Source organism: Anser brachyrhynchus, assembly GCF_964034855.1.
Source record: "Anser brachyrhynchus genome assembly, chromosome: 1".
NCBI classification, from domain to species: Eukaryota; Metazoa; Chordata; class Aves; order Anseriformes; family Anatidae; genus Anser; species Anser brachyrhynchus.
In genome coordinates, this window is record NC_137694.1 from 63193417 (window position 1) to 63265505 (window position 72089).

General features: G+C 36.5%; 1 protein-coding gene across 1 annotated transcript; it reads left to right on the plus strand.

The window, feature by feature from the left end:
* Positions 1 to 17744: 17744 nt before the first annotated feature.
* SYT10 (synaptotagmin 10) lies at positions 17745 to 57527 on the plus strand. The gene is made up of 7 exons (XM_080593381.1): positions 17745 to 18102; positions 30417 to 30774; positions 36185 to 36749; positions 48446 to 48566; positions 48925 to 49096; positions 50513 to 50642; positions 51762 to 57527. Exons 1-7 carry the CDS (start codon positions 17952 to 17954, stop codon positions 51831 to 51833), a joined length of 1569 nt encoding a protein of 522 aa, XP_080449507.1. The 5' UTR covers positions 17745 to 17951; the 3' UTR covers positions 51834 to 57527.
* The last annotated feature ends 14562 nt before the right edge of the window (positions 57528 to 72089 follow it).

Here is a 72089-nt window from a genome sequence, read left to right on the forward strand (position 1 = left end):
AAATACAATGTTTGTGACTGATGGAAAGGCTAAAAGGCCTTTCTTCCACAAAGTATTGTTTCAAGGCAAGCTCTAAATAAAATTATAAAATACAGGATTAAAGAATATTTATATGAATAATGGACATATTCATTCATTGCACAAGAATTTAAGGCATGCATTTTCTTGAGGCACATGTCAGTAAATGCTGGTGTTATGAAAATTCATCTGAACACTAGGAAATAAAGGGTGTTGGGCTAATACTTGACTGATTTGATACAGCTCGGTGTTTGTTCTGCTTTATGCTTACCATTGATAAATTGAGCCATTATGTCTCTAAATCGCTTAATATGGTTATATTCTCAACACAGATCATGTAAAAAGATCACTTACCTTTTTTCTTTTTTTTTTTCTTTTTTTTTCTCTTTAACAGTGAAACAACCACGGTTCTGCAAATGACTTGTTCTGGCGAACTGCTGTACCTACACAGAGACCCAGCAACAAAACATCATGTAGATATATTTGCAATGCAAAGTCTTCAGTCTTTTCATGGTACCTTTTAATTTAACTTCATTTAAATTCTTAAACAAAATATATCCATATAATGAATGTCATGTGCAAGTTCTATGATTCTTTGTGAGGCCTGAAAAAAACAGGCTTTTGAGTCATCCATCAGAGCGTGTGCACATGTGGAAAATTTTTAATGCAAACAGGCAGTTACCATTTCTTCTGCATTCACACTTTTAGTCATTTACCTAAGTGAGTATGGCATCTTAATAGAAAAATACACATAAGGCAGTTAACAGCTGTGGTTGGATGAGGACAATGACATATGAAGTTAAATAGGAATAGACATTTAAAAAATATTTTCAACAATGTAAAATGTGTTAGAAAAAAAAATAGACAAAATATTTCTCATTTGGTATTTTATTGTGTGGCTACAGTGCATGCCATTATGCAAAAGGACAATGATTCCTCCAGCCATCATTAACATTTTATTTCACAAGTAAAATTAATCACTTTTCCTGTGGTTATTAATATTTTAACACTGTAAATGTTTATTAAAACAGTGAAAAAATATGTTTTCTGTTTCTGAAAAGGTATGCAGACCAAATTAGTCCCAAGCAGAGTGTAAAACCGTTTCTAAGAAGATTAATTTGCTTTCACAGTTCTTATAATCATGAATCTTTGTTGGACTATTACAGCAAACTTGCTTTTTTGGCAGAAATATATAAAACTTTAAGTGACCACTGGAGAATATCTGTGGAAAACAAACTGTGAATTTACATAGATATTCCATTCCCATCCTCAGTTAATCAGGATATGAAGCTTACCATCTGATCTGAATACACATTTTAAATCTAACAACACAGCACAAATTTCAGCTTTCAAATGCTTGTGATAAACTGTCTCTGCATAGTTTCTGGACCAAGATATACTAATGAGAGTTTTTTTAGATGGCTGAAATATATAGATTTGGGGTTGTTTTGGCAATGCCTGTATTAGCAAGTAGTACAGCACAATAGGAGAGACCCACAGAGTGAAACCATTGGTGCTGAGAACCAAATATCCACATCACATTTTTCAGGAGGTTTAATCTGGCCTCCTGGTGGATGAATGATTAATGATTACTTATTAGTGGGTGGAGCATGTTGAGCACACTCCTGGATCTCTTCTTCTAGGTTTGTTTCTTTGGAAAGGAATCCAATTCAGAGTTCTGAGACCACCCCAAGATACAAAATGAAACACAGAAAAATGGGACAACTGGAGTTGAATTCCTGATCTGAACGAAAAACAGCTGTAGATGCACCTTCTGTGGGTATTGCTTGTTGTCCAAATTTATAATGTAAGTTCCTTTTATGCAAAATAGAACCATTAATGCTTAATGCTTCTACATTCGTTTCAATATTTGAGTTTCTGAAGCAGTCAGAAGTATCATTGTGGGAGTCTAAAATACTGGCAGTATGCAGTCCATGAAACATGCTGTATGATAAATATATATATACACGTATCCATATTTCAAAGAGCATAACCAAATACACATATTTCTTCTTGGTTTGTACTCTTCCTCAAATATAACATGCATGTTTATAAAACACACTTAAATGTCTTTGTGATGAAAAATTTTTCCCCAATAAAGCTATAAAGCTAGAGAACAGATTAGTTTCCTTTCCTTTCCTTTCCTTTCCTTTCCTTTCCTTTCCTTTCCTTTCCTTTCCTTTCCTTTCCTTTCCTTTCCTTTCCTTTCCTTTCCTTTCCTTTCCTTTCCTTTCCTTTCCTTTCCTTTCCTTTCCTTTCCTTTCCTTTCCTTTCCTTTCCTTTCCTTTCCTTTCCTTTCCTTTCCTTTCCTTTCCTTTCCTTTCCTTTCCTTTCCTTTCCTTTCCTTTCCTTTCCTTTCCTTTCCTTTCCTTTCCTTTCCTTTCCTTTCCTTTCCTTTCCTTTCCTTTCCTTTCCTTTCCTTTCCTTTCCTTTCCTTTCCTTTCCTTTCCTTTCCTTTCCTTTCCTTTCCTTTCCTTTCCTTTCCTTTCCTTTCCTTTCCTTTCCTTTCCTTTCCTTTCCTTTCCTTTCCTTTCCTTTCCTTTCCTTTCCTTTCCTTTCCTTTCCTTTTTTTTTTTTCTTTTTGAGAAATGGTGTGTTACTTTAATTTCACAGTATATACTGTTCTGACATGAAGGAGAGATAATATAATTAACTTTCTTCAAGGAAGATCTTTAAAGTCAATATCTAAATCACCAGGGTTACACATTTCAAAAACGAAAAGCCTTGAGTTATGTCACACAGAGATACAGTACTGGCTGAACCTTTAGAGTTAGCAGTACTGTAGATTAGCTTTCTAGCTTTTCACCTTTACAGGAGTAGCTTCATATTCTGGTGTCAATTTAGTTCAGAAATAAAATGAGTTTGCAATTTTTCTGCTAATACCTCGTGGTTAGTCCCAAAGAACTGGTGCCTGTTCCAGTTGGTTAACAGTGCTGATTTAATAGAAATTTATCACTAGAATAGCAGGAGTACTGCAGTTATTAGTGAGGTGCATTACATGGCAAAATAAACTCATACCTTCTAAAGCTAAAGTCAGTACTTCTGGCCACTGAGTCTTGAAAGTAGTGAAAGTAGATTCACCTTAGCTTGGATAATTTTTAGAAGTCATTCCCAGTAAAGATTTAACATGCAGATAGAATTTCCTGCACCTCCATCACGTCAAACTTGAAATGCACTTTTGGAAAATTATCGGAAAGTTTAATTTCTTCATGTGTCCCTTCTGCAGGTAAAATGTAGCAGTTTTAGCATTCCACAAGGATGGAAAACATATAAAATGATATAAAATAATCATTTGAAGAAATAATTAAATGTCTGTGAGTGATGTTTATTTCTGTATAGGTACAAGAACACATACACACCATTTTCTAGATTTAATCTGGACATAATAGATGATAGAAATAAATAAATAAAAATAAATCACGTGTTCATGGAACTCCTGTGTGTACAAGGGTTGTGGGCTCAGGTTAACAAACATTAGTTCACAAAGTATTGACTGTATCAAATACAGATACCTATTCTAAGTTCTGATATTTGTAAGGTAAAATAAATATTATTAAAAAAAAAAAGAAAGAAAAATTGTTTCTATTTTATATTTATGGAACAAAATAGAGCTCTTATATAACAACTGTATGAAAGACATAAAAAGTTTTCATTTCTTGTTTGTTACATTTCACTTCCATTTGGAAATGTCTTCTAAGTGACAAAGGTTGATTCTTTTCTTGAATATTATTTAAAATATTAGCATTTTTATAAAAGCTCATTTGAATCTGCTGTATTTCCTTATGAAATTGGTTGTCCACATACACACTGCATTAATCTTTTTATAATGGTGTGATAGCTGCATTCATTAGAATTATATTGGCATAAAAGCTAAATGAAAACAGAAAGGAATCAGGACCTTTTTCTCTTTAGTTGTTGTTGTTGTTGTTGGGGGAAGAAAAAAAAAAAAGGCTGAATGTTTTCTGCTTTGCATATTTTAAATGATCTGTACCAAAAAAGGGAATAATTTCTATTGCCAAGACCTATACACACTATTCATTATGTCTGGGAAGAAAGGACAGGCTTAGTTCATTAAAAAGTTGTTAAATATTTTATTAGACTCTGGCTAGTTAATCCATAAAAATGAACAAACCACTTTTTCTCAAAGTTTAATAGCTTACTTACATCATGCTGTGAAATACATAAGAATATGCACAAGAGACAGCTCAAGTTTTCTTAAGTTTTATCTTTTAATATAGTTGCTTTACATTTGAAACAGATGTAAATACATAGCAGCCTGCTTAAGACACAGCGATGTTTTCAATGAATATCTTGCATTATGGTTAGTGTCTTTTATACATAATTTTGATCTATGATTTGTTCTGAGTGCCCTCTACTGAAAAGTAAGATGAAGTGATTAATTATTTAGTACCCAAAGATATAATGCCTGCAAAACATGTTTAGACAGTTGTACATTAATAAATTATATAAATGTATTGATATATGAAGGGTCTTAAAGCAAATTTACTGTTTCAAAGGTAAGTATATTATGCATATGTGTATATACATATATTTATTATAAGTATGTTGTGTTTGTTCTTTCTTATTCAGATTTTCGGGGGGGGGATCTAATAATCTTAGATTATATAACAGCAGAAACCTAGTGCATTTTTTCAGTAACAGACTCTCGAGAGTTAGCTCTAGAACACCTGGAAGTCAATAAGAATCTTTTCATTAGTTCAAGTGGCTTTGTATTGCTCCTAAGTAGGTATTGTATAATGTTGTCAGTTACGCAGGCAACTTCAGGACTGTTGTGCTGTTATAGGACAATAATAAATCAGAGAAATATAAGCATCAGGTGGTTGAAATTTGCACACTGGGAAACCACTTACAGATGCATATATGCATGTTATTTACATACACATATTAAATATGCATATATATATCTACAACAGTTAAGGTGAGATGGCCATCTTGAATGCTAACTGAATTCTTACTGTTCAACAAGCTTCTGATTAGCCATGAACCACCACGGTTCTATTCAACTGAGATTAAAGAGAACTCTTACTTTAAAGTGTTGTATTATTCATTTTTAAAGGTGTTGAATGTATCATTTTGTATAGTATTTTAATTATCATAAAAACTTGCTCAAAAATAAATAAATAAATAAAAACCAGCATGCACATTGTTTTATTGGAATAGTCTAGACATGCATTCCCAGCCTGTGTTTCTATGGAACCAAGTCATTTCTGAAATGGTCTATTATTGCTCCCAGACACAATACATGCAAATTTGTTCATTGAGATTGATAAAAACACCAAATTAGGATGTTTCCTCAGCATACTGTTTACTAAGCATTGGTAAGAGTAAGTCGTCAAGTACTACTAAGCAAAAGGGATGAGCTAGAGATTCCCTGTCAACAGAAGGTACCCCCAAATTCTCTCCACCATACTGTAATAAATCCATCATGTCACTACATCATGAATCAAAATTAAGTGCCTCTGAAATTCATCAGCCAAATTCACTATGCTAATTCTCTCTCTGCTCAATACACCATTCACTAATATATTGATGTCAGTCTTAGCCTCCCATTCTAGCTTGCTATTTTTCTTTATTTCCTGTCTACTTATTACCTTTTAAGCAATGTTTATTGCTTATTTTGGTGTTTTATTATTATGATTATTATTATTATTAAGTACTCAGAACAGGAATAATTTGATGCATTCATTTATCTTTCATTTTCCAAATTTACCTACATTTTTTATGCTTCTTTTCAACATCTTTTCAAGTGTTTTCCCTCTGTTGCCCTGAAGAACCTCTTTTGTTTCATAATTCTCAGCAGTCAAATATCTGACTGACTACAACTCATATTTATGCCAGTATTTCGTCTGTTTTACATTTTACTTTCAGCAGATTTGTTTATCATGTAAGTGTTCTGCATTGCAAGTTTTCCTAAAGTTTTCTAAAGGTTCAATAAAATTGTTACAAAGACAATTACTGTTTTGGTTTGTTCCTCATATGTAACATGTATAACATATAGAAAAATGTATTTACAAATATATACAGACACACATTTATTTTGTTCTTTTATTAAGCTATTAAGCCTGCTCCAGTCCAGCTTATTCCAGCTTGTTCTTTGAACAGATTTACAATTTAAAGGGATATATATACTCATCATAAGTAGTTTCACATAGCCACGCAGCAGTGGTAAGCTACATCCATGGATACGCTTTGTGGGTCAGATTCTCATCATCAGTCCAAACTCTGCTGCCATTCAGGCAATTGAGCAGACTAAGGAATTGTTGGTTCTTCCCAATTGCTCTAACACACTACCATGCAGCACCTGGAATATGTGGTTTTGGGGAAAGAACAGACTCACAAAATAAAAGTAGTTCCACTTAATGAGCACCGCAGTAATTACCAGGGGGTTGTCAACATATCTCAGAGCTGCCAATTTTACCATGTGTTGCCCACATGTGCCTATGCATGTGCAGGAAATCTATTTATTGCTTTTGATTATTAGGCTCATGAGACTTACATGGGAACTGTTCACTGTATGGACAGCTGGTCATTGCCAGGGAACTTTAGAAAGTATGTGGTCTCAATCCTGTTTTGTAAGAGACCAAACCCTGCTCCTATATGATAGATATATCAGAGCATGTTTACTCCTACATTAGATTACTCAAGTGACAGGAAGCAGAGAGTCTGCTTCCTCATGGGGATGGGTAATATGCAAATACTATAACAGTACTTAATAATCTAGTTCCAAAGCTATCTTATGATACACAATGGAGCCTCTGAATATTCCTTCTAGTCCCAATCACACCCTCCATAACTGAGGCATGTTTACTACAGAAAAATGGAAGCCAGGCAGGGATAACATAAATTGATTCCTAAGTCTGTCTTATTTTCAGCCCTACAACCCTACAGCTATTCTCTTGCCTTTCCATGACAATGTGCCAAAACAGACACCATGTGCAGGACATCAGTGCAAGGACTCTGGCTTCCAAGAAAATGAGCAGGTTCAGGAGGAGATTGTACAAGGGGATTTCAGAACTACCTTGGCATGTGGCTTTTGTCATGGATGATGTTCATCAGATAACAAATCCAAGCACCCCCATTGGATCACACTCACTGGGGAACTGGAAGGTTAGTGAAAAGAAGTTGCTTTCCCATGGAAACTCTTGGTTCTATAATTTCATGGTATACTGCAATATCTTAATACTTTCTAGGGGTACCATTTTCTTAGAAGATGAAATTCTGAATAACAACATCGGACTTAGAGTCCAGAGTTAGAGTGGGATTCATATGCCCATCTGAGCTGATCATCCTTTCACAGTCAATGGAGAACAGTTATTCTAAGGGAAGAATTTATCTCATCTTAAGGCAAACAAGAGGGCTCAGATAAATCACAATACATTACACATTTCTGTTCACAAGCTATAAATGGATGACCAGATCAGATAGATACTTCTACAATGTAGATATCTAAATGTAGATGAGATGAATCCTACCCAGAATTCTTCTGAAATCTTCTTTTCTAGGCCTAGGTCTTAAACTCTCATCAGCTATGATTTCTAGCTGATCTCTGGCTAATGGACTGGTACAATGATCATAACATGTTTATGTATTAAATAAATAAATAAATAAATAAAGGGTTTTATGCTGCCCCAAAACAAAGCAAAACCCTCAAAACTGATCAAAACCTGAGTATAGGATCAGTCTCGTAACCAGATCTACAACTGGATTATTTGCAGTTTCTTTCTGCTACATAGTGATTAGCTGTAGATGAGAGTTTGGCCATATTTTCACCTTCACTGGGAGGACAAATTGATCTCTAGAGTGGTTACTCAGAATTAGTGTAAATGCTTTTAAGCTAACCAAAATTATTTTTTCTTCTTTTAGTCCTTTTGCTTTTAAATGTACTTCTTTAAAGTTCATCCTCTAGGGGTTTTTCCCCCTAAGGGCATCATTCACTGTTTAAGAAAAGAGAGTTCTAAAAACTCAGTGTTCACAATTATTTGGCAGTGAGTCTAACCCTAAAACTGTGCCTTGATTCCTGAGTTGTACAGTTACTGGGAGGATGCCACAATCAGAATACCCCACAAGTTTGTTTTCAGTCAGTTAATATAAGACTAATTCTAATAATCAATATATAATTTTATTGTGACATTTACCAGCTCCTTTTTTCCTTTGAGTATGCACATTATAAACAATTTGGGAAAAGTTCACATCTACAGAGAAAAAGTACTTGTGACAACTAATGCTGAAAGAAAAAAGAAAAAAAAAGAAAAAGAAAAAGAAAAAGAAAAAGAAAAAGAAAAAGAAAAAGAAAAAGAAAAAGAAAAAGAAAAAGAAAAAGAAAAAGAAAAAGAAAAAGAAAAAGAAAAAGAAAAAGAAAAAGAAAAAGAAAAAGAAAAAGAAAAAGAAAAAGAAAAAGAAAAAAGAAAAAGAAAAAGAAAAAGAAAAAGAAAAAGAAAAAGAAAAAGAAAAAGAAAAAGAAAAAGAAAAAGAAAAAGAAAAAGAAAAAGAAAAAGAAAAAGAAAAAGAAAAAGAAAAAGAAAAAGAAAAAGAAAAAGAAAAAGAAAAAGAAAAAGAAAAAGAAAAAGAAAAAGAAAAAGAAAAAGAAAATTAAAATTAAAATTAAAAAGTGGAAGGGACATTTTGCATGTATAGATTTTCTTAAGGGATTTTGAAATGGTAAAACATCCTCTACAGCTCTGTTATGTTCCTTCTCAGTTGGCAATTGGTCAATGAAATGCATATTATGACATCTTCCTTTATTGACACTAAGACCAGATGTTAAAAGAAGCTGCTTGTGAAAGTTAACAAACCATATATTTTAGAGACTCAGATGTACTAGCAAGAATATTTGGCTCTTCTCCCACCCCTTCAAGTTTATTTGTGCCTCACCAGACTTTATTTAGGCAAACACTGCTCATGTATACACAGTGATTGAATGACAAGTTAGAAAAACTAATATGAAATCTTGATAAGAATATTCATGATTCAGCCACATTTGAAATATGTTGGTTTACATGCTTGGTTTGTTAATATGAATATTGTCATATATCCTGATCCATTCCTACATCTGTGTATGCATCACAGGACTCTTATCAGTGTGGTGGGCCAACATGACAGCATATTGAAACAAGCTGAAAATTCCACTTTTCCATAAGCATGGAAAATATAGTGCACTTAAAACAAAGTAACACTGATATAGCTTTCAAAATAATTATTAGCTGTGACCTCTAAGCAGATTCTGCTGCTGCCTGTTTCCCCAATGCTTGCAGACTAGATTAAGATATATGTAAATATTATACTTTGTGTTATGGTAATTAAGCCATGATGGATAACCAGAATTTGGGGTGGGGTGGAGGGAATCAGCTTTCCTGGCATTTATTTAAGCCATTTGCAAGATCATTATTTAAGCCATTTGCAAATATTTTATAACGAGGAGCCTACAAGGAAATCTGACTCCCTCCAGCCACATGTGAAAAGAAAATGACAAGCGTTCAAAGACATGCAGCACACTTCTCACAGTGCACCAGCCCTGCCCATTTTGCAAGTCAGTGATGAAGAAACAATGCCATGGCTCTGTCTGTTCTCTTTCCATTCCTTCTGGGAAGCTATGCCCACTGCCAGCTCCCATCCCCACAAAATTCTTCAGCAAGTAGCAACTACACTCTGGTTGTTAACTGAAATATGTGAGAAAGACTCCACAGACTGGTCTTTGCATGGTGCTGACACACTGTATTTGAACATTGTTTCTAGCTTATTCCCCTGACTATAAACTAAATGCAGAGCACTGATTAAGGGCTAGGAAGAAATCCCTGGAATGACTGATTATACAAAATTGAAGTTGTGTCGATTAGAATTACCAGAGATTAGCTCCTTTCTCTCAAATGACAAAATAATTAAATAAATAAATAAGAGAATTGAAAACATCCTTCTAAGCCTAACAGAATTTATTTACCATGATTCAGTTGGGAAATAAGGTTCTCTCAGAATCATCACATGATATATCACTTTACAGTTAGACACATTACTATGGTCTCATGGTCTAGCCAAAGTATTATGCAGTTTTTAAGTTATTGAAGTACTAAAGAGTTGAGCGCAGTGGGAAGAATCTGATTAATTTTCAGTTACCTATGGGAATAGCTTTGGTTGAAGATGGCCAGAGTGTTACCACCATCAGCTCTTCAACGAGCATGTCTAAGTGTTCGAAGCTGGTTTGTAGGACATCAGACACCTTTTGAGGGCAGCTCTCTTTTTTTCCCAAGCAGAGCAGGTGGCAAAGAAAGGGTGAAGACAGCAGCATGAGAATGATTCACATATGTGTATTGAATGGCATTTTCTCATTGTAAAAATGAGTTTTCTGAGTTCATTTTCCAGAATCTGCTGTGAACAAAGAAAATGAATCATGAAGCACTGGTTAAGAACTGAGAATTAAGCTCAGTCCTGACACAAATGGACATAATTTCTGTTGGGAGTAAATGGCATTGTACCCACTTAAGTCAAAGCTAAATTTGGCCAGTAACATACACCAAGCTCCAAACTAGTGATGATAGAGATAATTAAGAAATAATGACAGTGGAATAGGACAATGCCACAGGATAAAGGTCTTCTGCCACTCAACAGATGCTGAAATGAGGCTCATTTATCATGAATGAATGTGGAGGCAGAGTTGGTGTCTTTACTCTTTTGACAATGCTCAGTAGTATTTGTTTCTATTATGTGGAACTAAATGATTGATATATATGTAATAATTTTGTTCAGTGGCTATTGACAGTGCAGATGAACAGGTGTTCATTTCATAAATAGTTGACCTATTTTATTCTAATTAGCTTAAACAGAAGATGTCTTAATGTATTGTAGTAAAAGAGTGTAGTGCTTTTTTCCTGTAATTGCACAGCCACAAATTATTTCAGGAGGAGTTGCACTGAGTTCCACTAAGATTGAACTTTGTTACAGTGAGATAGAGATACAAAATAAGGGGCTACAAAATCCTTAATTTATTAGGCTTTTAAATGAAATATTTTGGAAACAAACTTTGTAGCTGTTATAGAAGGAACTTTGCCATGAAACAATCAAGTACTGAGAACAAAACCAGAACAAAAAATTATAATCATCAAACAAACTGCTTTTGGCTGGATTCAGTTTGGTAATAGCTTTTGGACATCAATAAGGAGCATGCTCATAGCCATCTCACTAGAAGGCACAGAAAAACATCAATTCATTAGATGCAGATGAATGACCTAAATTCATCGGTAAAATCTGGCTGCTTTAACCACACTAGTAGCAAAATATACCTTATTTCACCAAGGCTTATGGCTAGCTTATATTATCAGAGACAGAGTACTTTGAGGCAGCTGGCTTTGAGGAAAAACTTTGAAAAGTCTTTGAGAAAGAAAAAAACTATTATCCTATTCTGAATTATTTGATCCATCTACTTCCTAAATCACAACATTATTCCAACATGACTTATCCACAGCTGAAGAAAACTCTCTAGTGCCAGTCATAAATTCATTCCTCAGTAAGTGAAACTAAGAGAAAGACGGGAAGGTGACAGGAAGAAAAAAAAAAAGGCAGGATTGCTAATATGTTACTTGTTGATATAATATGAGCTTTTAAGGCACTATGTCTTACACACTTGTTTGAATACATTGCTTCTGTGTGACTTTGCCTTTCTTCTGTTTTAAGAAGTAGGTGGGAAAAAAAAAAATTAAAAAATCTGAGGAGGGCACTGTCTCCAGATCACTCTTGTCACCTCTGCCAAATCATAATCAGCCATCACACAACAGGAGTCACTGTTGCTTTGCTCCAGTGTCTGTCACCAGACTGGAGCACCTCACCACAAAACACATCTTCAACCACTGTTTCAACTCATTTATGACTGAAGATTAGCCAGATGAGGTTTTCTAAGCACTCCTTACTTCCATCTACTATTAATTACCACCATTAATATATTGACTGACAGGACCCTCAGGGCACTGCCAGGCCGGACTGTCCCTGCCCAGCTCCCCCAGGGCTCCTCTACCCCACATCAGCCCAGGGCCATAAGCCCCTGCCCCAGCGAGACTGCTGCACGGCCTCAGTGTCTCCCAGCCTCCAGCCTTCACAGGCCACCAGATCCCCACAGCCCTGCCGTGCTCAGCCCGAGGGCCAGCCCAGCTGGGCCTGCCCATGGGCCCATGTCCCAGCCCAGACTCTGAGCAGCCCCATTCCCAGGGAGGTGCCTGACGCCTGGGTCTGAGGTGCCCCCAGCTGCACTGCTCCAGGCTGGGGCGGTGGGACAGGCTTTGGCTACCAGGCCCTGCCTTGATGGCCCCAACGTAGGGAGCCCTCATTTCTATCAACTCCACGTCCCTCAGCAAGCTGCCCGCCCTTCATGCACCCTGACATCAACTTACTTGTTCAAATTGTGATAATTAATCAATGAACTTTCACAGCTCCTTTGTACATTATTGGGCAGGTAGATCTTAATATCTTTACATGGGACAAATGGCATGCAGACCACACAGCCCTTCCCCAAGATGGCCAGAGTGGTCTCTTGGGATCTGCTAGTTTACAGATCAATTGCTTTGCTATTCCTTCCACTCAAATAGCCACAGAAAAGACCATACCACATGCTTAAGGCTTTGCAGAAATAAATAAATAAATAAATAAATAAATAAATAAATAAATAATCCACTAAACTGCAAACATTATTTGCTGCTGACTCTCGGAAGTTGTATCAGCAACATTCTGTACACATTCTGTATATGTCCTGTAGGACTCTCTTTGTCTTGTAGTCTTAAATACCGACTATACCAGATTATGTGGAGAAATCACATAGTTATTGTTCAACATTTCTGAAAATCAAGGGAGCATATGTTTGGGCCAAATGGGGAGGAAGACGTTTGCATATTATGTTTTTTACTTATAGGGAATTAGAATTTGAACAAAATAACACAGATGAGGGCTCCATTGTGCTAGATACTATGAAAATATAGAAGTGAGAGGAGCAAAATTGAGAAGAATGTTATAATAATGAAAATTTAATATTTTGTTTAGTACTGTTGAAACTATGATAGGGTTCTTGTTCCTAAGTATTCAAACTTACGTAGGATAAATATATATATCCTACTATATATTATATATATAATAATAATATATAAAATAAGGGATAATAGAAAGAGTTACTGGTCAGGAGAAACTGCTCAGAGAAATTAACAGTCACTCTCAAATTCACAGGGACAGCCTGAAGACTGATCAAAGTGGGAACTCACACCCAAGGACCTTCACTGCTGTAGCCATGAGGCCTCAGTTCTCTTCCAAGCAGGAGTTTTTGAATATTCAGAAAGCTTGAAGCTGTCTTCCCCCTTGTACAATATTTGCTCTGATGACAAAACAATGCCAAGCGTATCACAAGGAAGGAAATTATTATGTTGGAATCATGTGCCAGACTTTCACTTTAGCAGAGCACTTTTTTTGAGCAGAGGCCTAGTTGTGACCAAAATGATCTGATCTTCATTCAATTAGGATGAAAAAGAATAAAGAAGAGTAGCATTCTTATATCCAGCTGACATAATGTTTCAGTCTATTATTACACGCACCTCTACATAGCTTACCGTACCTTCTCTCTAATTTGCAGGTCAGAAAAATTCCTCTTTGACTGTCTCCTGGATTGCTGCATAACTGTAATAATGCCTGCTGGCTTTTTTTTTTTTTTTTAACATTAGTAGGGAAACGTGCTTGTTACTCAAAATTAGACAGTTAAAACTATTCAGACAAAGTACAGCCAGCTTTAATGTTTTACAGTTTATTTTTCTACATATATGGGATTTAAAATTTAAAAAGATGCTATCAGGAAAAATTTGTACGTGTAACTGTTACAAATAAAAATCATATCTGTAACCTGTATCTTCACTTTCTTTTTCTACTGGTAGCCTCTTGAATGCTGAAAGCTGAAATTTTTCTTTTTTTCCCCAAATCTGTTGCTTTTTTGGTATCATCACTGAATGCCAAATCAAGAAACCAAGGCCAAATTCTCAGAGGAGGTAAGAAGATACAGAAATACTTGAAGTTTACAGTTAAGATCAGGGTGCCATTTTGTTAAATATACAGAGTGCATCCTTACGAAAAGAAGACATGATGTACAAGAAACACAGAGGACAGCTGGTGAAAACTGCACAAGTCAAGACCTAACGATGGTTCTCTCCAGCTGTATCTACAGAGCCTCTAGTTGGCCATGCCCAGCAGTACCCTCATGGCCAGTCTCTACTTACGAGCACAGCTACAAATTCGGTCACAGTCCACTTTCTGTTGCAGACAGACATCTTTGGCATTGTACACTGCCACCCTAGCTGAATTTCAGACACTGCAGCAGAGAGAGTACTTATCACTCAACACCTGCTAGACCATCTTTCCTTTGTGAATTACCAGTTTTTCACTCATTTACCCTAGATAAATTGTGGCCTTACACTTAGCAGTGCAGTTTAGTTCTGTAAGACACCTGAACTATATCTGTCTTTAGGCTAGCCACACCAACTAAACTTCAGAAATCCTTATACAGTGTCTGCTGAAGGATACATCTTACAAAACTGGGTATTTCTCCCATGCTTTTTCCAGTCCAAAGTATAATACCTTAACCACTGGTTGGATATTTCATTGACAATATGGGGATGTGAATATATGGAAATAATGTAAAAAAATTGGATTTTTTTTTCCTTTGTCAACATCAGTCACCAGAAAGCAGTCAAGCCAGTATGAATTTGGTAATGACCAGCAGTCAGCATAGTAAGAGTGGGTATGGTCTGGTGCAATCATGGAAGCCATGAGGCATGAGTCCACCATGTCTTACCAAATCACATACGGTGAGACAGCCTGGGAGCACTTCCAAATGGGAAATAAGTTAACTGGGCTTTGTAGACACAAGGGCACACAATGCAATTGCATATTCACTTGAGAACTGGCAGACTATTAAAAATACAAGTTTTGGAAGCTGAAACTAGAAAGCAAGCATGTATTTCCTTTCAGATGCAGAAAAAAAAATAGTAGTTTTCCACTGAAATAACATGTTGAAGAAAAATGCCATGATTCCTAACCTGAATTCCCATTTTTGACTAAACTCCTCAGTACAGATGGGAAGAATTCCCTTCATGAACAACTTGTCTCCAACAACAAAAAGGTATGTCTGGATAGGACTTAGGATAAGACTGTTACATCTCATGAGAAGAACCGTTCATCTCCTACTAAAACTCATCTCATAGTACAAAGGCTGAGAAAAAAAAAGATACTCTGTTGATGAAACAGAGTTTAAATCAATGCTACTTACTAAAGAATAGGATAAAGATGCAGTGATATTACTGACTGTGGCTGGTACTTTCTGTGTACATAAAAACATTTTCAAAAGTACTTAGGACAGCTAAGAGAGGTATCTGTCTCCAGACATCTATCTGAAAATCTCATTCTTCATAAATTTTTCATATATACCAATATCGAGTATACATAGAACAAGATTTTCCTTATGCATGTACCTATCAATACTATCAATGATAACAGCAATAAGACAGTATGATCTTCACTGAAACAAAGCTTTTGTGTGCAAAGGCAAACAATGCAAGAATGTACCTAACTCTCATTACATAAGTGAATAAGCAGGGTTGCAAACTAATCTATGTGTGAAATGTTGACTCAATCGTATTCAATGGCAACAATGCCAGTAACCTGAGATGAAAGATTTCACTCACGAACTCTGATACATCCATGGGCACATAGAGTCTGTAGAAAAGTTCAGAAGTAGAACAGCTTAGCTCTCTGGCTTTAAATGCAGTCCTCACTCTCTTTAAAACCAATTTCTGGTCAAGACCCTTCTTTCATCAGTCTGTATGTGTATCTCCTGTAAGCTTCTGTTAGAGTTATGAATTTGTCTCAAAGATAAACAGACTGCTTAATTATTAGTTGGTGGTGCATGACAGAATTTTGGGAACAGCACTGTTAATGTCACATGAACAGTAAATATGCTCATACTTTGAAGTTTGGAAGTAGGTACCAGTTGCCTTCACTATAATGAAAATATGTACTTTTTTATTATTATTATTGCTAGCAAGCCTATTTTCATGAGATAATCATACTGATTTAGATCCCTATGAAGGCTAAATGACTGCTCAAATAGGGCTCCTCAGTTCTGTGCCCTGAATAGTTATAATAAGAGTCCAATCATTCTAGGAATTGTCAGAACATTTTGCAGCAATAACATAGAGTTTTGACAATGCTAGTCTCAGTAAATGTATGAGCAGTGAAAGATGTATTTAGTAGCATCTGATATTTTTGAAATGCCTGCTATGTGTATGAAAAAGCTTTGAGGAACATAATTTCTGTAGCTGTTACAGTTTGTGTACTACAGAATCTATTGGTTTCCTAAGATTTTGAAAAATACCTATGAATGAATTAGTATGCATAAATGCATGAGCCTTCAAAATGCCAAGTGGCTCATTTTTAGAAGCAAATTTTCTTTTTTAAAAGCATCTATACTATACAAAGTACAGAATTTCTGAATTAAACCTAGGTAAACATTTCTGTAGTATTTCATAATTTACAGTTATTGATGGTTATAAAGCTTTCAAACGTTAAGCTTTGCATTTTGTTAGAGAGAGTTATTAGCATTCAGGTAACAGATAAAAAAAAATAAAATCAGGGGAAAAAAGCACATCAGTACACTCATGCTTATGAAACCAAGCCACACTAGCAGTAGACTACAGGCAGTGCTGTTAAGCAATCTGCTAGCGGACTTCCTTTCAACTATGCCTAATTAGAATTAAGTATTGAAAGACACATATGCCATCGAAGTAGAAACATTTTTCTTCACAAACATTAAAAAAAAATCAGAATGTCAGGAAATATACTAACAAATAGCATAAAGTCCTGTTCTGCTATGCAGCCAGTAACTGAAACAACTACTAGCAGTATATAATGTACTGATTTCTCAACGTGTGTTCGAACACACACAGTACAGGGAACTTTTTATCCATAAACAAACTTAAAAAAAGAAGAAGAAGAAAAAAGGAAAGAAAAAAAAACCACAAAACTTTTTGAGGAAATACACCAGACACTTGCAAGCTTACTCTAACTCCTTTGCAAGTTAGAGGAACAGCCGAAGTCAACTGTTTCATAACTCTGCCGCTGAAAAGCGTCTTGGAGATCTATTATTTTGTTGTTGTTGTTAATGAAATTATCTGATGTTGCTCAGCAGACAGTATTGAAGATTACACTGCCCGGCTCATCTAAGAAATGATGTCCCGGGAAAAACGACGGGGCCGGGTGCTCAGTAAATTCTTCTTCTTCCTTCTGCGACCAAAGAGCCCCGCAAGACCCCCGAGTCCCCGGGTGGAAGCGGGGGGGATTCGTGGGGGCCCCCACCCGCCTCCCCCAGCGGCACCCCCCCCACACCCCCCCCCGAGCTCCCGGCGCCCCTGAGCGCCGCCGCCGCCGCCCCGCCGCGCTCCCGCCGGGCGCCGCCGCCCCTCACCCGGCGGCGGGGCGGGGAAGGCAAACTTTCCCCGAGGGATGCGAGGGGCGCCCCCGCCACCTGCGCCCCCCTTCGCCGGGCTGCCATTGGCCGAGCCGCCTACCGAAGCCCGCTAGGCACAAAAGGCGTTGCTAAGTGGATGCTTTTTTTTTTTTTTTCCCCTCTTTTGTTTTTTTTTCCCTCCCCCCCCCCCCCTTCTTTTTTTGGTGTCTACCCCCCCCCCCCCCCCCCCAACCTTCACTACTTCTTCTTCGGATGAGAGCGCGGTTTTACTCGCTCCACACCCGCCGCTCCGCCGCTCCCCGCTGCCGCTCCGCTCCGCCCCGCTCCGCTCCCCGCGGGAGGCTGCGCGGGTGCCGGTGCGGTGCGGCTTCGGTGCGGTGCCGGTGCGGAGCCGTCCCGCGCCGGCCATGGCTTAGAGCGGCCGGCCGGGGCAGAAGAGATGAGTTTCCCAGCGGAGGACGGCGTGGGCAGCCTGTGCCACAAGGCGCTGCAGATCATCTCCGAGCTGTGCCTGGGCGGGCAGGTGGAGCGGGAGAAGTGCGCCGGCATCTTCCCCCTGGAGACCGCCCGCCAGGGCATCGGCGGCACAGGTACCGCGCCCGTCCCGCCGCCGCTCCCGTCCTGCCGCCGGCGTGGGCGGCCGGAGAGCGCAACTTTTTCCTTTGCCTTCCCTGCGTGCCGAGGGGGCGGATGGGGGGGGGATTAGGGGGGGCAGGCTCGCAGCCCGCTTTAAAATCCTCTCCCTCCCGCAACCGACGGCTGCGTTTGATGCTTGGGCAGCAGAGTCGGGAGAGCTTCAGTGCTACGGGGGCTTTGCGCCCCGTCGTCCCTTTTTTCTCATCTCCTCAGCTGCCCTTCGGGGCGCCCCGTTGCGCGCTGGCGGTCCCCGGGCTCCAGGCACCGTGCAGTGACCCGCGGCAGCGCGCTGTGGGACAGGGGTGCGCATCCCCTCTGTTAGCCGGGGTAGAGCTCTCTGCCTGCCGGCAGGAGACAGTAAAGTCAGCGCTGCCCTCCGGGTCGCTCTGGTCCAGGACTCGTCCGGGAAAAAAATTTTTTGGGGGGTGGGATGAGGGAATTCGTGTAAATTTAAATATTCCGAAGCCAGAAGAAAAACATGTCAGGGTCGAAACCAGCCAGACTCCTTATGGGTTTGTCTTTAGTCATTGATTTCTGGACTGTCTGGATCTTGTGGAACCGGCTCTGCTCATTTGCCTTTTTCTGTTCACTACAGTCCGGAGCCACTGTTTTGCCATGGTGCTGGTTTTGAGGACGGGGTTTGAAAATTAGTCCAAGTTCTTAATTTCTGCCAGAAGTGACCGGTAACCTATTCTGTAAGTTCATAAATGCAGCAGGACAGCTTGCATTATGGCCAACAAATAACAAGCATACAGCGCAAATTAAATAAATTGACACGAAGTCATGAAAAGCAGCAGGTTCTGAGCATGTGCTCCAGCTGCACTGTCGCTACCACGGCAGCTGTTAGTATTTTTTTTTTCCTTCTAATGCCCACATATTTTACTGCAAATACCAGGATATTTAGCATCTCAGCACAAAAAAACAACCAACCAAACAAAATAACTGTTGCTGCTACCTTCCTTAGAGAGGAGCGATTCTTCTTTCAGACTTCGGTACCTGCACTGTTCTCCTGGGGCTTTGTGCTTGAGGCAAGTGCTCAGTTTGCAGCCAGTGCAGGCTGCAGGAGGGGCCCGGACGGACCCATCAGGGCTTGGACAGCCAGGGCACCAGGGCGCGGGGGTGTAGCATGCTTCCACCAGCACGGATTGTGGATTTGATGTGCTTTGTAAATACCATCTGATGAGTATATGTACACTCTTTGAGCTGTCTTGTCCAAACCCTAAAAGGTTGCATGAAAATAACCTGATGAAGCTTTGAAAACTGGGCTCTGAAAAGATTAGTTTCTCTCTCTGATTTTTTGAGAGTACTGCACAGGGAGTCAGTATTAGGTATAGTGTAAAAAACAAATGTCCCACAAGGTAAACCAAGTATTGCTGTCTAGCAAATTTGAATCTCCAACACTTGCCTTCATGTTGCACTGTATATTACAGAAGTTCCTTTTGAAGAATTGTCTACATTTTTGAACAAATATCTTCATTTCCTCAAAGTCAACAGTATTCTTGGTGATTTACATACAAAAACCCGAACAAAGTTGCAATTGTGAGATTAGAAAAAAAAGATTGACAATTAACCGAGAAGGGGCTTGAATCACATGGTCCCACATCTCAACTGAGTTCCTAAATCTAACTTTTTCCTCCTAAAAGAAAAACATTAAGGGTGTTGATTTTATTGGTGCACGCATTAAATTAAACATTGTCTCATCAATTACTAACAGTGCTAGTAATCATATTTTAATACTTTATGACTCCAGAGGAAGAACAGACACACAGTCATTGTTGATAAGTGACAATATTTTAATATGTAAACACTTGGATAGACAAGATGTAAATATTACTCTTATGAATTTGCTGAAGTGAAAGATTGTAAATACAGTATCTAGGCTGAGAAAATGTGGTCATTGAAAGGTAAACCATGCCGTAGTGAGGTATTTATTCTGCTCTTCAAATGCATGTGGAGTACCTTTCCATCTCTATGTGTAAAGTTAATGTTGTCCACAGTGTTGAACATCAACAGCTGCTGTTCATTAAAGGTAGAAACCTAAAGTGTTCTCCATCTTCATTCTGAGAATAAAGCCATAAATGTTTGTGTTTTCCTGAAACTTTGGTGTCTGGTACGTGGGCTGGTAGTATTTGGTGTGAGAGTCTATATCAGGTAGATATATCCTGCTGTGGCTGAGTAAATTCTGCACAGTTCTGGTGTCATGCAGCTGTAGCTGTAGGGTAAAGAAGAGCAATGGCTAATTTAGCCCTATTGATTTTGCTGTATTTTGCTGTAGCCTTCCCCAAATGATGATGTGGGAAGCCCTTTCCCAGTGTTTGCCCAAGCTAGATAACACGCATCATCAGTTATTTGCTGTCTGGGGCTTTGTGCAGCATGTCAGGCATTAGCCCCTGCAGCAAGCACTGAAGCGTGTGGTGAAGACTCTACTGTAGTAAGAGTAAGAAGATACTTGAGCTGTGAGAAGGAGTTATGCAGGAAGTAGAGATGATAAAGAAAAGACTGAGAGGGTGATTACAGAATGACGGTTTATTATTGTATGTTGTTATATTATAGAATCGGCTAAACTTTCAAATCCAAAAAGCAAAGAGTCAATGAGACAGCGTAAAAAGAGGTGCAGAAAGGAATAAATAAATAAATAAATAAATATCTGTATAGTGTTAATATATTGTCCTTTTGAACACTGAATTCATTTACTTTTTCTCATCTCAAAAACAAGATACCTGAAAGTGTCACAAATGTAGTATAAGGAAGAATCAATAAAGAGATTTCATGGGAGGAAAGAAGGCTAAAAGATGAGGAGACCTGTATTTGGACAGGAAAGAATAGTACAAGAAACATTTCAGAAAGAAAAAGAGTAGGTGATAAAAAAGAAAGAAGACCTTTTCTATTTAATACACGAATACAAGCATGTTCTGGAATTTGAAAATTTTAAAATAGGTAACTAAAACTGCTGTGATCTGGTTTTGTTGGTGGGTGTGATGATGGCTTTCTGTTCAACTGGACTGTAAAAAGCAGCTGAGCTTCTCAGAGGAATCACCATCAGTTCACTGGCTCAAAGCAAAATATGAGACAACATTGACCCTGTGACCCAGGATGCTTCACTGGCAAGTGGAGAGGCTGGGTACTGTTTGTTGTTGTTGTTGTTTTGACAGTGTAGGTGTCTACATATGAGAAAGAAGCAAGACAAGGGTAACAATCAAACACACAAGAGGGAGCTAGAGACACAGTACAAAAAACAGAGGGTATGGCTTTAGAAGGGCAGAATAAAAAAATAATAAAAAATAAATAAATGAAACAAGAAATCAGGAGAGAGAGCTACTGAGGTTTACTGCTAGCTAAGAAAAAAATAACCTCCATATGTTTGGTTCCCCTTTTTCTCACAGAAATACGAGTTTGGACATTCTATGTGGACAAATGGGATTACATCAAAGAAATGGCTGATTCTTCAATACATTTTTTTTTCTCAGTGACAGCAACAAAACCTTAGGACCCTCAATTACTGCTCACTGCTTGGGTCAAGAAGGGGTAATCATATTTAGTGTAATGGATAATTAATCCATGGAACTCATAGGAAAGAGTCTTATTGAGAGAACTCATTTTGTAAATTTCCAAGAGCTTTAGACAATTAGTGAAACTACAACATCTGCTGTTATATCTTCTGCCCTGGTAATTACAAGGACTATTAATTCTCTTATCTCAGGGGAATGCTCAGAAAAAAAAGATTAGGAAGATGTTTACATTTATGGTACTTCTGTATAGTTAGATGACAGTGAGATTTCTTCTGGAGTATAATGTTTTTGGTAAAATGCTGAATTAGATGTGCAACTGGTTTATTTATTTTTTACACCTCCTTTATGCCCAGTAGATTCAGGCAAAATAACTAAGATGTATGTCAATAAATGGGAAGAGTTCAGGTAGAAAATATATGGGAGCTAGATGTGTGCAGGACTGCACCTAATAAAATTCATCTTTAATGCAAATAAATTATCTTCTAGAAATGCCCAAAATTCATAGGTACAGCTTGGTTATACCTGTATTTACATTCAGGCTATATGATCAATAAGGAACTCCATTTTTTTGTTGTTGTTTATTTGTTTTTGTTTTGTTTTGTTTTGTCAGTTAAGCATCCCTCCTCATTTTAAGGAGCCAAGCGTATCAAAGTCCCAGCTGGGAGCATTTCTGAAGCCAGTTGCATAAAGTGTACTGAGAGGAAGTTAGGCTTCCTGCTCCAGGGACATGTTCAAAATTCACTACTATCACATATCCTCTGCAAATGGTGGGCACTTACTGCTGTCTTTGCTTTGTTAGGCCTGCTGGTCCTGCAGAGCTTAAGAACCTCATTATCCATCCTCATGGGGAACCAATGTTTATAACAGAGCTGGGAACACAGTTCTTTCCCTGCCAGGAGGGCATTTTAGTCATCTAGCGAGTGGCTAGAGAGTTCTTGAGGGTGGTGTTTGCTCTTGCTCTTTTGATTGTCAGATAATGATTTTTTAATTTTTATTTTTAAAGTTGGCCATGCAACAAGAATCACCTTCTACAGGATTGTTTTCTATTCACCTAAATATTCCACTCACAATTATTTTACTACCATAGAACTTTAACCTGACGTCTCCAACCCCACCTCTGATTGACAGTTTACTACAGAAGTACAGAAGGAGTAAGAAAACTCAAGAGCATCCTAAGCATGGCCATTCTGTAATATAGCCTCATGCCTCCCTGAAGAGCAATGTCATGGGGGGGTCCTTCTGCTGCAGCCAGCATGAGTCTCCTGTTGGCTGTCAGCTCCTTTTCTGCCAGTTCCCATCCTGATGATGGCAGTTGGTGTTTTACATCAGTCCTGGTTCCTTTAAACATACTTGTGTGTACATGCATGTGTGGGTATACAAATGCAGAGTATAAGCTGCAGATATACTTGAACCACCTGGTTACATTTAGGGGGATAGAGGAAGAGATTTATCCAGTAGTGTGCTTATAAGTGCTTCGCAACTGTGCCAAAAGCAAGCACAAAGGGGACTACAAATGTGAAGACTACTGTGATCAGTGTGAGAGTATCATACAAGAAAGGAAAATATTTCTTCATAAGAAAGTAACTGTTGTATGAAACAATTCAGCATTCTGTTACAAATAAATATGAGAAAAATAAATAATAAACTTTTGAACAGTTAACAGAGAGACCAAATTGTTTATGGTATAACTCATCACCTGGCCAGAGCAAAATTATTATCAGAGAGAAATATGGTTTGGGGGAAAAAAAGAAAAAAGTGAAGGGTTACTGAAAATTGCTTTCTGGAATGGATGTTAACAAGCTGTGAAAAACAGAGAAACAGCTAATTCAGTAATGTAGTTGTAGAACAGAGGTGTAAACGCACCACAGAAGCCAGATTTATTTACAGTAATGTGAAGACAGTCACAACAATGCAGAAGTGCTCAACACACGGACAACAGTGATGCACAGTAAAGGCAAGCATTTATAAAAGAATCTTCCTCCATACATGTTTTGTGAAGAAAAAATACAGAAATGGTTATAACAGCTGGGGGACAAATCTGTAATAATGCCAATTTTGTGTGTTTTGCTAGGTCTTATCATGTGTGATATGTTCATTATATAATGCTATGTATGAATAAACTTAACCATGACAATTCAAAAATGACACTTAAACTACGTGAACCTGGTTGTAGCTACAACATGCTCATAACTGTTGGCTGTCCAAAGGGCCTATGATGTGTTTTCATGTTCTTTTCTTTCCTGAGAGAGGATAATGATGTATTCTTGCAGGTGTTTAGATGTGCTTGCAAGTGTGAGAGCAGAATGGGACCAAGCTCAAAGCTGTTTTGTTTTTTGTTTGTTTGTTTAAGGGAAGGCGGAGGGGGGAAAGGGGCTGAGCAGAGATGGAAATTTATCTCCTTTTGAGATTAAGTGAGAACTAACAAGTAGGAAAGTAGCTTAACAGGTAGGCCCTGAAAAAGCCTTGGAAGTGGAGGCTTAGAGTTTACATTTGGTATGTTAGAGTGGAGAGGCCAATGTTCAGTCCAATGTCTTTTGCTTCCTGCACTGCAGGCAAAACACAATGATCCAGCCAGGCAAATTAAAAGCCATCGTTTTTAATTATATACAGCATGAAAAACTTGTACCAAGACTTATGGATACACTGTTGCTGTGGCAAATTCCTTCTCATTTCTGGAAAGCAGAAGGCGATGTATAGAGATAGGAGAAAGCTAACAAGCTTCTGGGAAATACCCAGGATCTACTGTACATCCTAAAGCCTAAAGGCCTATATAGGGAATTTGAATTGGTAAAAGAGGATGTTCCATTTGTGGTTGGACAGAAGTAGATTATGAGATGCATTAATAAACAATATAACAGATAAAATGATTTTGACAAGAGATTAATAATTTTATGTGCTCTAAAGATGTAGTAAATCACAGTCATACCTGACTTCATTCAATTCCCTTGCTGCTAAGAAACATTCTACCCTAGAGTTCTGTTAGCACTAAGAAGTGATATATGAGCGAGGAGGTGGTGATGGCTATTTTGAACAAGTTCAGACATCAGACTGAATTAGCAGCATAGGAGGGAACATATTCACAACAGGGCAAGAGTCAAAAGATTTGAGGAAGTTCTTCAAAGTGTGTTTCATTGTGAGAACAGTAGAGGATACTACATACTTTTAAGTGAAAGGTTATTTTTGTAGTTTGAATTGTAAGTCAGGTGTTTTGACAGGTTCAGGTTAAGAGAAAATATGAGAGACTGCACCTGCCACTTTCTGAGGTATGCTATATCCCTATATGTGGTGATTTAGACGATACAGAGGTAACTGTGGAAGATCTGCTAATGCCAAGTAAAAATGAACACCTGCAACTTTTGATGTTCTTCAAAGTTCCCCAAGGAGAACTTAACAGCAGAAATGATGGGCTGGGACAACTAGTTTATACGAGTAAAGGAGATTTATTGGACCCAGACCATTTATAATTGATAAAGCTCCCGCTTCTCTTCAAATTCTAGAAAATCAGAGACATATTAATTTATCTGAATGAGCCAACTGCTGATATTCCAGACTACAGAATTCCATTCAGAGTGGTCCCTATGGAGATGGTAGAGTTGCTTATGGATGATTAACAAGAGAGAAAAAAATAGTTAAAGAAAATAGTTTTGAGAAAACCTTATGTGATGTTGAACTTTAAATATTTAAGAGATCCAAGATCAGCTATAGACCAAGAAGGGGGTCAAAAGAGGATACAAGCCCTCTTTTTCCAGAAGTTCCTTTCCTGCTGTTGCTTTGTTGGCAAAAGTACATTCTCTTTAGCTTGGTCCGTGCCAGATGTAATGCATCTCCTGCCTGCTAAGAACACTTACAGCACATTTCTAAAGTCAGAGCAAGGCTGTTGGGCTCTGCAACGGTCCTGAAGTATGAGTCCAATATACAGTCTTGTACTGCAGGCTTGTCCATATCTCCTTTACCCCAGCAGGAGCAATGTGACTGACTGCACTTCTGCATATCTTCTGGCATGTGATGTGACGTGAGGGAGACCAAATATTGTGACTTGACACAAATGTAGGTGACTACTCCCTCCTTGCTCTGCCTGCCGCTTACACACGTGGGCAGCCACATCACCACATAAGCTGGTCTCCTCTTTATATTCAATACCATGTGTTGGTGGTATCCTTTTTCCCAAGCTAAGCACTAAGGGCCTTATATTTTCAGGGCACTGACTGAAATGGAAATGAACTTAATTTGGTCTGCACATGGAAGTCTGCCAGTGTGCATGTTCGAGAATGGATTCACATGCAGAACCTTTCTGAGGCAAATTTCAAACAAAAAATTGTTGCAAATGATAGTACAGAAACCATTGCTCAAAACATTCCTTGCACCCAGAAAAAAAAAAAAAAAAAGAAAAAAAAAGTATGTTTCTGCAGCACTTGCCTAATATCAAACACTGGCTGTCAAGGATCCTCTTATGCTGAATGTGTTTCCAAGGATATTTATAAAAAATGCAGAGAGAAGATTGTGAGGTAAATATAATTCAGGCATTACCCAAGTAGGTGTGTCTTTCTCAAATGAGAAATATAAAATTGTCCAATATTGTGCATCTTCAAACAGTAGTTTTAAATAGAAAACCATGAAGAAACAGGGCACTTTATTTCAGTCATGACATTTTATCAAGACTATGAAGATGACATTAAAGAGAGGTCGGTAAAGAAAAATCACCATGAGTGAAATGTTAACTCCAGTGAAATCAGTGAAAGATTTCCCACTGATCAGAAGAGGGTGTGAGAGAATGGGAATTTTCCTCACATTGCTAAAATTACCCAGCATGTGAACAAGAATGGCAAAAACATAATTCTGTACACCCAGATGAGTATGCAGAAAGATGTCCTATTCTGTGCAAACTTATAGCATTGAAGACAAGGTGTAATTGCCAGTTTGGAAAAAGAGTTGTCAAAAAACTGCTTGTGGTTGAAAATTATTTTTTCTTTTACTTCATGCCGGAGACAAGTGAGAACATTGTTTACAACAATGACAGTTAGCATTGTCCCAGAAGAGTGAGTGTTCTCCTGTCTCTAAAAACCTAGGCAGGCTTTGAAGTTGTCACCATCTTTAAATAACACTTACATAAGTAAAGTACAAACCCAGCCTAAAGACACAGCCACCCTTTGGTACCCATTTTTCTTCCCAAGCAGATTTCCTTAATGGGGGTGTGAAGAAACTCCTTGTCTGCAGAACCATCTCTTAATGTTTTGGGGGCTTTTTTATTTGGTTTTGTTTTGTGTTTTTTTGTGTTTTTTTTTTTTTTTCAAACCAAGCTTCCTCTTAAGAGGTAATACATGAGACACATCCAGTGTAACATGTAAAGTGTCTAGGAAGCTCCATTTACTGCTGTTCTACAGATGATTCCAGTCTTCACATAACAGCAAATCTTTCACAATAGTTACTCAACAAAGGGACTGTCAGAAGTAAGGAAATGAAACAACATGATTTTCACATTAATGTATATGGTATACGGATTGCTTTTTAGCAATTATGGCTGTAAATGAAATAAATATATTTTTATCCTAATGAACTATTTTTTGATCCAATTCCTGACAATTACTGTATTTCATGATTTTTTTTAGGTATTTGTTGTACTATCAAGTGCAATATGTGAAACTCTTTAACTTATTATTAAATAGCAAATATGGAGACTGTAATTTGTACAACTATCTCTAGAAATAGCTCCTGCATATTTTTGCTGCTCTTAAGACCTCAGGTGTTTCACGTGATGATTTAAATGTATGAAACCTACAATGCCTGTAAAGATTTTGGTACTGTGTTAGAGAGAATTTAAAATAGTATAATAGAAATATAAAAAAAAAAATAAAGAAAGTCGAAGAACTAGAGTAGGTGTTGAAAAAAGACACCAAGTTATTTGAAGGCTTGAAAAGTGTCTTGCAGTTAAAAACTTAAAATAAGATTGGCTAGAAATGCTTTGATAGAATGTTTTTCAGCTGATAGTGTCTGCTTATCAAATTGTAACTGCTGGAAGGCATCGATGATCATATTTCTGGTTTTGAAATGATTTCAGCTATTTCAAAGTAGTTACACATCCTGTTTCAACATTTTCTAAATGAAAAATTATAATTTTCAGTTCTAAAAGCCTTCAATTCAAAACATAACCTAGTTACGCCAACCACATCTAAACTGAGCTGGAAATACTGCAAATGACCCCAAATTGAATTTCTTTTTGGTTTTCTTTTTTGTTGCTTTCTGAAAAAATCATTAACCTTTTGCTAGAGTTTTACATTTAGTCAAGATTTGAGAATGGAGAATTACCCAAAAAGAGTTCTTTCAATGGGGCATACCTCTGTATTCACTTCTTAAATTTACTTATGACCATTCTCTGGCACTGAGGCCAATTCACTTGTCACAGACTGTCCATATACTTAAAGTCTGTCTTCTACTAAAATATAAGAACCACATCCAAAGTGCCTATAAAGAGTGATTGTTGGTCTTCTGTAATTCCTGATCCATGCCCAGGAATTGTCTGGGACGGTATGAAGTGCCCCAGGTTAAAACCATTCAAGGGACTGGTGTAGGTGATTGACTTTCAGGCTTTGTGAGTTTTTTTTTCCCAGCACATTTTGCTTAAGCATGTCTTATGAAGCAAATCATAGCTTTTAATCTCTCATACGAAGACATGAAAGAAGCAATGACTGTAAATTAGAACTACAGAAGTACAAATCAGAAATACAAATTTGCAACAAAGCAATTAATCATTGAAACAAGATGTAAACTCAGCATCTCCTAATGCCTTCTCTTGCTGTCAAGATCAGACACTGCTGCGGAATGTGCACAAGCCAAATAAAAATTATCAGGCTCAGAAAAGATATCAGTGTAAACAGTAGATCAAACCAAATAGCCTAATAACCCGTATCAGGCATTAATTCTCTAGAAAAAATCATATGCAAAAGTATTGTTTGCTTCTTGTGTTACATTGCTATTAGGTATAATTATGCATCCATTCATTTTATGGACATCTTAAATCAGAATTTGCCATATGAATTTCTCATTAAGCTGACATGGATATTCCAAGGGCTACATTTTGACATTTAACTACAGGCAGAAAAGGATGACACCTTTCCTAGGACTGTCAGAAAATGTTCACAGAGGCATATTTCTCTTCAAGTCAGGGCAGCAGTTAGTGCCAAATGCTTTAAGTGCAGAAGCACATCCCCTGCTGATTCCTCCATGAAGCTGGCCAGGATATATATGAAGTAAGGTTAAGTAGAAGCATGTCTTTCAAATATCCAAACTACAAACATCTTCTGTTTATGTTGACTGTTCTCACCTAGTTTCATGCCAAATGGGCCTTAAGCTCAGTATTGTTTAGTGGGTGATATTGGTGGTAGGGGGATGGTTGGACCAGATGATCTTGGAGGTCTTTTCCAACCTTAATGATTCTGTGATTTGTTACTGATAAATATATTTGGAAATTAAAGAAAAATTTCCTAAATGATCTTATGGAAACTTAATATCCCAAAAGTATCTGTGAGATACATACTGTTTCATAGATTCAATACACACCTAGAGGACTAGTTTTCTTCCTGTGAGCCTTTAGAAAAAAAATATGCTCAAACTCTGGTTGTACTTTTCCATGAGTTCAGTTTAGTAGTCTGTAGCCTGGAGCTATGGATACAAAATATTAGCTGTTAAACTGTCAAATCTTGTTGCAACAAGCAGCAGCAGCCATTACTTCAGGGGCATTTAAGCAGGGCTTATTGAATATTTTTAAAGCATACAAAAGCCTCTTTTCAAAAGGGAAGGGATTTTTAAAGTCAAATTTTATAAGATTACATGATACTGAAAAAATCAAACTGAAACATGTCACATAGAATAAAAATCCTAATTAGGGCCCAATTGGCATTTCTGGTGATCCACCATTTCCTAAAATGCACGTCTGTTCCCAGAATTTAGTTGGTATGAAATCTGTTCTCCTTACTTTGACAGTGCTATCAGATATGTTAATCCACTGTGGCAGAAAAAGTCAAATGCAGGGCAGCAGGGGTAGCTAAGTGTACGGTAAGATCTCCATAGAACCCAGGGCATTGTACAGTGTACTCTGAAGCCAGCTTCATTTTCAGAGCATAATTTTAGATACCAACATATATGTGTTGTCGTTGTCTATCAGTGCTTAAGATTTAACCCCTGCCACTTATTGTTTGTGACAAACTATATCTTGTTCCTGCTTATCCAGGTAAATGTTGGGTTTTAACATGTTTATGAAGCAGTTAGCACATGAAGTCACAAGTTTGACAAGTCCTGAAGAAATTTCTGTATCAGCCTCAGTGTTTTGAATTAACCTATCTTCATGTGCACTTATAGAAAATGTTGACTGTTGTTTATTTTTTTTCAGCAAGAAGTGTTCGTGAGCAAACACCCTTTGATGACTATGGCTGGGTGTATTTGGGACCATTTGGGTAGTCCCTTATTTCCTGAGAAGCCTGACTGGCAGTGTATGGCTAGTGGTATTGTTACTGGTCCCTAGTCTGTGCAACAGTGAATGGAAAATTTGGAAAAGATATAGTGGAGGATGATAACATTTTAAAAACGTTTTAGATATCAATAAGGAAAAACAAACCAACAAACACATAAATAAATAAATAAAACTTTAAAGATTTTCATGGGATAGTGATTAAAATGCTTCTATCTCCTTACCTGTTTCTTTCTTACTTTTTTTTTTTTCTCCATGTTTGTCAGTTATGATGATCTCTGTTTCTAATTCCTTGCAGACATCTCAGTCAGTCTGTTAGCAGTAGTCGTCAGCTTCTGCGGGCTCGCTTTGCTGGTAGTCTCACTTTTTGTCTTTTGGAAGTTGTGTTGGCCCTGCTGGAGAAGCAAACCCCTCACTTCCAATGCCAGTAATGTCCCTCAGAGCAACTCGAGTGCTCCAACAGAGGTTTTTGAGACCAGCGAGAAAAAGGAAGTTAAAGAAAATGAGAAACCTACAACAAAGGTACTTGAAGCTGCATTGAAAATTAGCCACACTTCACCTGATATACCAGCAGAGGTCCAGAATGCGCTGAAAGAACATCTGATCAGACATGCACGCATGCAGAGGCAGATCACAGAGCCCACATCATCATCAAGGTAAGGGACACTTACATCTGTGGCACGTTTCCTGGAAAAAGGTACAACCAGAACATTCTGCTGAAAACTTCCAGTATCATAGGTTATTTGCTGTGTTTTTACCAGTTATGGGTGAAACGACAGTCATGTGAAGTTAAACAGAATATTCCAAAATAAGTGGTGCTACCACCTTCATCTACCTCACTGTTTTAACATATGAAGATCAAATCTCTGTCTTTTTCTTGTAAATACATAGGTTACTGCTACTTTAAGCTTTTCCTTTTTAGGTTTTGTGTATAGGAAGATCAATTTGAGTGTGATTTTTCCAAGTACTGCAAGTCTGTCATTTCACAGAGATATTTTTGTAGATATAGGAGTTGCTTTTGCAGTTGAAAGTTTTCTTCTTCATTAAATAAATGGCAGGTTTGTTTTTGATGGCACATTTCTTCAAGACACGGTTTGCCACTTAAAAAGGAATTAAAATCCCAGTCTAAGAATGTAGACCCTTACAGACTGACATTAAAGCATTATAGATTCTATATAGATTTTAAAATAAAAGTCAAGCACATAATATTGCTGCAGTGATTTCTTTTGTATTAAAGTGAAGGACACAAACTTTCATTTTGTCACAGATACTGAGTTATCTTGTAAAGTGGTGAAGAAGAGATGTGCAGTGACCTGTAGTATCGAACAGGGTTTTCTTCAAATACTGTCAGCAATTTAATGCATGGGAAGTAGACAGTGAACTGCAAAGATAATTTCTTACATAAAAAATAAATACACAAATATTTTTTTAAAAGAAATGTTTTATAAACACAATATGGGAAACTAAAGGTTAAAAGAGGCACCTGAAGTATTGCATAATGCTATAAGTAAGAGTACAAATGCTATATAAGAAGTGGCTTTCACTCAATGGACTATTTGCTAAATCAACATAAGCTACAAAAGCAAAACAAAACAACAAGAAAAAGAAATATCCCTCACATTCACAATAATCATTGGAGGCACAAGACTAGAGAAGACACATACTTTACCTTTAGTGGGCACATATTTTGCTGGCTTTCTGAGAGTCCCTAAGACAGTGTTTTGCTTGCTCAGTGCATTCATTGAGCTGGTGAGTAGAGAAAGGCATTTTTTCCAGCTATTCTAACAACGGGGAACAGCCAACAGGCAACCACAGAAGGCTCCCAAAAATTAGAATACTCCATCCAAAGGAGGTCTGACTGACTCTAGCAGCTGAACTATGCTGAATGATGAGACTATACAGCTGGCTTGAGGCCACATTGCCCTGGTTGTGCCTGACTCCAACTACTATATCCATCTGCTAAGAGGGGGAGCACGGTATCCAAGTCTCTCTGAGGAACAGTTGCAAAATACTGGAAAAACAGCTCTGACATGGTAACTGCTATAGGAGACACAGAGGGACCAAAATTGATACAGCTCAGCATGATAAAGATATTATGCAACTGGCTGCTATCTAATTGGACATTAATTGGAAGAGTTTTATCCATCATGTGCCAACAGGTAAATCTGTAGGTGATTGGACTCTGTGACCTCCTGAACAGACAGAAGAAATAGCTGGCAAACAGACTTGAAAACTCTCTGGTAATATAGGGGAAAAAAGAAGTTCCAGGGACAATATCCAGAGCTACTTCAGGCTATGACAATATTCCCACAGGCCTCCAGAGTGATTTGGACTGGGATCTAAATACATAAAATATCCCTGAGACCAAGGACAGTTTTACAAAATTAAAACCTGTCATCAATCATACTCTTCCTTTACGATGTAAGGGAGCTTTTTCTTTTTACCCTGTCTAGATTACCAGTTTTAAATCTTTCCTGAGAGGGACAGTTCCTTTCCCTTGTGTAGCCTTGCTTGTCCCACTTTAACCAATTAATAGTAAGGTGTAAAAAGCAAAACAAAAACAAACAACAAACAACAACAAAACACCTTGTTACAAACTGTTTAGAATGAGATGTATCTTCAAAAGTACCTAGAAATCATCCTTTCTGTATTTGCAAATGCATTTTTTCTATAACCCTGCCTGTCTGCTTGGTGAGTCTAAACCTTCCCACAGCCCATATTAATTATTATTGCCAAGAATGTCATATATAAGATGAAGGCAGGATATTTAGACCAGTTTTCTGGATTACTACTTCTCTTTCATGTGACAGAATGTTGGATGACATAATGATTAAAAACTGGCTCTGGTGTCTGATATCCATGATACATGTTAGTGCAGGGAAATGATAAATTTCTGCTTAAGTAGAATGATACCATTTTCGTAGTTCCTAATAATAAGAAAAGGCCTGCTAGTTTAAAAGAAAAAAAAAAAGAAAAAAAAGAAAAAAAGTCCTTCAGTCCTTGATCCCAATTAGCTAGTAAACTACTACAATAGAAGAATTCCTGCATCAGTGGTGTTCATTCACATGCATTTTTGCTCTGTGTTGGAGAAAGACACTTTTCCCAGAACTTTGTGAAGTTATTCTGTAATATAGTGTATTGTTTCTATGATATTTCATCCTTCAAATGTTCACCTTAACTTTCAGAGTGCTTTGAGCTCCTTGGTGTTAGGTGGGAGAGAAACTTGCCATTCAGCTCTACAAGAGTAAGTCTGCTCCCAAGAGGTATAAATGCAAAAGTGAGGTGCTTGGAAATGTTAAGTTTAAAGAAAAACAAGCAAGTCTCTTGAATTTGATGACTGCAAGGAGGAAACAGCAGCCTCAGTTCTGTCTAAATACAATTTAAGTGCTGGTGTCCATGCCTGGATTTGTTCCAAAACATCACTCTAATGTCATGTAGTAAAGCTAGACCAGAGCCACATGTCATAAATCTCAAGTCATATCATAAATCAGCATCCTATCCTACTTTTTAGTCTTACATATGTCAATCTTACTGAGTAAGAAAACAGCTTCACACTATCATTATTCCTGTACAAGCACATTTTATATTAGAGATTTATGTGCAGACTTACTGTCACTCAAAATGTGTTTGTTCTGTCATAGAACACATGTCTATTATAGGAGTGGTATGTAAAAGCCAGTAGTGGTCAAAGTGCCGGGATTTGCACACATTAGTAGCTTCACAGCACCTTCACAACCTGGTTGCCTGACATCCTTGTACTTCATTATAACAGTCATTAAGTCCTTTGTTATTGCAGAACAAAGGAAGACAAATATGTTGCCATGACAACAATGAACCATCTTAATAATTAACAGACCGATTAGCCATCTTGGTGAAATGCTGTGACTCAGAACAGATACTAGGCACTATGTAATTAGGGCATTGGCTTACTAGAGCAAAAGCACTGCTGGTTCCCATGGGGCATAGCCATACAGCTGCACTGTTCTACTTAGCGACACCTCACAACAATGACTGTCTTCACTAGAGGATCTTTTGTACGCAACGTTTGACAATTTGAAAGGAGGTTGGCAAATTAGAAATCATAGGTGCATGTTTTTACATGTTACAAGTATTAACTCAGATCTTCATAAATGCAACAAATTCTAGGGAAAAAAAAAAACGAGTTTGTCATGTATCCAGTTTCATTCACACTGGAAATGGCATGCAGGCATTTTCACTGTTTCCCCTGCATAGGCAGAAAGTCAGAGATACCAGAGAGGTAGCACGTAAATCACTGCATGCCCAAATTTTTATTGCCACTACATTCTGGGTGGATTTCAGTTCCTCCCTTGTGTTTGCCACACCTATGAGACAGGACTTTCCAGTGGGCAAAGGCTCAAGGGAAGCCCTGAAACTCCCTGAGGACATGGTTATGTTTTCTGACTAGTTAGGGCCTTCCTAGTCCTCACTCCAGTCCAGCATGGACATCATATGCTATGAATTTGGGGAGCTTAAACATTTAAGAAACAAATGAAAGGTAGAATGTATTATGAGAGGGGTGTATTATTCGTCTAAATTTGAGATCAAAACACCTGGTTTTTTTGGAGCGACATCAAACCTAGCCTATGAAGTTCTCCCTGCCCTATTCTTTTGTTACAGTCAGACTGTTCGCTACACCTAGCAGTACTGAAAGAGCCAAAATGGGAAACATTCTTGTCTATTATTTAATGGCTGCAGATTACCCTCTTGTATCTCTGCCCAGCTAAATTGCAGTAGTTTTGTGCTATGTGCCTTCTGCAACCACTTCACTTACCGCAAAAATACAAATAATATCTATAAAATGAGTCCTGGTTGCTTTCAAATGGACAATTTGCATTTCTGATTTAAAGAAAGAAACACACAGCTGTGACACCTCTTGTTTTCAGAACACAACACCACAGGGAAACCAAGCAATAAGGCAAGGCTGCATTTGGCATTAATAAGCAATTGATTGCAAAAAGCAGAGGAAATTCTGACAATTAAATTGTTTTTTAATGACAACTAAGTACGCTCACAGGAGGAGGTAGTGAGCATTTCCAGTACAGATTGTAAGGGTAGTGAAGTACCAAGGAAATATGAAAATGTCCAAAAAATAAACTGGACAGTATGGTCAGAATGGAATCTGCTAATGATTAATTCTATGAAACCTTTTGGTCAATATTTTTATACTACTTTAAAACTGCATGGCATACCAGAGGTTTGATTTCAATCTTAGAAAAGGTAAAAATTTCTATTGATGTTCGTGAATCAGGATAAGTCCATAAATATGTACATATATGCTACACAGTATTCAGAATTACGATGATTTAAACATAATGTTTCTTGGTACGAGTACATGAATCAGTTTTCTAATATAATACATAGAGGAGTATGAAAACATAAGGAAAATAAAAACTATCACAGAAAAATGTTACCCAAAACTTTGAAATGTATTGCAGCCAGAATAAAATGTTCACACTGTTACTGGAGAAGGCAACCTGTACCTCAGTGTACTGAATACCCAATAGATATACATAAAATGTTGTGTGATGGCAAAGCACTATGCTGAAAACCTCCAAACTAAACTTTGCATGGCCTTTTCAGGCCTTTCACAGCAATCAGTGTTAAGCATGGTAAACATTTAATTGGAAAACAGCCAATGAATGCCTCCAAACAACAGGAAGGAAGTCTGTTGTCTGTAGGTGATTTTTTTCTTCATGGCTACATTTTATCCATGCAATAGCACAGTGGGATCAAGTAATGCTGGAACTGTGAACTTGTTCTCTGAAAGAACCTCAATGCAGTCTCAGCTGCATAGCTTGAAAATGAGGTGATAAATATATGTATTGCCAGGACACTGGATGTCTCTCGGGTCAAGAAGTTCATTCTGAATGATCATTTCCTCTCAAAGATGCTTTAACACTTGTAAAACATTTGGGGGATTATTTTAAAATTATTTTAAAGATACAAACCCTTATTAATTTAGTCTTCTCGATGTATTTTCTATTTAGGAATAGCCAGGTCTTTTTCTGGAGGTAACTATGGCTCATTTTGTGTGTGTGTGTGCAGGCACAATTCTTTCAGGAGGCACTTGCCAAGACAGATGCAAGTGTCCAGTGTTGATTTTAACATGGGGACAGATCCAATTTTACAAAGGGGAGAGACAACAACCAGCATTGGAAGAATAAAACCAGAACTCTACAAACAGAAGTCTGTGGATTCTGACGGGCAACAAGAAGATGTGAAAACATGTGGAAAACTTAATTTCACTCTCCGGTATGATTATGAGAATGAACTTCTGGCTGTCACAATTATCAAAGCCTTAGATCTGCCTGCTAAAGACTTCACAGGAACATCCGACCCCTACGTTAAGATGTATCTGCTTCCAGATAGGAAAAAGAAGTTTCAGACACGAGTTCACAGAAAGACATTAAATCCTGTCTTTGATGAAACCTTTCAGTTTCCTGTAGCCTATGATCAACTCAGCAACAGGAAATTGCATTTCAGTGTTTATGATTTTGACAGATTTTCTAGACATGACATGATTGGGGAAGTAATTCTTGATAACCTTTTTGAAGTCTCAGATCTCTCCAGGGAAGCCAATGTATGGAAAGACATCCACTGTGCCACCACAGTAAGTAATGTGTTACCATTACCAAAACCATTAATGTGATATTTTCATTTTTCTTTTGTAGTTCATGATGGCAGAGCATCCTGTTTATCAGCAGATTCTGGAAGACAAAAAAAAAAAAAAAAAAAAAAAAAGTCAATATTTTCCTTTAAGCACAGAGAATAAGATGCTTAGGAAGCTATAAAATTTAATTACTAAAAAAATCTGAGAACATACCATCATCCTCATGGCTCACTGTACAAATGTAAATTAGGTTTATTAATTAAATAGTACATCACAAAAAGTCACTGCTTAACAAGAGCTATTAGCATTTTCCTGGCAGGAAAATACCCTGTCCTTCAAAGTAACCATCTATTAAGGAGCAGAGCCCGTTCTGCACTTGTTAGCAGATTTTTATGGGGTTGGGATCCTGTGAGAGACATGAGAGGCTCAAAATACTTGAACTTTAAAATGTTCTTTGCTGGCTGCCCTGTGCCTATGGTCCCCTAGTAGATGTATCTGTGTTGCTGTTGGTTGCTAGCAAAACTCAAGAGACACAGGGAAGGAAAGTTAGGAAAAAGAAGTTGTTATTTTGTTGTTGTTGTGAGCAAGAAAAGGAGGTCTGTGCAATTCACTCATAGAACAGGTGACAAGCTACCATCAGGAAAAACAACAGTGTCCAGCCATTATCTTTGTTAACATAGAAATCCAAACTCATCTTCCCTGGCTAGAATTTGAGAAGAAGGGGGAAACAAGTGTTTTTTGATTGCTTGTTTTGTTTGTTTGTTTGTTTTGTTTGTTTTGTTTTTAAGCTATCTTATTTATGTAGAAAAATTTCCCATCCATTGTTCTGTAGAGATAACCAAAACAGTCTGTCATCCGTGTCCTTAAGCATGAGTTGGACTGCCATCTATAGGGTAGCAGGGATGAACAGAGGACAGAGAAGTACTAGACATTGCTTCATTGACAGAAGCTTCACACCATTCCTTTGATAGAGCCAGAGGCTTCCCATGCTTCTTTTCCCAAATATTTTCATGCTGTGCATACCTGCTGGACAGGGAAATGTAGGTCTGCATGACTAGGAAGACAAAGAGGACTTGGATTTGCTCACCAGTATGAGTATGAGCAATATGTTTCCTGGAGAGAGAAGTACAACAGAGTTATGGTCTCATAATGAGGGCAGTTTTCAGAAGTTTGTGAATTCTGGAAAATATTTATTTTAACTGTGGGGTTTACCAAACTGGCCTGAACAGCCTCTGGCACATGTCCAGAAAACCACAACTATGTACGCTTTATTTGATCAAGCTCAGATATAAGGTAAAATTAAGAGCTATGTTTCCAACCTTTAAAATTAAATCTGTGTTTAGGGTCTTGGAATAATGGAATAATATCCTAGTAACATTATATATATATATACAGGCATATGAGTGAGATCTTTAGCTGACAAATAGAACAATTTCAGTAAGTTAGAATACCTGGATTGTTCATCACTGGTTTTAGGCAAATTGAAATGCCATATCAGATGATGCTGTGGGGAGGGATGCTGATAAACATCTGGATGAAAAGGCTTGCTAATCTTGGCACTGAATTCTAATCCAAGTTTCTTCATCACTAAGGGTTGGAACGTGCAGATATAGTGCTTAGTTCATTCTGTGTTTTTTTTTTTTGTTTTTTTTTTTTTAGTGTGTATGAAATTTAGGAGAAAGCATTTAGTTTTTGGATTTCAGCCTTTCAGGCTGAATAAGTTGTCCTCACCTAAACCGTTAACAATAAACACACACAAAAATAGGAAATATATTCTAGTATTCAATGACTGCTTACTTTCACAAGCCTTACCTTATTCTCAGCTAATTATGTAAGAAACTGATTTATTTGATTTTTCCTCTGAAAATGAAACCCTCCTATAGGGTGTTCTGTTATTATATGTGCAATGTGTTGCCTTGTGTTTTACTTCAGTTGTTTCATGTAGATTAAAATTTGCTTACTAATAATTCCAACACTTCAGAAACTGTAAGATGAGGGAGCCAATCCTGCATAGCAATAAACAGTGCATAAGACGTTAATCAGTAAGGAATTATAGAGTTACATACCAGATCTAAAGTTTACCAGTGTCACTAACTAGCAGTTAGTGCTTGCCAGAGTCAGTAGGACTTGGGTCAAGCTTTGAAAAATATGACTCAAATAGTTTTGCAATTAGTGAAAAATAACTGTTCTCCAGGAACACATGCTTTGGTGTTCATAAAGAACCTATAATAACAAATAAATAAATAAATAAATAAATAAAGTGGCTGTCTTAGCAGGAAGGTCCATACTTACATTGTATAGCATAGGAACCAAGATGCCAATATGTAAATATATTTCTCTCACTCTTTTTCCTTCATCGCCTCTGCTCTGTTTTCATGTATGTTGTATGAAGGTTCCAGCCTTACTGGTCAGACATGCTTCCTGTACCCAATGGTTTACTCATACAGTTGCTAAATTGTAAGTGGTAGAAAACAGGAAAAGTAAGAGCTCAAAGAACTCAAAACTTAAAAGAGCTAAAAACTTAAAATACACCACAGAAGTGGCCTCTCCTCAGCTTTGAGTCTTTTATGTCTTTTCCATAGTCAAGGATTTTCTGTTGAGAAGTTAGAAATTGGTTAAATCCCATTCCTATTACCTAGTTGGAAAGAATCTGATTTCATGACACAAGGTTCTACAGTCTAGGAGTTGAAGAGATTTACAGATTTACCAAGGAAATGGACTGTAAAATTTTACCAATGAAGAACGTTACCACAGCAGATCAGGAGATTGTCCATTATGCAAAGACTGTCAGTAGTTAAGAGAATTTTAAAGGCTTTGCTTGCAAGGTTTTTTTTATTTGATACAGGAAATACAAAACCTAGGGAAGATCAGACTGGATGGTTGCATTGAGTTCTTCTGGCCATAAAACCAATGAATCTGTGGGAGACCACAGTTTGAATCTTTTTTTTTCTTCTTTTTTTTTTTTTCCCTCAAGATAGTCATTTGAAATGATTTTAGAAGTGCAGGATTGGTCCCTCATGTACTCATTTTTATTCTTATAGTTTTCAATTATTGACATTTATTCATCTTTTGTAGTTTGTATTTTGTTCCTTTAATTTTTCATTCATATCATTGTTTCTCTGTTACATGTTCTGTTGGAAACCTGTAGCTGTTGTATAATATGTAGCATGTACCTGTTATAAGTGCTAAAGCATTTTCATTTTTAATGTTTATTTACCAAGATAAATTTGGTGTAAAATTGATTGTGAAAAAGAAGTATCTGATGATATTAACATCCCCAATTTTTGCTTATAACTGGGTGGTTGAACTTTCAATAAATAATCCATCATTTACTTTTGTTTGTTTGATTGATTAATAAAAAGACAAACCAGAGGCAGCTTTGGACCACCTGCAGAGGTTGTTCAGTATATTGGAATACTGTAGTTCTTAAAACACTATAGGGGATTAGTTCAAAGCATCAAAAGCAAACAATATTACATGAACTATTTAGTCAAAAAATCTGCCTTCTGTTTTTGCAAAGTGCTTGTGAGCTTTGCATATATTTCTGAGGTTTGTTACTGTCTATATATAGTGAATACTAAAAAAAAAAATGTATTTGAATTGATAACAAGCATTTAAGTGCAAATATTCAGTATTGTAAAATCACTCAGGATAAAAGTCCCCCTCTTGTTATGATCTAACACTTTCTGGATTTAAAAGTGTATTAACTTCTGATTATTCTTTTAATCTTGATAGATTGCTTTGGAAATCTCTGCTTCTAACATCATTGCCCAAAATATTCGTGGAAAGTAAAGGTATTCTGTGAACTCCATTAGTGTAACCAATTATACGACACTATGCAATCGGATTAAAAAATTAATAGGACTTAACATTTAAATGAAAGCCACTTCCAGGATAATGGTCATCTCCTGGGGATGTTAGTCATGGAGATGTCACATATTTGTAGCCTCTTGAATTATCTCATGTAGATGGATGGAACTTGATTACTACTTCATTTCCAGCACCAAACATTACAGTGCTTCAGTTTTCCCATTTGTGAAGTGGGATGTTAAAGGTTGTAAAAGGTTATGTAAGGATACAGACTTCATATGATGCACATGATGAGTGACTGCTATTTCTAAAGCACTTGGAATATAAGTGAATAACATTGTTGGAAAAGACAGAAATGCTTAGGTAACTTAAAAACAAACAAACAAAAAAACTAGACAGTAACATTTGTCTCAGTAGATCTATCTCAAACACTCGCCAGTGTAGGACATCACACAGGTAATCCTATTTGACATTGACTTCTGTTATGAAGAGAGATTGAGAGATTCTTCTGATTTAAACAAAATCAAACAAAAATTAAGCCTACCTCTGCAGTCCGTCTAGAGCAATTGCAACCATTGTCTTTGATTAATTTTCCTCATAGTTATGCTATTTCATAAGTGGATAAAAATAACACACTGGACCATACTCTGAGTAATGTAATAGTGGTACAGAGCTGACATAGATTTGTTTATGTAGTCAAAATTTAAGGTCACATTATAAGGATTATCAGATTTTTTGGCATTCAAAGAGCAGCATTATTAGGAAATGTTTTATCACTGGGAATGTAAGCGACTGTGTCCTACAATTAACCACCCTCATCAAACTGGGTTTACACCACTGTTGTTTCTGGAAATATCCATAAAAGCTATGAAACAATGTTAAACATGAAAAAGTAAAGGCTTGTAAGTACATTTATCATCTCTATAATGGGAACAGCCCCCTAATAGCCAAGAACAGCTGGCACTTGCCATTTCCAATCAGTGATGATGATATAAAGGATCCATGTGATCACCTGCTGCTGAGTAGATGAGACAATATTCTGGGGCAGTCTTTACAGGAAAAGTGTTTAGGTTTTTCATTTAGGTTTGGGACTGCCTTAGGTCTGGGTGATAACAAGAAAAGACAATAGAGAAAGGGCAAGTTTCTTTCCAGTTACTGAAAGCAGGGAAGGCTTTGATTATTATTGAATGATTGAATTATTGAACAAATTGAGTTGAATGAATTATTGAATTATTATTAGTAGTTTGAAACAACAAATTATTTTAATATTCTGTGTTGCTGGAGGCAAACTGCTACTTTCAGTCTGCCTTAAAAGTAGGAAATATTAGATGAATGAAAAATACAATTTCCTCAAGGAAAATTAATATTTCTGTGTCCAGGTGGTACATGGTAGCTATGCTAAAGTGTTCAGCTTGATGATCTGCTATGCCCTAAGCACTCTCTGAGTTTCTCGCTGCAAATATTCTCTTTGCAATCAATGCATTGCTGCTTCAGAAGTGCATCTCTGTATTTGAAGCCACTTAGTTCCTGTTTCATTCACATGCCAATAGATGCCACAGTTAGGTCGCATAAGTATCTCTGTCCCCAGCTGTTCTGAAGCAGGAATGGGCTTCCTTGCTGTCTGGCAAAATGAAACTACCTCCGTACTAACACAAGGCAGATGGCTATGTACAGAGGGGATGACAAAAGAAGCACTCAGGAGGTTTCCTGATCTCCTGTTGAGAGCATTCAGCCTGCTGGACCCAGCCTGCTGTCTCAGGGAGTCCTCTCTCTGCAATCAGGACCACAATCAGCAGCTGCGCTTACCCAGAGCAATCAGGATATCAGGCTAAAACAAGATTTAGGCCTCCAGAAGCAGTAGACACAGTCATTATGAAGCAACAGGCCCCAGTGTCTCCAGACCATCTTCCACAGAGGCAAGAACAAACACAAATCTGATTGATTTATTTCCCAGGAGAACAGCTCAATCAATAAGTGGTGCTGGGAAGAAGAAGAAGAGTTGAATTTGATATGCAAAGACTAACAGAAGAGGGAGATAAATATTAGCTGTGGGGACAAGATTTCCAAAGTGAAATCCTCTTGAGAGATGGGAGAATTCTCTGTCCTATTGAGCTTCAGGTAGCTTTTGACAATGTCTGTGATAACATAAATATCATCAAAGTCAAAATGCACAGATGAGAAAACAGATTGTTAGAGCTCTGTACTCCTCTTTTCTATCATTCTTCTAATTCTTGATCTACACCTCAAAAGCAGAAATGTCTTAATACATTAAGCTTAGCTGACTCTCTGAGGGGACAAGCTTCTCTTTTTTTTTCATTCAACCCCCAACATTTAGCTTTATCTTTTATTTCATCCCTGATTCTTGAAGACTGAGGTCATGCAAAGATAGCTTTTATTGGAAATAATAAATTTCATTTTGGGAAATTATCCTTCTGAAGTATTCAAAAAATCCAAGGTCTTTTTTTTTTTTTTTTTAATTGCATACTAAACAGAAAGACAGTCCTCAGTGTGACTGAACAGCTAAGAGTCTAGAAATGCAAATGCCTGAATGACTTCTTTCACATCTAGTAAATGATTGTTAGTACAATTGCTCATTCAATATACAGTAAGAAAATTAAAAGAGAAAATGTGCAAATCATTTACTTAGGAAATAAGTGCAAAATAAATTCATGTCACTGTAAGCATTTTCACTATTCTACTTTCTCACGTAATCACTAAAACATCATTTAAATTACAATTATTAGGAAAGTAGTTCTAGATAATAAAATTGAGATTAAGAATTAATTTATTGCCATAGATTATGATAATCAGAAGGAAAATGAAACTACCCAGGATGGTTTTTAGGAAATTAGATTTCTAGTGCAATATTAATTATGCAAATAATTCATATTTTAACAACATAAATTAATGACACTCTAGTACCAATAAAAGTATATAATATTTTGAGTTCCAGTAACATTTACATAGATCACTGAGTTGTTGTTTTAAGATTTTGTTTGAATTGCAAAACTTGAAAAAGGGAAAGGCATGAAACAAACATCAGTTAAGCAAATGGCTAGAGTACATTTTCCATCAAAATTTGATGCAAAAATGACACTGTATTTCATGTATCAGCTCTCTGTCATCTCTTCTCTCCTGCTAGCACATGAAACCAGCAAAGATCTTGGAGGAACACTGCACAAGTTCTCTCACTGTCAACTTAAATCAGTAAATATTTTTTCCCATTCAATTCAGGATTATATATGAGAAGAAACTTCCTTGAATGCGAAAGGTTGTCTTACTAACTTCCTCAATGAATTTGCAGATATTCTCAGCTGAAAGTTCTCTCTGATTGAATTCAATGGTAACTGGAAACATTAATCAGAGTGAGAAACAGGAAAACTTTCTCCAGCAACAACAGTTCTAAAAATTTGATCAAACTAATTGATGTTCCCATTGAAGGGCTTCAAAATTCTTACACCCCTCCACTGTTTATCCACATTGTGAACATGGAGCATTTCCGTAGAAATGCTACTACTGCCTCTACAGGGTTAAATGTGAAGGTGAGACCACTGCTCTTCAGTGAGTCTGATAAAATAGTAGAATAATTATTTTTTGTTTGATTTTGCCAACCCCTGGACTGATATACCAAAACCCCATGGAGCAATGAATGCATACAGATCCTTGGCAGCTGATTAGTTTTTGGTTTGGTTTCTTGTGTGGGATAAGAATTACACTATTCAAAGAATCTGTGTTGTATAGCTAAAAAAAAAATCAAATTCATCTCAGTAGCTGACACATTTGAAGTCTGTGTTTTCTCTGTTTTATTTTGTTCTAGTATTGCTGTACCAGAAAATGGATTGGACAGTGAAGTAGATTGGGAACCATAAAAATAACTGAAGCTGGTATAGCACTTACCACTGTTCCAGTTCCTTAGTTCTGTATGATGGCTTGTGTACACAAAAGGGAAATAAATGAAGAAGAGATAGGCATTACAAACAAATGCTTATTTTCGTCTTAGTGCAGCTATGCTAGAGCTATGCTAGTTTCTTTTCTTTTTTTTTTTTATCATTACAAACATCTGTAAAGTTGGCTGTTAATTGAAATCTAAGATTAATTTAAGAAGAAAAAAAAAAACTCAAAATAGGCGAAGGAAAGGAAGAAAATTTAATGAGAGTTACCTAAGTAATGCACAACTACTCTAACAAAAGTTATATGCTAATATATAGTACATGCAAGATAATATGAAGGATAGTTTAAAAAGTGTGGAGAGGCAGCCTCTGGTTCCAGGTTCATGTTTTCTGAATTGTGTTTTGTTTGAAGTGGAATGCAGTGCAGGCGTAGTTATTGATGTGGTCCATGCTTTGGCTTCTATAGATTTGCTTGTACTGAAGGGTTCCTGTCAGATGAGTTGTGTGAACTTATTTATCAAGTGTATTATAAAGTGAGAGAAATATGAATTTTCTAAAGCGCTGGGATTCTGAAGTAATTTAAATCCTATTTTTAAATCTCAATTAAAATCAATAATACCTAAGCACCCAGGCTGTTTAAAAATGTTACTCATTATAATCAGGGCAGTAGACAGACTTTCATGAAAAGCTTAAATGTAGAGTTTTACTTTGTTCATTATCCAAGTCTGCACCTGTGTTTTCGTCTCCAAATTTATGAACCTCTAACATACAAGTTAAGAAAAACAGAAAACAAAACTGGTGATGACCCAGCCATTTTATGTGATACCCAGCCTCTGATAGTATTTATTTATATGTGAATAATTTTATCCTCAATTCTTCAAAAGAACTTCAAAAGGAGGTGAGTTACATGGTGTCTACTGCCTTGTGCAGGGTAACTACGCATTTTATTTCTAGCCCTTTGATCGTACAACGAGATGCTCATAAATATCTTTGACATAGACTATGTTTATCTGAAGTAATGTGTATTCTATTCTACTGAAGAATTTATCTATTGCATAGAGCAGTATGAGTTGTTCCACAATGTGAAAATCAGGCATTTCAGGGCAACATGAGCCACTTTTTCTCTAGGCATAGGTCATAGGTGTCAGAAGATTCCTGCATAAACATTGGAATGGTAAAGATAATTTTTCCAATTCTAAACCCGTAACTTTTTACTTCAAACTGAGGAGTACCAGAGCACAGATTACAGAGCCCTGGTAATTTCAGTGGACAGCCTGCTGTGCGGAGTGAAAACATCCCCCTCGTTCATTGTCTAATCATTATTTGTGCATTAAGGCATCTTGTTTATTCATTTCATGGTCAAAAACTCTGGGTTTGATTGCAAGGGATTTTCCAAGCTCATTTTCAATATAATTTCAGTGCATGGGGATTAGAAAGGAAAGAAAAAGGATCAAGCATAAGCCTCAAATTGTTGCCATTTTATTAAGCACTGAGGTTTCCACAGGTTGCAGAAAACTAAGGTGAGGTAACAATCATAAAGAGTTTTGAAAGTATTTTGAGCAATGTTTTTTTAAAAGCATTTAAGTCATGTTAAATAGCGCTGTCTGTGTTCTTGTTTATAATTTCAGCTCACCAAAACTTCTGAGTGCATATAATTTCTCTACAGAAAGAGATAATAGAAGACTCAAATTCATACACAGCTCTTGGGGGGGAAGACTTTTTCTCTATTCACCTACACAAATCATCTCTCTGAAAGAAGAATTTATGCCCTCTTAGTCTTTTTCATGTTCTGCCCACTATGCTCTATGATACAATCCATCTTCATCACCTCTCTCAACACAGAACTCACACTTTGAAGTGCTAGATGTGGGGGAACTGTGTTTACTTTTCTAACAAAAGAGTGAAATGTATTTCATACACACATATGAGGATCAATGATCAGACTGAATTCAGAAAGCAATGTTAGTAACAGAAGCTGTGTTTAAAATAGATTTCAGATGTGACAAAACTGCAAAGTATAATAGAGGACATCTATCACTTCAATAAATGATTGAAAAGAATTACACGTCATTTGTTCAAGTTCTATTTATATTTTCTGAAATAGGAAAGTAAATTTGCTCACTTTCTATGTGTGTATTCTGTGGCACAAATTCTTCATTGTGTGTGGCAAAGTAAGGGGTTGGGCAAAGGGGATGTCAAATGGCTGTTTATCCAAAGTAGACTGAATGAGCTAAATAATTTTGAAATTCTGAGAAATCTTTACATGTATGAAATTTCCCCTCGTAGCATGTCATATCAATCTATCAATACATATCAATCTATTAATTCTCAGAACAGAAACCCAGTAAAATGACTGAACATGTGAACCAACCAGCCAAAAGACAATATTTTATTAACAGTGCAGCAGAGAATTTAAAGATATTCTAAAACTACATTCTTTGAGCTAGAGTCTGCAAGGCAGGAAAATAAAATAAAATAAAATAAATAAAATAAAATAAAATAAAATAAAATAAAATAAAATAAAAGAAAAGAAAATAAAAGAAAAGAAAATAAAAGAAAAGAAAAAGAAAAAGAGGCACGTAGTTAAGTCCATCAAGAAAGATCTGAAGTACCTACTTCAATTTAGATAAAGCATTAACAAAAAAAAAGATAATAAAACTATTCCAATAAGGAGCTGAAATACGTGAAGTCCCACTCTGTCTCATAACTATTAGCAACATATTTGTCATATACACAACAATGATTATTTTAGCATGTATCATTTGAAAATGTATCACACTTGTGTTCTGATGCTAGAACAGCTGTACCATAAATCCAGTAGTTCTCAAATTCACACTCAGAGTAGTTGCAGGTTTGACAGATAACATATTGAAGCTGGGATATTAAAAATAGGCTTTTTAGTAATGTCAAAAATAGTCTTTTGAGATCATATGACCAAACTTGAGAATTGCTGCCTTACTAAACTGACTGCCTTACAAGCTCCTTAAAAACTTTCATTTAAAAATTCTAAATTGTTCTTAATATGTTTTTGTTGTTGTTAATTGTTGTTGTTGTTTGTTTGTGTGTTGGATTTTTGGAGTGGGGGAGAGGTATTTAAAATCTTAAAAGAACAGAAACAGTTTGGAACATAACTAATATCTCAACAACTAATCTTGTGTGATATTAGAGAAATCACATGCTCTCCTCATGAGAGAAAAAACAAGAATTGATGGAACCTCTCTTCTTTAGATCACATTCCTCAAATGCTGTAGCATCTGAACTGTATAGCAACATCATTTTGTTTGAATTTGCAGCACATGGTCTCAATAAAGAAATTATCTTTCTGTGAGTATTATTAAGATCCATATGTACCTTATCCATCTTTTCTAGTATACCATCCTCCTAGAAATTATCCCTGAGACAGGAAAGTTAGAGGTGTTACTCTTTTGCTTTGCTTTTCTTCTGGTACAGAACCCCCAAAACACAATAAAAGCAAGAAGGTTGGCAACATTTACAAGTGCTTTCATTTTTTCAAAGCTCTGAGGATGAACTTTTCATGTGCGTACATATGTGCACAAATAAAACTCCTACATTTCAGTGGCCAAACTGCAAGGAAATGTGTGTCATTTAAATATCCCACTTGATTTCTTTCTACTGGGGATGACGGAATCTGAGTCTTATCAAGGGCAGAACTTAACATTCTACATTCATCACCTTTTCCAATGTGAGTTCAACACAAATGTATCAGACATCAAAAAATTTTTGACCATGTTTTTGATTTAAATTCTCAGTTTAGCAATTCCAGATCCTGTCACTAAAATGTTATCCTATTGTTACTCTTTCCATATTTTGTAGAAGTAATTTCTGAATGTTCTTGTTTATAATCTCTTTGAATGCATCTGAAGCTGCAGAAAGAAGTCTCTGTGAATGTAAAATTATTTCTAAAATTTTGCATGATCTGAATTTTGCATTAATTTTTGGCCTTATGGTCAGATAATTATTGCTTTTCTTTTTCAGGAAAGCATAGATTTGGGTGAGATCATGTTTTCCCTTTGTTATTTGCCTACTGCTGGGAGAATGACATTAACAGTCATCAAATGTAGAAATCTCAAAGCAATGGATATAACTGGCTCATCAGGTGAATCTACTTCTTTTTTAAATAACAAGGTAGAGTCTATTCAGAAAGTGGACAAATAGCAACTCCTTTTTTGTATATGTATGTTTAACACGGTTGTGAAAGGAACCAGTAAGAGAGTGTGTATACTTTCTGTACAGATCTACTTGCTATCTCTGGTATGACGTTTAGTACATTTATTCAGAAGCCTATACCTTTGCATTGCATTGACAGCACATTGAAAACACAGTTTCCCAAGGTCATAAAATTTTTGTCATTTTGTGTCTTATCAATATGACATACCTACAAAAACACTGCTTTTATGATACATATTTGAATGACTTTGAGTCCAAGTGCACACAACTGATTATTTGCTACTCAGATCCATATGTCAAAGTGTCACTAATGTGTGAGGGTCGAAGACTGAAAAAGCGGAAAACCACCACGAAGAAGAACACACTCAATCCAGTTTATAACGAGGCCATCATCTTTGATATCCCTCCAGAGAATGTGGACCAGGTCAGCCTCTCCATTGCAGTGATGGATTATGATCGGTAAGCACAGTTTGCTCTCTGAACATTAATCTTCAGTGAGACATTATCTGATCATTGCAAGCAACCGATTTCTACCTCCCTGAACATTCAAGTAGGTTCAGTATCACAAAAGAGAAAGCCTTCGGACCTTTTCCTGAAGCAGTTTAAAGCTTCCTCAACTTTTAAAGCTCAGTTCATTTTATTTCTGTCATAAATAACTGTGATGAGGAAGAAACCTCTCAATCTTCTTACCTGCCACTAACATTGGCATTTCTGTCCCCATCTGGTGGCTGGACTATGCAAAAAGTTTGTCAAGTGTGTCTTCTAGTTTAAAAGACAATGGAAGAATTAGGGGCTTAATTGTCTCATTGTATTAAGTCATAATAAGTCATAAGTAATTCTTTGGTTGATGCAATAAAGAAGCTTTGTAACCTTTGGGTTCAGCCCTCACTGATAATGTTTCCAAGCCTCAACAAATCTGTAACCTCACTGAGAACTGAAGAGACTGCTGCTTAGAGTAGCACTAAGACTGAAGGTTAAATTAGACAATGATTGACAATATCATGTCTGAGCCAAGTCTGCATTGTTCAAGGGCTATTAGTAATGAGTTCTTGAGATTGCAGGGCAAATAACAGTGAAAGTCCAGTTTAGTAACACAAAACTCAGATTATTTTTCCTCAGCATCAGGTTTCATTTTTTTCTAACTTCAGTCAGGAAGGCATTCCCATTCAAATATGAAAGGGGTACTGCAGTGCTATTAGGGGGAGGATAGCACGGCAACTTGTACACCTTCAATGCCCATCAGCTGTTCCTTTCAAAGCATTCAGTAAGAGAAAAGTAGGAAACGTTATTCTAAGGCATCTGTAAGCCAGGTGCAGAAAATGACCTTCTGGATTCCCTCAACAGTCATGTAGAAATATTAAGGTATAGCCTGTTATGGTTACACCCCTTGTCTTTCACATTTTTGGCTGAAGTTCCAATTACCACATCAGTTAGAATTAGGAAATGTAGTGTGAAATTATGTCTGAAGCATTTAGAACAGGAAATTTATTCCCTGGAGCAGGAAATTTATTATTTCACCTTCCTCAGCAACAAAATTTAAACATGCTTTCCTTCTAGATCATTTGGTGTAACCTGGTCCTTTTCTGTCTTTGTGTCTTTTGGGCTGTAATCTTTTTATGGCAGAGGTTAAGTCTTCACTGCTATTTTTATAGCTTCTAGAAGCACTCTGGTAGTGGCTGGAGGTTTTTGATGCTGCCATTACAGATCTTCATATTACTATATTACTACTAAAACTAATATCTGTAATAAATAATGGAAGAACCTTGGGCATGGATTCTGTGCTGCATTAAACTAGTAAATTGAATTATACATCAGATTTTATTAAAACTATTTTTATTTAAAAAAAAAAAAAATCTGTCTCTTTACGTTTCCTAGAGTAGGGCACAATGAGGTCATTGGGGTATGTCGGACAGGAATTGATGCCGAAGGGCTTGGAAGAGATCATTGGAATGAAATGTTGGCTTACCCACGTAAACCAATAACTCACTGGCATCCACTGGTAGAGGTAAGAAGTAACACAATTCTCTCCTCAGTATTTTGAATATTTTGTGTTATTTTCTCTCTAACATTTATGTGCTTCTGAGAATCATTAAATTCAGTGCAGCATGGGAGTCACTGTCCATCTATCAAGCAGCTATAATATCATTACTTCAGTCTAAATCTAGTTTCATGGGTTTACTCTTTATTTAAATTTTCCATTTCAAAAGTTTTCATGATGATATGGCATGATATAGCATTGTAATATTAAAACATTTAAAATACCAGAAATTAAGGAGCTTACATCCACTTATAAGAGATCATTTGCAACCATTTCAAAAGCAATCATTTCCTATTCAAAAATATTTAAGATTAACAGTTATGTTGCTAAAACATTAAACTGAAACTGGCCTTCTAATTGTGCTAAGTTGAGGAACATACCAGCAGCTACCTCCAGGGTTACTCAAGCAGACACTTGTTGGAAGCTTATTCACATGCAGGGGTGATAATACCTACAGATCCCTGGGCTTAGACTACCTCTTCAGCCTGCTGTGGCCACATCTTATGGATTTTCTGTATACAAAACGCTCTTTATGTTTGGGTTTGAAAAGATTCATACTGAGGTCTCAAGAAAGAGTGGACCCTACTTTCGGACACAGAGGACACACTTTCTAGCCCTCCCCTAAATCAATCTCTGTAGAAAAATGAGCTGCTGTCCAAAGCAACATGGTCCATTTGGCTTCTCGATCGTGTAGCACATGGCTGCACAGCATCTCCACTAACAGATAGAAGCAAACAAACAAACAAACAAAAACAACCAACAACAAGGCCTCAGTAGAACATCTGAAAAAGATCTGTGCAAAACTGAAGCCTCTTTTGATAGGTTCCTTGCTTTCTCTGAATTACTTAGGTTTGAGGAAGGAGGTATCACCCCTGGATGGTGAAACCCACTCCTGTGGAAAGAGTCAGAGATTTTTATGAGGTCACTTTAGGAATTTTCTTTCCATTATCAGTTCTGATTAAGAGTTTGATCCAGAAAGGGTCTGGTTGTGACTCAGGTTCTTCTCTGAGGGATTCTCTCATCTGAATCTGAGTGTGAGTCATGGCCATATTAATGACATCTGTAAAATTAACATTTTTCTTGCAGTTACCTGGCCGAGCAACCAGTTTTGATAGCCAGGGATCTTGTTCATCACCAAAACCACCGCTTACACCCTAGGGAACAAGAGTGGATTCATCATGTTCAATGTCCAATGCTCCTATGTAGCTCACATCTACATGTACAGAAGGTTTGGCTTCTGCAGACGAACTGTATCCATATTTTTGTATTAAAACACATTTTTCCTATTCTGTCATATTACAGTTTATAATAATTTCTTATCTTATGAATGAAATTGACTTGAGCTGAATATAATCTTTCTTCATAAAAATTCATTCACCTGTTTTCTCTCTGGCATATATCCAGTGTCATATCCAAGTGTTGTTTTTATATGATCTGTATGTTTGCATAGACAAAGAAATCAGAAAAAAAAATCCCTTAAGCAATTCAAAACCACAGCATATCATAATGCGTAATTCTTTTGAGGATGAGCAAATAGTCATATATGGCTATTGTATTAAATCTCTAAGTTGCACTAAATCCTGTATGAATTCTAAACACTTCAAGCTGAATATTGCATGAAAAAGAGAAAATAATATCAACAAAAAACTATTGTCACCTTTTTACTGTATGGAAAACTAGTTCATTCCTTATGCAGGGAGAAAGGGCTGATCAATAACACACTGAAGCCAAGTTTGCTGAGTAGGACCCTACTGGCTTCACTGGGTTTTAGTTCAGCCTTTAAGGAAGAGGTCCCACAAGTGTATCTATGCAGTTATAACTTTCCAGCAATTAGGATACCCACTGCACCTACAGGAAATCATTAACCTGTCTGTCATAACCACTAGGCATGTGCACCCGGACAAGCAGCTGTGCTTGGCAGCTGTTTTGTTTCAGCTACCCACTGGTTGATGAAGAGCTAGCTCAGATGTCTGCATGGTACTGAACTACACATCTGAACGTATCACTGTGGACAGCAAATGTGTCTACAAGAAGCTATGTAGAGGTTGATATAGCTCCACAGAGATGTAGTAGGTGTCTCCTTATGAGGTGCATCTAGCCCCTTCAGTAAAGCCTGTTTGCTGTGGGCATCATGCAGTCCTTTTTCAGTCTTTATTCAGGCCAAACCGTAGATAAGAGAATGCTCTGAAATAGAAGAATTTATTTAATGAATTTTAGTATTCAAAAACGTGAACAAAATTTTCAGTTACACAAAACATTTTTCTGATTCTTGACTTAGTATGACAGTGTTAGTTTTGTTTGAAGTTATTTTGACTGAGTACATAGTTCATGTGGGATAGTTTCTGGTCCCTGGCTGGATGCCTCAAATTAGATGTCTAATATGAATTTGAAATATGTTTTGTGTCAATATATATGGGGAAAAAAAAGAAAAAAAAAGAAATGTAACAATTTTATAAACTAGTAAACTTATTCATTAGAACACAGAGTGAAAGCAAATACAAAAAAATATATATATATATATATATATTGCCTGAAGTAAGATAATTTAAAAAATGGAAGAGAAGTGCATATTATTTTCTGGATTTAACTCTTCCTATTACAGATTATCTCAATCAGATATTTTTTCTTCCTTTCTTTTTTTTTTTTTCTATGAAGAGCACAGAAAAGACTGAATGATTGGGCCTGAGATTTTGAAAGCTGAAGTGCAACTAGAAAAAATTGGGTTGGTGGCTCTTTTTGTATCTTTATAACATATAAAGAAACATGTGAAGATAGTATTTTCCAAAACGTTACAGAGGAGTCATACATGAGAAAAATAGATTATTTTACAATAATGGAAAAAAATGTGGGAATTAATCTAGCTTTGAATGGAAAGGGGGTCTTAGACAGACTTCTAAAGAACACTTTGGGGTTGGTTAGTTTGACCTGGTTGACACAGAAAACATTAATAAAGATCCAGCTCCTCCTGTAACTAATCCTTAAGAGAGTCAGTTGTACTCCAAAGTGTCTTGACAGCTCTGGGAAAGCTGGGAAGGCTGGTCTTTACATTCCAGGTGTTTCTAAGGGAAAAAAAAAAAAAAAAAAAAAAAAGAGGAGTAATGTAAAACAATTTTGTGCACATACAGAAAGCAAAACAAACTAATAAACAAATAAAGCTTTCAGGCATTCTTTACATATTAATGATAATAACAAAAAAAGGCTCCAACCCAAGTTTTTGAATGTCTGTCCCAGGTTGCTTTTCATGGTTTCTAGACAGAAATAGATTTCCCAGAGACAGTTGGTAATGCTGAATACTGATCCTCCCTGATTAAGATTGTATTTTCATCACCATAACTACAGAGCAACCTTGCAGAATTCATTCCTCCATTTGCTCCAGGTGACTAATATTTTAAATAGGAGAACAAGATCTCCTTTCTGTTTTGTTGTTATTTTTTTCTCCTATCATCATCTTCATGAGATTTTGTGGCCTAGATCATTCTCACAGTGATTTTGCAAGGTTCTTATACGTACATAAATATATATGTTGATATAGAAAAACTATTTTGTGTATACATGTATCTTAATATAAATTACATCAGCAGTGGCCTTTGTGGCCTAGAAAATACTTTTTGTAATGTGGTACTGTAACAGTTGACTAAATATTCTTTGCACTTTTTTGCACCTAATATCCAAAAAGTTAACAATTTCACAATCAAATGTAGCATAAGTGTTCAGCAATGAGCAACATCTTTTTGACTTTTTCATTGTCCTCTGTGAGTACGTTTCATCATATGATGATATTTCAACTGTCATTTCCTTAAATTTAAATTGTTGACAGACGCCAAAGGAATAATAGCTCACTATGTGCCCTGTTGTTGATTTTGTTGTTGTTGTTATGTTGGTTTTGTTTCTGTTTGGGGGGGGTGGAGGGTTGGTGGTTGGTTTTTCTTTCTTTTTTTCTTTGTTTGGTTTTGGTTTTGGTTTTGTTTTGTATTGTTAATAGTGAATGACTTCTGTGTCTAAACTTGATTTATCGGTTTTCTGCATATATGAAAAATCAGGCTGCAAAATTATCAGGACATCTAATTTCAAAAATTATCCCCTGGTTGATTCTTATTAATCCCTTTTCAGAGATTAATAGAATTAATGCAGAAGATTATAATTTTTCATTTTTGCTTCACTATCTCATAAGACAGGGTATATATTTAGAATAACCTGTCCGTTGGCTTTAGAGCCTGGTTCACACATTACTCTATGAGTGGACTCATAGAAGTAACTTCAAGTAAAAACTTAGCACAGTTTGTCAATTAATATGTTGCTTTATGAATCTCTTTATTAAGATATGTAAAATGTTTTAATTTGCAAATAGTTGTAAATTTCCTGCTTCCATACTGAATATTTATTTGTTGTTTATCCACATTTCTGTCATATCACAAACATTAGCCTAATTTGAGAGAAATCAAATTTGGAAAACGGTGTAAAATATATTGTAGCAGTTTTAGAAGAGTTTGAAAAACTCACATTCCTGAGGCTAACTCACAAGCCTGAGTTATTTTTATTGAAATGTTTTGCTGGAAACAGTAACTGTACTTAATAAGAATTGTATTTTGCACTGCAGAGCTTTTTTGTACTTTCACAACAGTAAACCACAGATCTGTACAGCGAAAGTACATGATGGATTAAGTGGTTTCAGGGGAGCTGTTAAATTTTACATTTATTTTCAATAATGCACTGTAAAGTGAAAAAAGCCCACATACAAATGTATCTAATGAGCCATTCTAGTCTTTGGGGTAAATATTGTTTTCAAACAACTGCTTCCCTTCCTCACATTAAATAAGTTTTCAGGGACCATTAGATTTGCTCTGAGCAACCATAAAATTGTTATTAGGTCTATGCAAAATATTAAGTAGGACCCTAAAACACAGGTAGATTTAGGATTCCAGTGATACTGCAGACAGCAGCATAGGTTAGCAGATATTCAGTAAGGTGTAGGTCATATATTGTACTCTGTGAACTCAACTTTGGATGACTGTATTGTATCCATCTGATGATATGGGCCTTCCCCTCACTCTCTCAGCAAGTGACTATCACTTTTCCCACCGTCTTTTTTTATATTGGGTCTCTGTTCAAGCAGCAGAGACTTGACCTTTATTTTTGTCTGTGCTGCTAAAAGATGACTTCTGCCTTAAAATGCAGTAATACGAAACCTGTGAGGTATAGGATAGCTAAATCTCTCATTTTCATTCTATGAAGAACTGTCAGGGAAGTAACTTCCATGTTCCACCGTCCCTTACGATACCTGGAAGTTTATGGAATCAATGATACTGTCTGGTTTTTGGCTTCCAGCAAGCACTGAGGGCAATATATGTGTCTCAGGGATATGTATATTGTCCAAGGACAAAGAAAGAGTCCAGAATCAATAAGATAAAACTAGAGGATTAGGACAAAATTTCCCCTGCAACATTTCTTTTTCAATATATGGAAATGTTTTGACTTCATATTTTTACAAAAATATTTTTTTCTTAATGAATCACAACTTTATTCAATATTTTTGAAGAAACTTTTGAGCAAGCATGAAATGTTTTCATTGTTTTTTTGTTTGTTTTTGTTTTTGTTTCTTTTTTTCCAAAGATAAAAAGCAATTACTTCCTATCTTCTTTCTATAGATACAGTTTCGGAGCAATATTAAGAAAACTAAGTTTCCAAAAACCACTTATTCAATCTAACCATTTCTCCTAATTTTCAGCTTTTTTTATTGGCTTCTATTTAATCCTTTTGAAAGTTTTTAACACGCACAGCACATGCATGATTCTTTGGTTCCCATATTATTTTTGCTATATTTTTTAATAAATTAAGTGATTATATCCAATAAACTTTTATACATATTAACTTTTTGTCACACTATCAATTAATTTGATTAATGATCTTAAAAGCTTTATACATCAGTTTCTGAAATCAGTTGACTATATTTTTAAATGTGTAAAAATTTTAAAGTAACTATTTTAGTGAGTAACTATTTTAGAACTCCGTAATAGAATTCTTCTCCTGCTCAAAATATTTTTTTTCAGAGATCCATAAATGTGCCTGCAAAATTTGAAGATGTTTTTAATAGAGAATGCAAAAGCTTAGATTTGCACATACAAGTATTTGCACTTGCAAAATGTATAATCATTATTTTTTAACACTTCTGTCAAAACAAAACACCCACACCTTATCAGAATAGGTTTCAATTCATGAAAAATACTGGACAAATCTGTGCTGAGATATAGTTCTTTGACCTAAGAAGTTCATATGACTCTATTTCTAGAAATATTAAAAATCTGTAGGTGTTAAAATATGATCTAAGTGAGGTAACTTTTAGGCAAAGCTCATATAATATGTCAGACCATCCAAAATACAGATAACATACAATATATATGACAGGAATATTAATGCAAGTTTTGATGGAAAATGTTCTCTCTCATTCACAGCACCGCTGAGACTCAGTTTAAGCCTTTGCTCAAAATTCACTTTCACTTGTCTTCTGAGGCTTGTCAGTCTAAACCGAGCTCTCTGGTGTCAGAAAACAGATTGTGCCAGAGAGCAGACTGCAGAGCTGAGAAAGACATAGGAAAATGTAGCAGCAGATGCACACCAATCAGTTCAACTACAAATGCTCTCAAATGAAAAGCTTCCCTTCAAAACTGATGGTCATCTCAATATTTATATCACTTATGCTTTCGTTATGTACTATAAAGCAGGAAGAAAGAGGGAGGTACCTGTAGAAAAGTTAGCATTAAGTGTAGGAATTAATTGAGGTGCTTATCAGAGTCATTTGCTGTGTCCAAGGTAAATAATATTTTAACTTCAAAACTGTCTTTTGTTTACTCACCCAAATGAATTAATGCCTCATACACAATTCCCCTTTTCCTTAGTCCTGGCTGGAAATAAGCAGTTTTGTAACAGCACACAACAAACCAGGAGCTAGAGCCCTAAGAAAAGATGAAGCTGCATGTGGGATTTAAATATCACAGGGGAATCTGGCCAGAAAATGAAACTAACACCTTCAATTTTGTGCTAAGTGCTAGGGGATGCTTGATGATAGTAAGTGCTCAGGACTGTGATTTTATATTTTATCTGATAGCACCTCTACAGTGTTGCTGTTGCTGGGAAACCTCTTTGAGTCTTTATTGACTCAAAGAAGAGAATGCCACTGGTATTTCTAAGTAAGATTTTTACACTCCATTATAGACCATGACTCTCACATTACATGGAACTCAGTCTTATGAAAGACCACAAAGCATGTTAAATTTGCAAAACAGAAAAAAATCAATTCAGGCTGTACCATCATAAGGACTATCCACTTTGTTGATAATAAGGACAAAATTTGGTGCCTTACTGATCCAAGAGAGCATTTTCATGAGTGCTCTATAGTGCTGAGTTTATGGTGGTGAACTGTTTTAGCACTGTTGAAGAGCCTCACTATCAACCCTGGAAAAATAAAATTAATGAATGTAAATGCAGGCTAAATAGATTATCACAATACCAAAGCACTATCTAGTGGGAAAGACATAAAGACTCTCTAATATATAATTCATTACTGTGTTCTGAAAGCTGGATCAGTAGGAAGTCAGATAGCTGTTGTGATGAAAGTGGATCTTCTCTGTAATAATTTATGAATACAATATGTTGACTTGTCTATTGGTCTCAAATTAGGGGAGTTCAACAGATAAGATTCAGGGAAAAAATAATACGCAGAGAATGCTTGTCAGTGGCGTGCCTCTGAGAAGAAAGTGAGATTTTCAAAATGTTAATATCTGTCCTGGTGGACCAGGAGATTTTATCGATGCCCCAGCCAGGCTGAAAAATGCATCTCACCTAAAATGGTGACAGTCCAAGCAGGCAAAAGAAAAAAATATAGATATGAAAGATCAGGAGATCTGTTTCAGAACAGGCAAGATTTATGTCTAAGCAGGCTAAGATGCAAAGCATTGCTAAATTTTACGAAGAAATTAGGCTGCATTAGACTCCCATTAATGGATAGGAAAGCTTTAACAGAGCGGATGTGCATATTTAGACTTTATTTTCAAATCCATTTCTTTGAAATATTAAAGCTTACATATTTAAGCTTAAATATTTAAATAACATTCTATATTTAATTAAGTGGAGTATTCACAGCCTCCCTAAAAGAAAAGTTGGAAATCCATTCAGACTGTCCAGGTTAGCACAGTTACTATAGAGACAGTGTCCCAGAGCCCAGAATAATTGTGAGAATTGTGAAATCCTGCCTCTCCCCTGAAGTGGTGAAGTCAGGAAGCCTGACAGGAAAGGAGATCTGAAAGCAGACCAAGGTAAAAATAAGGGTACATCCATTTCATGACATCTTCAGAGCTTATAGAGAACTTTCCCACTCATTTATTACACAGGGCATATCAATAGAGTGACACCAACATGTTTTCATGACAGCCACCTAACCTTTATACAGCATTTTACTGTCCTTCAAAATACAAGCATGTTTTGGAGAGATTACTTTTTAAAAATAGTTTGGGACTTTTGCATACCTAAGACATTCAAACCCTTGAAGTAAAAGAAATCTGTCCATGCATCCACATATAAAAAATAATAATAAAAAATAATAAAAAAGATGTAAAATAATTGTATGGATTTAAGACCAGATAGTTTGAGACCTCTCAGAGTTAAAAGGAAAGGCTGTGCTTCCCATTCTTAAACAGTCTTTTTCTGTAGGTGCAGACTTCCTACTTGTGTAATACCTGCATAATCCCTGCATAGTCCCTAGTATCAGAGATATTCTAAAAAATGCTTGTCAACATAACAAACGGACATTTTAGGCACATAACATGACTGTCACCAAAAAGGAACCTGCATTTTGGGACAGTTTGCAGATAAATTTCAGGGAAGGAGAGATTGTGGGCTATTAGCAGGTTTTGTGAAACAGATATGCTTATATAAATACAGTCTCCAAGAAGAGAGAGAGAAGGGGTTTTGTTTAATATGCTGTGAGTTGAGACTGATGATTGCATTAGAAGTGAAGAGTAATGAACAAGAAGATATTTAAATCTTGTGTGACATCTGAGTCATGAACACAAGAGAGGAGAGGAGGGAGAAAAACCTATTAAGCATGTAAAGAGCTTTCTAGAAAAAAAAAAAAAGATTAAAAAAAAAAAGTAGATAATACCAAAAGTTTGTGAATTGAGAGCATTTTCCATAGTAAAAAATGTATATGTAGCAAACACTTCCAGAAAAAAAAAAAAGAGAGGGGGGGGGGGGGGGGGGAGATTTTTGATGTAATTCCCTTACCTTGTGTTTTACACAGCTGTTTGCAAGTTTACAATGGGAGCCATGTTGTGGACTCTGGATCTATTCTTAAAATATAGTCCTCCACCCCACAGATCCTGATCCCAGAGGAGCCACAGTGCAAAGGTTGCTGGTAGTTGCACAAGGCACATCCTCCTCTTCTGGTCCATCTCTTGCAGCATAATTGAGGCTAAAAAGAAACATCACCAAGATGCACTCAGACACATTCCTTTCTGGGTGCTGCAATGGCCTCCTTTTTCTTGGCATCTGGAATAAACTGGAAAGTTTCTGATAGGTGAAAAATCTTTTTTAAATAATGCCACCTCTTCACATTTTCAAAGCTTCAGACAATCAGTAATTGAATTAAAAACCAACAGGCAACACCTTTAAAAATGCTGCTAGACTAATGTCACACAATGGTGGAAGAGTCACTAGGCTGTTGCAGGTGCTAATTCCTCAATGACTCACAAAACTGAAGTCATAATTATGGTGTATTTCTCAGTCAATATACCACAGCTCTTTGTGTATGAATAGGGTGCTCGAACCGATGTTCCAGATAAATCCTGTCTCCTCCTGTTTTTTCTACTCATGCAGGTTCAGCTGAATAATGAATTCTTATTCCTTTGTCCTAAATTGTTACACAGTACTGGGTGTACTAGATTGCTTTACCCTGGGAGTGGCTGCCTCTTACTGAAAATCATTGTGATCAATACATGACCATTACCTCCCTCACCATGTTTTCCTGAGGCTTAATTGCATAATAACAGTTATGAAGGAAAGGACTGCATAGCTAAACAAAACATAGAATTGCCAATTGTAATTGTTCTTGGCAAAAGGGTATGTGTGGATGGGTGTGTCTTTCTTCTTTATGTGAATGGAGATTTGGCTACCCCAGAAAATGAAAAAAGGAAATTTGTTAGACTCTCCAAAGGGCACTTTATACTATGTTGCATTTATTCCTTTCAACTTTCCTTCAGTGTGTTTAGTGATCTTAATTATCCCTGAAGGACAAGAATTTAATTTGTTTAGTTAAACCTACAACCCTTTCACTTTGCAGTCCACCAAACCATTCTTTACCAATTACCAAGGTAAATTTGGGCCAGAGAATCAAAATCACTGACTATAAAGTATAGCTTTATCGTAGCCAGCAACTGAATCTGCACAGTTAGACCTTTTCTGTATTATTCTGAAAGGTAGCCTGGCACTATTGCACTTTAGCTACTTGCCAGTAGCACACAGAAAATTGTAGGTCACGGTTAGGTTTCAGAGAAGCTCTGAGGATTAACCTCTAAAATCTTGGATCTGATTCTGCGTGCCCTCCAGAAACAGGGCAACCCATGAAATGAATGAGCAGTCCTACCTAAATGAATGAGCAGTCCTACCTAAAGAGGGCTTGATAATGAGAAATCCATGCTGAGAAAAGAGATTTCATTCAAATTAAGGAATTTCAAGGCATTATATATATATAAATATATATATATTGCCTTTTTTTTTTTTTGTACTGTTGTTAAACCTTTTCCTAAGACTTCATAATTTAATCTTTAGCAGAGCAAAAAGTGGTACTTAAGTACCAATCTACTCATGCACTGAAAATAATATTGATGCAAAAAAATAAAGTAAAATGAAATAAAAATTAAAGCCTTTTAGCAAAAAATACTTGTGGCAGTAAAATATAAAGATGCTGATAAAAAGACATTTTGCTTATTCTGAGATTTTTTCCCCCTTTTTTTTTTAAATAGAATTAGAATACTTCACCCCTTTTTTGGGTGTCTCTCAAGAAAACCACAAATTGTTAAATGTATCTACTGTAGCTTTAATATTTGTTGAAATAATATAGCACAAAAAGGTGATTCATTTCAGCCTCTTAATGCATAATTTCAACAACACACATTTGTATATTTTGCATTAATAAAGAAAGCTTACCAAAATCTATTAATTACCATTATATTTCCAAGGTACAAGTGTACTATGCTTCCAAATCAAGCTTTCATTTAGGTCTATCACTTGCTATTTTCTATGGCAATTGGTTTTGTGTTAATTAATTTTTTTTTTTTAATATCATGGCAATAGACCATTAAATCAGCCCAACAAAATTATTCTGTAGGTCTTTTAAATATGTTAATTCATTTTGAAACACAGCATTATGTACGTGACCAGTCCACTGTTGAAATCAAGCAGAAACACTGCTATTGATTTCAGCTGGCTTTGCATTAGGTTGTATGTGATTTTGTATGATAGCAACTTATGAAGTGAACTGAGTTAGGAGTCTCAAGACAAGCAGAATGAATTCTCTTATATCCACCATGGATGTTTGCAGCTTGGTGACAATTCAGATTATGCTAAAAGTCTTCAGTGTGTCCCTAGGGTATGAACTACTGTTGCAAATGCTGATTTTACTAATACTGGTAAGAAATATGAGCCTCAGCTGCCTGATTTGGTAAATAAAAATGTCTAGTCTCTGTAGTCAGGCATAGAGGTCAGGTGTATTTTTACTGGATTTTTCCTTTTTAATAGTGGCCTACAGTTTTCCATGTAATGCCATCTTGCTATTGAAGCTCAGAGGGTGTCTGTATAGGTAAAAATCTTTAATATATAATATTTAGATAGTCCTGTTGCAGATATAGGAATTCTTTTCAGTCTATATTTCTATGGAAAAAAGATATTAAGCAAAATTTACTTTTGTTAAATAAATAGAAAAATATTTCTCAAGAAAAGGAGAAAGTATAGATATATATTTCATGTTGTTTCTTTTTTATTTTTCTTCCAAGTGTGAGTCTAAATCATTACCTATTCTTCTGTATTTCCATGAGTAAACTTAATAGGATACATTCAACTTAAATGCACGTGTAAGGACAGGATATGGCTAGTTCTCAACCCTACAAGCAGCCAGCGTTGGCGTACTGATTTGGTGACACACTTCTGACTTGTGTGCTTTCTCTCCTTTGTGGTAGAGATCACAAAGAGGGCCTTTGTTCAGCAAACTATTTGCAATGTTTTTAAAATGTGAGCTGCTAGTTGAGTCCCATTGAAATCACCATGGCTTGGGCATGCACCCTGACCTGAGCACCTGCCCAGGGGTTTTGCATTGTCTAGGAATGGACAAACATAGGGAATCATGACTAGACAGGATGCTTGTCTTAGTTTAGACTCTAAAAGCACATCTCGACACCCTCCATGCCAGCATAGCTATACCAGCCAGGATGGGAGAAGGCAAAGTCAAATTGCATTTCCTTATTATCCGGCTCTGCCCAGTCCTCACCACCTTAGACAGCAGGCCTGCAGCAATGGCTCCTGTGCATGCGAGGAGGATGCCCTTTGAACCACTGCAAGGGGAGTCCCCAAAAGCCTCTCCTTTCTTCTCATGAGCTTGTAGTCCACTTTGGATTTAAACCAATTGGCTCCAGTGGGCTACTTGTGAGAAATGAAGCAGAGAGAGTAGAATACAGAAATTAGCCACATCTTTCCTTCAGCAGAGATCATTATGTTTTTCTAGTATAAGCTTATTTGTGGAAAAGGCATTCTCCAGAGTGTATGCTTCAAAAGGTAGGAAGTTAAATTGGAGTTCCTGGCCATAGGAAATGTTAAAAAAATATTCAATATTGAAACACTAAATATTTTGAAATATAAAAAGAAAGCACCCAACACAATGCCCATCAGAATTAGTATCTTTGCTGTAACAATATGGGGTTTGGATTAGGCCCCATCTGGCCCAAACTCTAACAGAACTCCCTACCTTTAAAATAATCTTTTGATTAGATCAGAAATGTTGCCAGGTCTATGTAGCTTACAAAGAACTGCAGAGTTCTTCTAAGATTTTTTCTGTTCTTGCTATGTGGTGTTGGCTGACCAAGACCTAATATTAAATACCTGACTGTTTTAGTAGTACCCTTTATTTCGTGTTCATGACGTGACTTTTTAAATGAAGTCTGTGATTTGATACTTAGCCATTGTTCAAGTCAATATCCTTGGCTTCTGCGTTATAAAGAAAAAGAAAACTTTTTGGACTTGTGTAACTGGCTTTTTGTATGCGCTAAATGGCCATTTGTGAATCTTGAGAGCATATAATTGTACTACTGATAGAAAATGTTTTTTTTGCACTAGCCTTTAAAAGCTGTAATACATTTCAGTATTTTTACAATGTATTCTCTAGAAAGCGTGAACTTATTTGTCAGTTCTGAAAAAAAAATATGTAACAATGAAACCTCAAAAGATGTTATGAAGTGTACAGTTTGTGATAATTTTATATTTAAAAAATAAAGAAAGAAAAGAAAAAGAACACAACTGAAATAATTTTATTCTAATTGTTTCATATGTATTTTGAAAAAGAAATAAAGTGATTAAAACTATTCTCATTTTTGTTTTTTTTCAAAAACAAACCGTTCAAGAGAAAACAGAAATCAGTAGGTTAGAGTTGCTTTTTGCATTTTAATTTACAAGAAAATACTGAGCCATACTGGAAAAAATAATGCTATCTGGTTTACATTTGGAGCTATAACTAAATAGATGCGCAGACCATCTTCCCATTTCTTCTCTCTCTCTTCCATACCAGAATTCATTGTGCTCCTAAGGTATATTTCCATATTCTTGATGCCTTAAGATCAATGCTATACCTGAAAAATTATTTCATTTTCATTTCCATAGAGAGGAAGAGCAGCCTTCATAACCTTTTAACCTCACATTGAGAACACTTCCTATACCCAAGTATCATTACAAAATGTTTTCTTCTAATGAAGTTATTACTTTAAAATTCTGAACCATGAAAGGGACATTTTTGCCACCCATTTTCAGGGCTGAAGACAGAACGTATTTGAACGAAGACCAATTAAATCAAATAGCTCCATTACATTAACTAGTACTTTGTGTAATGCTTTTCACATTATCTTCCATTTCCTGCTATGATATTGTTTACTGTAATCTTCAAAGTCATTAGAGCATGTTTTAAATAATAGGTTAATTTTTCAATTTAAGATTATTAAAGTATTTAAGGTTATTGAAGTATTTCACTTAAGAGACATAAGTCTAATTTCCAGCTGCCTTGTTCCTAATTGCCTAATCACTTAGATCAAACAGACAAGAACTTTACTACCATGCAAGGGAGACAAACAGATATGGATAGGGCTTATTTTATGCTTATGTTCAACTGAAGCTAATGACAACATGTTATGAAGCAATGATGATCCAGGGTTGACAGCCTGAAGCACGTCTGATATTCTGTTGGCTTTTAGCATGAGGATACTTTTTAAAATAGGAAACCTAAGTTTCAAGTGTCAAATTTTAGCTGGATATGATGTTTTTTCATTCTACCAGATGCCTAATTCCATCTGATAAAAACAGAGATAAAACACCATTGTTGTATATCTTCCAACCTGGAGAATATTTTCTGAAGAAAAAATAGTACCCAAGTTCAACATACAAGCAATTGTACTTTGGTATGCTTTTGTAATTCTTTTGAAGTAAAAGTAAATATACAAAATTGAGGTTCCAATCCTGTTTCTGATATCTGCTGGCAGAACATTAATCTATCCTTAGTCAGATGTCTGCTTAGGATATACAATGCAATTCAGTTTTCAACTTCATTTCAGGGACTTGGTTTACACTGGTGATTGAAAGATTCAGTTTTCTTTGAAGAACTGCTTATCTTTATCTAGCAGAAGTAATGTCATTCTGGTTTGATATTACCTTTAATCTTAATATTTCCTCTTTAATGTAATAGAGTACTCATTTTCATTAGAGGGATAGGTTCTGATTGTTCTGAGTAGTATAGTTTGTTTTGGAAAATTAGCTGCAATTGAAGTAGAAGCAATACCATGCTCTCCAAGATTTCATTGTAGTCTGTGCAACATAATTTCCTATTAAATTCCTAATCCTTGCACTTAAATCATTCCTGAATGTCTCTGCATTCCTTACAATAAACAAATTTACTAACCCACTGAGGAGCTGGAAAACATGCAGTTTAAAATAGTGGGAGAATCAAAGAGGAAATCAGGAGATGATTTGTCAGGAAATGTGGAGAAGATGGGAGGGCAGAGAAACCCTTGAGAGGTTCAACCTTTCTATTAGTTCTGCTTCCCTCAAGGAGAAAGAAGCAGGTGCCCAAGAGCAGTGTTGCGGCTTCTCCATGGCTTCTCAGCACAAGTTGCATGAGGAAGGCTGTTCTTCTAGCAGGCACAGATCTCTTCCCCTTTCATAGAGCCACACAAAGCTCAGGTCATGTTGCACTGTGGGATGCTTCATCTCTCCCTCAACTTTTCAGAGCAGGACTGCACCTGCTACTGCAAGTAGAAGAGCTCATGGTGCACTGCGATTTTTCCAAGTTTCTATATGTTTTCAGACACTATGAGGTTTGGAGAAAACTCTAACCACTTGTGGTGGCTATGGACTGCCTTTCCAGCTTTCCTCTGAAACACACTAAAACAATTACATCTTATTGACTTCAGGAGAGGAGAATGGCTTTTGTGGGTGGTCACACTGTTCTAACCCCATAACCCACTGAAAAATAGACATGATGTAATTTCACAACTTATTAAATATTCTTACGTACAGAGAAGAGCACCCTGTCTCAGCCAATACATGCTATTACCACAACATTTAAGAATGATGTAGCGAAAATCAGGGATCCAAACTGAATATCTCCTGTCTTCTAGGCTACAAAGTATTTCTCTAGATGAACTTATATTTTGCATGGAATACATGACAGTTTCACAAAAGAAAAAAAATACAAAGGAGGCAGAAGTATGCATGTATGTATATATATGTGTGTATATATATATAATGTCCTTTTATTCTGCTAAAACACATTAGTTCAGATAAGGAAACAGAAATATTACTTTCTCACAATATTGCCTACTACATCATTCTGAAAGTTGAATAAAAGCCCTCCTGCTGCTGCTGTTGTAGATAACAGAGTCAGTTGTTTAACTCAAATGACAGTCATGTATTTTTAGAACAAAAGGTCCTGCATGAACTTCACTCTCTGTGCTTCTGTGTTGATCGTATTCAGCTCAGCTGACCACAATGCTTGTGACAGTCATACCAGAGAGTTTGTTTTAAAAGCTTTAAGTCTCTGGCACTATAAATACAGAAATATTTATCACCTGTCACATTCTGAAGGCAGTATTTTGGGAGACGCACAAGTACTCTGATTTGCACATGCACTGATTTTGCCTAACATGCCCACCCCATGCCTAAATTGCCCAATTACTCTCCCTTTTGGAACTGTAAAATGCAGCAATCACATCTTAAGCTCTGCTACTGAATTGGTGAGCATATTCACTCCCACTCAGGTGCTTTTTTGCCTTCTCCAGCAGAAATCTTTTGTGTCCTCAGGCTTCATACCACACATCTCTTCAAAAACAGCAGTTCTTTTTGTGTCAATGTCATACATCCCATGGAGCAGTCCATTTCCAGTTAAGTTGACCAGCCACTGTAACCAATTTTAACTTTTTTCATAGCTTTTCAGAATAAATTCTTTTCACTGTAATGACATTTGTCAAGGAAAATGGTGAAGAAAACCACTTGGCTGCATTATGAATTTTGGCTGTGTTGTATATATATATATGTGTATGTGTGTGTATATATATATATATACACACACATACACACATAGAGTGAGAGAGAGGTATACATATATATAATATATATATAATATTTATATATATTTATATGTATCTTCTAATGGCTAATTTCCGTGTGTTGCAAATTACTTTTCTTTTGTAAATCGAAAGTGAGATTCACAAGAGTGTTCCAACTCTACCAGAATTTCAAAAGAACCTTTGAGGATCAACTTTTTTTGGAATGACTGAAGAACACTTTCCATAAGGTTAGCAGTTATGAAGCACTCACTGAGGTTCAAGAAGAGAGTCAAGACCTGAGACTTTACATATTAAATAACATATAAGAGGTTATATAAAATTAACTGATTTATAAAGTCTTTGCAACAATGTGATTGGGTAGACAAGCTTTATATAAAGTTGACTGTTAGTAATTAAATATTAATTGTGTCAATAGTACAAAAAAAAAAGCACACTTCCTTAAAATATTGGAATATACTAATGATTTTGTACTTAAATATAGGTGAAAATAGCAAAACAGAAGCATGGCTAACTTACACTGAGATTTTATCTAAGTTAGAACTTGCATTTGGGATAGCTGAGCTTTTCATTTCTGAGCTCTTTATTTCTGAGCTCTGTGTCCATTAAGTCAAAAAAAAAAAAAAAAAAGCTAATAAATTTCTTTGCCCTTTATTCTTGTTCTTTAGGAAATGCTTGTTAAAGGCAGTTTGTTAAAACTAAGACACGGTTATCATGTTCAGACATTCTTTAATTAACAATCATGAAATATTTTTCTTTAAGAAAATATACTGCTAAAATCCCTCTGCTACCAAGACAGTTTGACTTAAGCTATCTAACCAACTTAGCTAGTCATCCACCACCTCATATAAAGCTCTTATAAAGCCCGTATAAATCTCATATAAACTGATTGTCTTCTGAGTGCAGTGAATTACGTGTAATTTTGACTGACATTGTTGTCTGTTGTAATATTTATCAACAACAAATTACAGACAAACAGAAAACTATCTGCACCCAGAGGTCCTTAATGCCAGAGCCCTGACCAGCATAGATGCCAATCTTCTGAACCGGGAAAGTATCCAGAACGACAGCATCAAACAATTCCTCACTGATTTTCCTTAGTGGGTTCTGCTTCTGACTTAAATGTACCAAGATTTTTGCCAAAATTTTAGGTCTTCTAACTTTCTAACTAGAGCATCACCTCCACATAGCTCACTAGCAGCAGGGAATTGGCAGCCTAGATAGTTTTGCCTATGCCTACAAGCAGAAGTAGAGGTGTTTCACAGGAGGAAGCTGTAGTAAGGTTTTGATTTGAGGTTGTGGCTACTAGCTAAAAGATCAATGCAGATGGTTTGGGAAATGTTTGTCTGCTGAGAGAGATCAGTTTTTTATTCCTAAAGCCTGATAAAATCAACCCACTATGGCTGGAGTTTGGGAGCTGGAACCATCACACAAGCATACGAGTGACATGCATCAGAAAAATTATTCCTTCCTCTTCTTCCCCAGCTCCATAGAATCACTTGTGTATTCAAAATGACCACCGACTGGAATAACATGGGAGATGGTTCTAACTGTCTCACAAACATTATGGCTGGCAGCAGGAATAGGTTCACATGCTCTGTCTGTGGCACAAATGCTCTTTAATGAGATCAGCATAGCCATATATTCAACCACCATTTCAGAGAGTCAAGCAGTCATTGGAGTGAAACAGAAGGAAGAAATCCAGGATAAATAAGAAAAAGAAAACAAAATGTATTGTCAAACTACACAGTGTTTGGTTGCTTTCAGCTGATTCCCTTCAGTTCCCTTGGCCTGATTTTAAAGTGATTTTACATAAATATCTGCATCAGAAAAACAAATGTCAGTCAGGCAGATAGAGCTATTTATCTGAATAGCTGTTGAGCCTGTTTTGTAATTCTTTCAAATGTGAGAAGTAAAGCTATCTGACGTTACCCTTCCATGGTACCACATGGGGTCTTAGCCAGCTGATTATGATAACCTGCCTACAGTGTGGCAATACAAGCTAATTTTGGTATCTATTTTATCGCATAAAGAACTCACAAGCTCATATTAACTGTGATTGTCTTCCAAGTGCAGTGAATTACATGTAATTTTGACTGACATTGTTGTCTGGTAATATTTATTTGTGTGCTTCCCTGGTAGTAATATTTGGATTTAAATATTTACATTGAGTTCTAATTGAATTTAGATATTTAAGTTATATTATTCAGACAAATACAGGCTGCATACTCAAGTAAAATGACATCAAGCGTAGCTTTTAGAAATCTAATTGAAATGCTGTAAGTAATGATTTAAAAGTGCATTCTGTATGAATGACTGTGAAAGCACACTGTGAATTTCTTTTAAAGCCTTTATCTTTTTCTTCTAATTCAGGAATTAATACACGTGGATGGAAAGCTTACCTCTATATTCTTTCCTATTTACTAATGAACATATACTTCTGTTTCAGCTAGAGACCTTACCACAGCAAGTTGTGGGGTTACACTAAAAGGAACTACTGTATTATTTCTTTTCAGGAATGTCACTTATTCACCAAAAAGCCTTTCTTCTGTACCATTTAATCAGCTTCATTCCTTCACCCTTCATGGTTAATGTTTAGGTTACTGGACTGAGCCTCACCACTCTTCCCATGAGCAAAATTTTAAAAATCCAGGATGAGCCTGGGGATCTAAATCTAATCTGTGAACTTTCACTGTATTCGTGGCTTCTCTTTTTAATTCAGTAAAGAAAGCATGTGTGATGGCTCTCTTCATAACAAGTTATTCTTTCCTCAATGCAGGTCATTTCTATTTGAAATGATTATTTGGAAAGAACTAAAACGTAGACCTTTTCCTATGTTCTCTGCCTTCCTACGCACATGCAGAGGAAGAACATGATATGAATCTTGCAATGACTGCAGCTCTAATGTATAGAATCTGCAAAAGATATTATGGGATTCTATCTTCCTCCACTGTATAAGCAAGACCATGGCCCATATTTCATGCTAAAGTGAGCACAGCCCAGGGAAATGCTTTTTCCCACCATCATAATTTTCAGCAATAGGGGTGACTATCTGCCTTTGTCATTAGTATCTGTTTATGTTAAACACTTCCAAAGTAACAAGAAGGATGAGGAGATGGAAAAAAAAAAAAAAAAAAAGCAGAAGGAAAAAAGAGGAAGATGGAATATATTCAGATCTAGTGAAAGTCAAGCAGTTTTGATTCTGTAAGTGTATTACAGCTGGTGTTGCTTGTTTTTGTTCATACAACTCAACATGACAGACTGGGAGCTGTTTCTAAAGTAGTGTTTTGTCCAAAGAAATTGAATTTAAAACTGGAGCTAAATTTAAAACTGATTGTACAAGGTGAGATGCTAAAGTGTAAGCATATTTTTTTACATATCCTCAAAAGTTTTCAGAGTTGCATGGCAAATTGGCCATGTGACTTCTGAGTGGCAAGAGTGACTACTCTTGCCAAGTGCCAGCTTCAGTTCTGGGCTCAGGACAAATCCACCAAAAATATTTTTCTATGTTGAATTCAGGCTGCCTGCTGCTGCCAGTATTAAATTCATCATCAGAATATGTTATTCTTCTTTTGTTTCAATAGCACAGTGCTTGATGATGTCAGTATTAATGAAAATGCCCTAGGGCAAGAACAGAGGAACATAGACACATTTCCTTCAGCTGTTTACCTAGGAAACAGAAAAACTCAATGAGTTTTATCATATATCTTCTGTAGCAATGCTTGGTGACAGCAGTTATACAAATCACTTTGAGTATTTACTGACACTTTGTATTATTTTTACTTAATAATCAAGTTGTTTCCACTTCTGATTTTGGATCATACCTTCAAACTGCAAGCATTTTTATTCAAATATAACTATGATTTACAGAGAAACTAAATAAATATATATATATTTACATATAAACACAGATTTTCCCCTGAAAGAGGACTGTTCTTGTTCCCCACATCCAAAGATTTTCTGAATGTGCAAGTGGATTCATTACAGTTCACAGTCCTGTTTCCAAAACAATCTTCTTGCCCTCTGGGATGAGTAAGTAAAGTAAACATTGTTCATTTCCTGCTTCTGAGGAGCACTGCTATACTGGCATACAGCACTGGCTTCTGTATACAAGCTGTAAAGGGTTTTCAAATAGTAACATATTTAATTATTGTCTATCATGATTACTACAGTCTTCGTTTTAACCTTTCTACTTGTTATAGGGTTTTTGTCTGCTCAGGAAGAAATTAAAACACAGGCCAGGTCATTTTGAGCTGGCAGTTGCCACATCTCTCATGTTCCTTAAGATTTCTACAGTATTTATTCTGAGGTTTGGTTTTGGTTTTGGTTTTTGCTTCCTAAAACCCTAATCTCTGGCCCCATAAGAAGGTTCAAGACTTTACATTTTCTTAAATCAAATGTTGTCACTATTATGGTCAATAAGTTTGAAAGTGTAACTGAGGTGTATCTGGAAAGAGTACAAATTCATACACATGTAAATGTTGACATTCACCACCCACAAGTATATACCATATACTTTTTGAAATAGTCGTATGAATCTGGGACTCTTTTG

Excerpts from the sequence above, each read along its gene's own strand:
- SYT10 (XM_080593381.1), top strand. The coding sequence starts at position 17,952 with ATGAGTTTCCCAGCGGAGGACGGCGTGGGCAGCCTGTGCCACAAGGCG. Across the intron at positions 18,103-30,416 it reads CCAGGGCATCGGCGGCACAG|ACATCTCAGTCAGTCTGTTA; the intron begins GTACCGCGCCCG and ends AATTCCTTGCAG. Across the intron at positions 48,567-48,924 it reads GGATATAACTGGCTCATCAG|ATCCATATGTCAAAGTGTCA; the intron begins GTGAATCTACTT and ends TTTGCTACTCAG.